Source organism: Sorghum bicolor, chromosome 4 (genome assembly GCF_000003195.3).
Source record: "Sorghum bicolor cultivar BTx623 chromosome 4, Sorghum_bicolor_NCBIv3, whole genome shotgun sequence".
NCBI classification, from domain to species: Eukaryota; Viridiplantae; Streptophyta; class Magnoliopsida; order Poales; family Poaceae; genus Sorghum; species Sorghum bicolor.
Window position 1 is genome coordinate 48,405,222 of NC_012873.2, and position 71,844 is coordinate 48,477,065.

The window sequence follows — 71,844 nt, forward strand, 5'->3', positions numbered from 1 at the left end:
AGATTGATCTCTTAGGGCTCTCAAAATCTCTCTAAGAATTAGCACCAAATCTTGGGAGGGAGGGAGAGAGGAGCTTGTTCTCCTTTTTTTCTTCCAATGATGAGCAGGGAGAAGAAAATGAGTGGACGAGGAAAAGGAAAGGGGGAGGCGTTGGTTAAAACCAGCCAGCCAGCCAGCCAACGCAATGGCCACAAGTTGCCCCCCATGCCACTAACACATGGGCCCTCAGCTTCTCAAACGGTCGGGCGTACGGCGGCCTCCATGCGCCAGGCACCCACGCACATGAGTAACGGCATCCGGTGGAGCAAACAGCAGGAACGTCCTCATAAAAAGGATGACCAAAACGGCCAATAGCAGAGCGACAACAGAGGGCTCCCACTCCTATGCATACATGTAAATCAGTCTCCCAACCTTTGTCCACGCCAGCCTCTTTCACTCACAAACGCTCACATGTGGGCCCACTGACAAAACTGCAGGAGCACCCACCGCACAACTCAAACTTCTCACGGGCAAGATGAGTGTGGCACAAGAGCACATGCAGCAGCAGCCAGCCACTCTCTCTCAAAGTCATATGCATGCATGCACTTGCCCAAAATAGCTGCGCGCACACAGCTGCAGCTCCCCAGGGCTCACACACGACAACAACATGTAAGTGAAATTCCAGTTCGGGCAGCATAAAATTCCAAGGACATGCTCAAGAAGCTGCTCCCAAACAGAGGATGTTCGGCTGGAAATATTTCCGAGTCAACCGGAAATTCAGTCAGCAGCTCGCACTTTTATTTTTCCATCCCTATTTAGGTGCTAACTTCACCCATATATATCAAAAATAAGATGGGCAATTAAGTTAGCTTTTCACAAATATTTTTAGGGTTAATTCTCATGCATCTCACCACGTCACTAAGCGTATTTAGTATATGCAAATGAGACTCACACTTAGTGGCACTAGATAACCATTGCAATTAAAGATTTCCCCTCTTTATAGTACGATTATCTATCCTAAATCCACTCACACCCACTAGGTGTCTTGAGTGGCAAAACAAAATGGCCCTATTAAAAATACCTTTGCCTTGAGCCCATTTTGTTTTTCTCTTTCTTCTTTTCTGAGTTGGAGCACTTGAATATCATCTTTTGGTCACCTCCATCAATATGACCATCATCTAGCTCCATCACATGGTGGGTACCAACCTATCTTTATATTACACTCATGACAAAGGTTAGTACACATAGGTTTCATCAATTATCCAAAACCAAACTAGGGCTTTCAATCTCCCCCTTTTTGGTAACTGATGACAACCTTTTCACAAAGATATTCAATAAAACCTTTTTAGGTTTATGTTGCTTGCCCAAGCGTTTTACCATGTGTAAAGGGTATGGACAAGTTTCATAAACCCGAATTGGTAGCATTGGCTCCCCCTACATATGTGCTAAGAGTTTGGATTTGAAAGCTTGCACATGTGCTTAGATAGGAAACATATGAGACAATGGCTACCAAATGATGCTAAGGTGTAAAGAATGGACCTTTGAAGCGTGATACCAATCGGAGTTGCCATTTGAACACCATCCTTAGCACCATGGTTAGTTAGATAACTCTTGCAAACATAAACACTAGATACCTCGTGAGATCAACATTATAAATAAGGCTCTAGTATCACTTGTAAAAACAAAACATACAAGGAACATCTAACTATCATCCTATGCATGCTAGTAATTTATTTCATCAAACAATTTTACAACTAGCAAGCATCACACAAGCATGTATTAAAAAAAATGTGCTATGCAAGCAAGCATATGTAATGCACATCCAAATGCAACATACAAGTTTATGAGCTTGCTCCCCCTACTTGTGTGCTTAAAAAAAAATTTGATCCCCTTCTTTTAGCAAAACCTATCTTTGTGAATTACTTCTCTCCCTTTGTCATCGATGACCACAAAAGGTGAGCTCAAATTTTAGATAGGTTGTGTGAAACCATGTTATGTAAGGATTATTTTCCCAAATTTGGTTCAATATAGATTACTTGCCTAAGATATTTAACTCGGTTTGATCCAATGACAAGCTTTTTCACACCTCATTTCAAGGGTTATCTTGACAATGTTGAGTTAAACACCTATAGCTCATTTTCTAGATCAAACACTAGGATTGCAAGCCCACAAACATGTCATATGCTACCACTAGAACATTTCAAACATAGAAGCAATAGTGATACCATACAAGCATTAAATTCGATTTTTTTTTTATGAATGAGCCTAGGACATGTGAGGAATGACTAGATGCACTAAACAAATCCTTAGCAAAGGATGGATGACATGTCAATCAATTTTACCTTACTTTGCTCGAAGGAGAGGCATGTCATATAAGTGGGGGTGCATCAACACATATTTGAGAAATCCAATATGTTCAATTCATTCCTTAGCTTGCAAAACCTCTTCTCATCAAGTGGCTTGGTGAATATATCGGCAAGTTGATCTTCAGTGCCCACACTCTCAATACAAATGTCCCCTTTTTGTTGATGATCTCTTATGAAATGATGACAGACATCTATATGCTTTGTTCTTGAATGTTGAATTGGGTTGTTAGTGAGCTTCACTGCACTCTCATTATCACATAGCAATGGCACTTGTTTGAACTTGATTCCAAAATCATTCAAAGTAGCCTTCATCCAAAGTAATTGAGCACAACAACTACCAGCTGAAATATACTCTGCTTCGGCGGTTGAAAGTGCTACACTATTTTGCTTCTTTGATGACCAAGACACAAGTGACCTTCCCAATAATTGACATGTGCCTGATGTGCTCTTTCTCTCAACTTTACATCCCGCATAATCAGAGTCAGAATAACCAATCAACTCAAAATTAGCTCCTTTGGGATACCACAATCCAACATTTTGTGTATGTTTCAAGTACCTCAATATTCTCTTGGTTGCTTTCAAATGACTTTCTCTTGGTGATGCTTGAAATCTAGCACACATGCATACACTAAACATCATATCCGGCCTTGATGCAGTCACATAGAGTAGGCTTCCAATCATAGACCGATACAACTTTTGATCCACCATGTTGCTACTAGCATCACTATCTAAGTTTCCATTAGTTCCCATTGGTGTACTAATAGCTTTAACATCATCCATTCCAAACTTTTTGAGCATATCTTTGATGTACTTTCCTTGACTAAAAAATGTACCATTCTTCATTTGCTTAATTTGAAGACCAAGGAAGTAACTAAGCTCTCCAATCATGGACATCTCAAACTCATTTGCCATCATATTTCCAAATTCTTTACAAAATTCTTGATTGGTTGAGCCAAATATAATGTCATCAACATAGATTTGCAACACAAATAAGTCCTTGCCTATCTTTTTAGTGAAGAGAGTGGTGTCAACCTTACCCATAATAAACCCTTTGGAGAGTAAGAAATCCCTTAACCTCTCATACCATGCTCTAGGTGCTTGTTTCAAACCATACAAAGCTTTCTTTAACTTGTAAACATGGTTGGGCTTCTTGTCATCTTCAAAACCGGGAGGTTGCTCAACATAAACCAACTCATTTATGTACCCATTCAAGAATGCACTCTTCACATCCATTTGATATAACTTGATATTGTGAGCACAAGCATAGGCTAACAAGATCCTAATTGCTTCCAATCTAGCAACCGGGGCATATGTTTCACCAAAGTCAAGACCTTCAATTTGTGTGTATCCTTGTGCTACCAATCTTGCTTTGTTCCTTATTACTATCCCATCTTGATCTTGTTTGTTTCGAAAGACCCATTTAGTTCCAATCACATTATGATCCTTAGGCCTCTCTACTAACTCCCATACTTGATTTCTAGTAAAATTGTTTAGCTCTTCATGCATAGCATTTACCCAATCAACATCTATCAAAGCTTCTTCTATTTTCTTAGGTTCAATGGATGATACAAATGAGAAATGTTCACAAAATGATGCCAATCTTGATCTAGTTTGCACACCTCTTGATATATCACCAATGATATGATCCAATGGATGATCTCTTGCAATATTGGTTGGTTGGAGTATTTGAACTTGATTGCTTGCACTTGGTTGGTCATTTGATTGAGATGATGAACTAGCCACTTGTTGATCTTTCACTTGAGCACCACTTGTACTAGCTTGAGATATATCATGAGAACCACTAGCTTGCACGTTTGAGTTAGAGAGCACTTGATTTTTGTCATCTTCAACATCAATCATCTCTTTAGGCCTTATATCACCAACATCCATATTCTTCATAGCATTGACCAATTGAGTGCCTCTCACATCATCTAGATTCTCATCTTCATCTTGGGAACCATTTGTTTCATCAAATTCAACATCATGAACTTCCTCAAGAGTACCATTAGTCAAATTCCAAACTCTATAAGCTTTGCTAGTAGTGGAGTAACCAAGCAAGAAACCTTCATCACATTTCTTTTCAAACTTGCTCAATCTAGTGCCTTTCTTCAATATGTAGCATTTGCAACCAAAAACTCGAAAGTATGCAATATTGGGCTTTCTACCATTCAAGATCTCATATGGTGTCTTCTCCAACATAGGATGGCAATATAGGCGGTTGCTATAGTAGCAAGCCGTGTTGATAGCTTCGGCCCAAAAAGAATGACTAACATTGTATTCACTAAGCATAGACCTTGCCATATCAATTAAAGTTCTATTCTTCCTCTCAACAAGGCCATTTGATTGTGGAGTATATTTAGCCGAGAATTGATGCTTAATTCCAAACTCATCACATAACTCATCAATTCTTGTATTCTTAAATTCACTACCATTGTCACTTCTCACTCTCTTGATGGTTGTTTCAAACTCATTGTGAACTCTCTTGACAAATGATTTGAAAGTTGCAAAAACATCACTCTTATCAACAAGAAAGAATACCCATGTATATCTTGTAAAATCATCCACTATCACAAAGCCATATTTATTTCCACCAATGCTAGTGTATGTTGTTGGCCCAAATAAATCCATGTGCAATAGCTCAAATGCCTTAGATGTGCTCATGATGCTCTTCTTAGGATGTGTGTTACCAACTTGCTTTCCGGCTTGACATGCACTACATAGCTTATCTTTCTCAAATGTGACATCTTTCAAGCCTCTAACTAGATCATGCTTTATCAACTTGTTCAATTGTTTCATTCCAACATGACCAAGTCTTCTATGCCATAACCAACCCATGCTAGATTTAGTGAGCAAACATGTTGATAATTGAGTTTCACTAGCATTGAAATCAACCAAGTATAGATTCTCATATCTAAATCCTTTAAATATCAAGTTAGAGCCATCTACACTTATGATTTCTACATCATCCACACCAAATATGCACTTGAAACCAAGATCACAAAGTTGAGCTACTGACAATAGATTGAAGTTCAAGCTCTCTACTAGTAGCACATTGGAAATGCTCAAATCATTGGATATTGCAATCTTACCAAGCCCTTTGACCTTACCTTTTCCATTATCACCAAACGTTATACTATGAATTCCATCATTATCATTTGTGTTGATTGAATTGAACATTCTTGAATCACCGGTCATATGTTGAGTGCACCCACTATCAAGAACCCAATGCCTTCCTCCGGCTTTATAATTCACCTACAAAAGAGAATTAATTCCTTTTAGGTACCCAAACTTTCTTGGGTCCTTGAAGGTTAGTGACTAAGCTCTTTGGTACCCAAATAGCTTTCTTCTTTGAGCCCACAATTGGTGCACCAATGAACTTAGCTTGCACCCCATTAACACCTTTGGTAAGCATATAACAAGAATCAAATTTAATTGAGGATACATTATTTGTTTTGTTCTTGTTCTTGCAATATTGCTCTATGTGCCCAACTTGCTTGCATCTAGTGCAAAACCGACCATTTCCCTTCACAAAGCTAGCTTTATGAGTGGCAAAGGCCGCCTTGCCTTTCTTGGGGGTATAGCCTAATCCCTCTTTGTTGAGAGAAAATCTTTGGCTACCCAAGCACTTTAGCAAGCGGGCCTCACCACCATAGGCATTGCCTAAGGCGCGAGTGAGCTCATTGACCTCCTTCTTGAGGGTCTCATTTTCATTAATTAATGTGGCATCACAAGTGAAACCATCACTAGTAGATGAGGTAGAAGTGGAAGTGCTGCAAGAAGAGTTAGTGGAGGCAATAATAATAGGCTCAAAGAAAGATGCATTAATTAAATCACAAGTAGAGCCCTTGTCACAAGTCACAATAACTTCCTCCTTCTTAGCTTGCTCGAGGAGTAAGGAGTGAGCCTTTTCAATCTTATAGTGAGCATTGCCAAGCTCCTCATGGTCTTCCTTTAGACTCTCATGAGACGCTTGGAGCTCATCAAAGGATTGCTTAAGAGCTTTAAGCTCTTTCCGCAACTCTTTGCACTCCTTTCTCTTCATCTCAAGACATGTGTGGGCATTCTCCAACATGTCCATGAGTTCCTCCTTTGACTCATCATCACTATCATCATCACTCCTACAATCATCACTTTCACAATCATCATCACTTTCATCATATTGTACCTTAGTGGGTTTAGCCATGAGGCATGTCGAAGGAGTGTTGAAGAGAGAAGTCTTGTTGTTGATGGCGATGCTTGCAAGTGCCTTCTTCTTGGATTTCTTATCATCATCATCACTAGAATCATCATTATCCGAAGAAGCATCACTATCCCAAGTCACCACATAGCCGCCACCCTTCTTCTTCTTTTGGAATATCATTTTCTTCTCTTTCTTTTCTTTCTTTTCCTTCTTCTCATTCTCATCATTATCACTATTATATGGACAATTTGCTACAATGTGATCCTTGCTCTTGCATTTGTAGCATCTTCTCACATATTCTTTGTTTTTATTTTGATCTCTTCTTTTTCTTGCACCATAGCCCTTTTTCTTCATAAATTTGCCAAACTTGCGCACAAAGAGAGCTAGTGCTTCATCATCAATGTCACTAACTTCCTCATCTTCACTTGATTCTTCTTTCTTTGCTTTGCCCTTGCTCTTGGATGAACTAGCCTTGAATGCCACACTTTTCTTTTTCTTGTCTTCATCCTTCTTCTCATCTTGGTCAACCCCTTCCCTTTCCACACGGTATGTCTCTTGTGTCATGACATCACCTAATACTTGGTTAGGGGTAAGTTCTTTCAATCCTCCTCTTATAATGATTAATCTTAGTGTCTCAAATCTTGGAGGCAAGCACATCAAGAACCGATGGGATACATCATCATCACTTATCTTCTCACCCAAGGCCTTCAAATCATTCACAATTACTTGCAATCTATGGAACATCTCCGGAATGCTCTCATCATCCTTCATCTTGAAGCTTGTCAATTTATCTTTGAGAATATACAATTTTGCACTCTTGACCGCCGGTGTGCCCTCATATGTTTCCTCCAATCTCTTCCACACTTCACTTGCTCTATCACAATCCTTGATTTGCTCAAACACTTTTGAATCAATTGCATTATATATAGTGTTGAGAGCCATAGTGTTGCATTGCTTGTTTGCTTTATCTTGGTTGGTGAGATTGGTGGGATCAAGAATCACAAAATCACTCTCGGTCACATCCCACACTTGATCATTGATTGAACCCAAATACATCTTCATTTTTCTCTTCCAATAATCATAGCATGTACCATCAAAGAATGGTGGTTTGCCCCCCACATGGTTGAACACAATTTGAGCCATCTTTTGACACCGAAGGTTGTTAAGCCTTGATTAAACGGTGAACACGGCTCCGATACCACATGAAAGGTCCTAATATGGCTAGAGGGGGGTGAATAGCCTATTTAAAAAATCTACAAGGCACTAGAGCAAAGGATTAATATAACAAAAGGCGTAAAGCAATTTTGCTCTAGCTCTACAAGGGTTGCAAGCCACCTATCCAACAATTCTAGTTGCTATGATTTCTAGGCACAAGCAATGGCTATGTCACTACTCTCTACAACTAGTTACAACTAGCTAAAACTACTAGTTACAACTAATTTGCAAGAAAGTAAAGAGATGAGAGATAATTATACCGATGTGTAGAGGATGAACCAATCACAATGTATATCAATATATTCACCGAGAGAATACCAATCACAATATTGACACCAATATTTTTCTCCCGAGGTTCACGTGCTTGCCGGCACGCTAGTCCCCGTTGTGTCGACCAACACTTGGTGGTTCGGTGGCTAATAGGTGTTTCACAAACCTAGCCCAACAAATGGGCACCGCAAGAACCTACCCACAAGTGAGGTAGCTCAATGACACGAGCAATCCACTAGAGTGGCTTTTGGCACTCCGCTGGGGAATAAGCCCAAGAACCCCTCACAAATAGCACCTTGATTGGGGGCGGACACAATCACCAAATTCCCTCACCAATCAACAAATCCACAACCGTCTAGGAGACGGCAATCACCAAGAGTAATAAGAAATCCACAATTGCAATCACAACCTAGTGCCACAAGAATGAAATCACAAATGCACAACACTAGGGTTTCCCTCAAATCCTCTCTTGGATGAGCACCAAGCTTGGACACTAGAGGAGAGGGAGGAGATGCTCTTCAAGCTCACAAGATTGATCTCTTAGGGCTCTCAAAATCTCTCTAAGAATTAGCACCAAATCTTGGGAGGGAGGGAGAGAGGAGCTTCTTCTCCTTTTTTTCTTCAAAGGATGAGCAGGGAGAAGAAAATGAGTGGACGAGGAAAAGGAAAGGGGGAGGCGTTGGTTAAAACCAGCCAGCCAGCCAGCCAACGCAATGGCCACAAGTTGCCCCCCATGCCACTAACACATGGGCCCTCAGCTTCTCAAACGGTCGGGCGTACGGCGGCCTCCATGCGCCAGACACCCACGCACATGAGTAACGGCATCCGGTGGAGCAAACAGCAGGAACGTCCTCATAAAAAGGATGACCAAAACGGCCAATAGCAGAGCGACAACAGAGGGCTCCCACTCCTATGCATACATGTAAATCAGTCTCCCAACCTTTGTCCACGCCAGCCTCTTTCACTCACAAACGCTGACATGTGGGCCCACTGACAAAACTGCAGGAGCACCCACCGCACAACTCAAACTTCTCACGGGCAAGATGAGTGTGGCACAAGAGCACATGCAGCAGCAGCTAGCCACTCTCTCTCTCAAAGTCAAATGCATGCATGCACTTGCCCAAAATAGCTGCGCGCACACAGCTGCAGCTCCCCAGGGCTCACACACGACAACAACATGTAAGTGAAATTCCAGTTCGGGCAGCATAAAATTCCAAGGACATGCTCAAGAAGCTGCTCCCAAACAGAGGATGTTCGGCTGGAAATATTTCCGAGTCAACCGGAAATTTAGTCAGCAGCTCGCACTTTTATTTTTCCATCCCTATTTAGGTGCTAACTTCACCCATATATATCAAAAATAAGATGGGTAATTAAGTTAGCTTTTCACAAATATTTTTAGGGTTAATTCTCATGCATCTCACCACGTCACTAAGCGTATTTAGTATATGCAAATGAGACTCACACTTAGTGGCACTAGATAACCATTGCAATTAAAGATTTCCCCTTTTTATAGTACGATTATCTATCCTAAATCCACTCACACCCACTAGGTGTCTTGAGTGGCAAAACAAAATGGCCCTATTAAAAATACCTTTGCCTTGAGCCCATTTTGTTTTTCTCTTTCTTCTTTTCTGAGTTGGAGCACTTGAATATCATCTTTTGGTCACCTCCATCAATATGACCATCATCTAGCTCCATCACATGGTGGGCACCAACCTATCTTTATATTACACTCATGACAAAGGTTAGTACACATAGGTTTCATCAATTATCCAAAACCAAACTAGAGTTTTCATGAAACCAAGTCAAGCAGCCCTGCTTGCTAATTTCAAAGGGTCTAGTGGCGAATACAATAGACAAACCATGTGCTAAGTTGATGGCTATTACTGCAAATCAATGTTGTCCACTTGTCCCTAACCAGGATATGCATTTACAAGAGTCAAGTATGTTTCCTGCATACCATCGGAAGCTCCTCTCGAGTTGAAGCTTTCCACTTCCCAGAACCCAGCCATGGCTGCTGTTGCTGCAGCTTTTGCAGGAAAAGCTGTTGCAACATCAACCATCTCCTACATCATCAACAAGGCCTTCGACCACCTCAAGGATAACAAGAAAGCTGGAGGTTTGAAGAGTACCAAAGCAAGGTTAGAGAAACTGCTCCCTCAGATCCAAGTAGTCTTTGACGCTGTCGACACAGAGCAGATCAGAGATCAAAGTGAGGCGCTGGATGCTTGGTTGTGGCAGCTCCGGGATGCCGTGGAGGAAGCTGAGGACGCCCTTGATGAGCTGGAGTATTACAAGCTTGAGGAAGAGGTGAAATTGCGAGATAGCAAGGTGAGTGGCTCTCTGCATAAGTACAAAGGCAAGCTCGTCCAGAAGTTTAATCACACGTTCAACACTGGATCTCTGAAGAGGCTGACGAGTGCTGTCAAGACTTTAGATGAGGCTGTTGCTGATGTTCAGCGTTTTCTCCCTGTTCTCAATCAGTTTGATAATGATAAGTTGAAGAAGCATAAACAAGATGTGGATTTCAGGAACTGGCGTGAAACAAGCTCACTGCCTCAAAGCCTGGTACTTGGCAGAGATAAGGAGAGGGAGACTATAGTTCACTGGTTGACCAAGGCTGGAAGCAGTGCATCTGAACGGGTCGTCAACAATATCCCTATATTCTCTATAGTTGGGATTGGTGGACTGGGGAAGACAACACTGGCCCAAGTTATATGCAATGATGATAAGGTGAAAGGTTATTTCGATCCGATCATCTGGGTTTGCGTTTCTTACTATTTTGATGTTGAGACATTAACAAGAAAGATTCTTCAAGATGTAACTAGACAACAAATAAACATTGTTGGTCTAAATGCTCTTCACAATGAGCTCAAGGAGAAATTGAGTTCCAAAACCTTTCTCCTTGTACTGGATGATGTGTGGAATGATGACAGAATAGATTATTGGGAAAATTTAGTACGACCATTGAGATATGGGAAGAGAGGGAGTAAGATATTGCTGACAACTCGAATGCAGTCGGTAGCTGATCTTGCTGCAAGAGCAATGCAGGAAGAATGCCATCCTCTGAAATTGAGTGGACTAGGAGAAACTAACCTTCTTGATCTACTGAACATGCATGCATTTTCTGGCGTTAATCCTGATAATTACAGAAATCTGCAGCAGATTAGCAAGAAAATGGTGGGAAAGCTCAGTGGTTCTCCATTGGCAGCAAAAGTTCTTGGTGGATTGTTGAACAGCAAAAGGGACAGTAGCACTTGGAACAGAATGTTGACATCGAGTATTCATAATATTGAACAGGGTAAGGAAGGGATCATGGCAGTATTGAGATTGAGTTATCAGCATCTACCAACTCATTTGCAGGCATGTTTCAGGTACTGCAGCTTATTTGGCAAAGACTATGAGTTTACAAAGGAAGAATTGGTCCACATATGGATGGGTTCGGGATTGATCCAACAGTTAATGGTTAACAAGACACCGGAGGCTGGGATGGAGTTAGTGGGTAACAAGACACCAGAGGTTATCGGGATGGAGTATCTGGATGCATTAACCAGGAAATCTTTTTTTGAAGTTAAATCAAGGCCTCGATCTAGTCGTGCTATAAGATGTAATATATTTGATGAATACTATGAAGAACTATATGTTATTCATGATCTTTTGCATGAGTTGGCTTGTTCTGCTAATGCATTAGAATTGACAGCAAATTTTCTGAAATGGTTCCAAAGACTGCTAGGCACATATGCACTGAAACTATAAATCCTAGTCTGGTTGAGCAAATCTCTCAAGCAAAGAAGTTGCGCACCCTTGTCATGCATTTTCAAGAGCAAGATCAGGCAGCGTAAGAACTAATGCTTCATAAAGTACTGGCCATCACAAAAAGCTTGCGGGTCTTGTCGCTAACCACAAATTCTATGTTGAAGCTGCCTGATGAAATTGGTGGTCTAGTGCACCTTCGCTACTTGTCTCTCATGTGGGGTCGTAATAAAATGACACGTTTCTGCTGGTTCCCCAAATCTGTACAGAGATTATACCACCTACAGATACTGAAGTTTGATGATCCCCAGCTTGCAGTTCCCATAAAAGGAGAAATGGAGGGAATATGCAATCTAGTTAATTTGCGGCATTTGCAGTTATCTTTTGTCATAATGCCTCTGATTCCTTATGTTGGAAAGCTGACTTCTCTCCAGGAGCTATATGGTTTCAGCATCCAACAGCGAAGTGGTTACACAATTGGTGAACTCAAGAATCTGAAGGGCATCTCCCATTTACACGTTTCAGGTCTTGACAAAGTAAAGAGGTGAAGCTGCTGAGGTCTTGCTGGACAAGAAAGACAATCTATCTGCATTAACACTTAGCTGGTCCCCAGGCTGTTCTGATTCTTGTGACCCCAGCAAAGCCGAGCAGCTTCTTGACAAGCTTGAACCACACCCAAACACCTGCAAAATGAAGATTCAAGAATATCCAGGTTCTCGGTCTCCATGTTGGCTGGAAAATCACAAACTCATTAATTTGACATATCTTTATATATGTGATTGTAGTAGGTTGCAGCGTCTTCCACCTATTGGGCAGCTGTCTTCTCTCCAGTATCTCTACATAATTAACATGAAATCCATCGACCGTGTGGATTCTTCATTTTATGGAAGCGAGAAACCTTATGGATTGCAATCCCTTAAGGCATTAGAGATTGGAGACATGCCTATATGCACTGAATGGGTTGGATTGGAGGGTGAGAACTTATTTCCCCAGCTTGACACACTTCTGGTGCGTGACTGTAAGGAGTTAAGACAGCTACCAAATGTACCTATCAGCATTCGACATGTTGAAATCCATAATGCTGGTCTGCAAGCTATACCACTGCCACCATGTTTAGGTGCAAGTTCCTCTTCATCGCCGAGGCCGGGCCTGTCTCTTTCAAAGCTAATAATTTCTAGCTGCCCAGATCTGGCAACTTTGTGGCAGGGCTACTCTCTTCCTGTTCTCGAGGAATTGTCAATCCAACAATGTGCGAGCCTGTCATGTCTACCAGAGGATTCATTTTGTACACCTTCTGTTCTTAAGGCCTTTGATATAGTGAATTGTCCAAATTTGAAGACAGGACACATCAGGTTGCCCCCTACGTTGAGATATTTCACTTTGGGATCGTGTGGTGATGCTGAAATTTCACTCATTTACTCATTGCAAGATCTCAGATCACTGATACGATTGTTTTTAGATGGGTGTGCAATGTCATTACTCCCTTCCGAAGTTTTTGTGTGTTTGACAGGGCTAATTTCTGTGGTGTTTAGCAACTGTGCAATGACATCTCTCCCCTCCGCGCAAGACTTTGCAAGACTGACAAATCTTGAAAATGTAGACATCTGGGATTGCAAGGAGCTACTTTCACTGGATGGAATTCAAGGGCTTGGCTCGCTCACATCCCTGGTAATCATTGGTTGTGACAGCCTTGTTCAAGATTCGCCTGACATATCAGGGGAGGGTGCTGATCTGTCCGGTTGTGCCTTGGAGATCAGCGAGCTTGATATTTACCACCCATCTCTCTTACTCAAAGAGCCATTACGGAGCATGGCCATTGTGAAGAGGCTCCGAATTTCTGGCGGTCCTGAACTAAGACTTTTACCTGGGGAGTGGCTTATGCACAACTGTCAAGCCCTAGAAGATATAATAGTGCGTGATGCTTCCCATTTGCAATGTTTACCACAAGAGATTGCAAGTCTTGCCTCCCTGCAGTCATTGCAGATATCCAATGCAAATCTGATCCAGATGCTTCCAGATATGCCTGCATCTCTGAGTACTCTACGCATCAACAAATGCCACACCGAGCTCAAGGAACGCTACAAAAAGAATGTAGGCCCTGATTGGGGCAAGATTGCACACATTCACGATGTGGATATTTCTTAATATGTGGTACGTGACGTCGAATGGGATCTGATAAAGGAAAGCTTGTCTGAATCTGTTGTTTACTATATATATATATGCACTGTGGCACTCGCGGATGAAATGCATTTGTTGATACGACTTGGAACTATGCAGTTCTCTATCACGCTTTTCCTTTTACGTTCTGAATTGTAATCGATATATTAGCATCACCAGGTGTATTTGCATTTTCATTTATGACAAATGTATGGAGTATGGACCGGGGCATTGTGCTCAGTGATGACAAAGTTAGCTGAAACTTTCAGTAAGTTGTAAGGCATGATCGGATATGCCTTTTAGTTTTGACTGAGTTATTCCTGTTGACATGTCATCATTGATCTCGTTACGATTATTGGCTTTTGGCTAAACGCTGTAATCAACTCCCCCTGCTGTGCCATTGTCATTTCTGTTTTGTTATCAGTGGATACACATCTTTGAGCTTCTTACACTTTCATGTGTTTTTGTCTTGCAGGTGCGCTTGCTTGAATTAGGTTCCTGGTATACTTGGGTCTTGTTTAGTTCCCGAAGGAAAAAATTTCATGACAGTGTAACACTTTTGTTTGTTTGTGGTAATTATTGTCTAACTATAACTAGGCTCAAAAGATTCGTCTCGTCAATTCCGACCAAACTGTGCAATTAGTTTTTATTTTTGTCTATATTTAATACTCCATACATATGTCTAAATATTCGATGTGACGGAGAATCTCGAAAAATTTTGAGTTTTTTTTGTTGGAAGTAAAGGCAGTCAGATGTCTATCGATTTTTAGCATCTATCTTGCACCTCAGTTTGCAATTTTAAGGCCTTGTTTAGTTCGCAATAATTTTAGTTTTTGGCTACTGTCTACGTTACATGAGTACGGGTACGAGTATCCGATACAATACGTATCGGATACGCGGATAGACACTTTCTCAAAAGAAAACCCACTAAAATGATGTATCCGAGTATCCGTATCCGCGTATCCGACGAGTATCGGATACGGATACGTCACCTCCTTTGGAGTATCCGTGTAACATAGGCTACTGTAGCACTTTCGTTTTTATTTGACAAACATTGTCCAATCATAAAGTAAGTAGACTCAAAAGATTCATCTCACGTTGGTTTTTATTTTCATCTATGTTTAATACTCCATGCATGCGACCAAAGATTCGATGTGACGGAGAATCTTAAAAATTTTTAGGAACTAAACGAGGCCTAATTGCAAAATAACGTAACACTCAGTGTCGGATGATACAATAAAAGGACCAAACCGGAGCATGCAACCTAGCTCGAAGTATAAAATGCTGGTGTGGTCAGAATGGTACAGGAACACATTCATGATGTTGGAGTAAGAAAAAAAAAAGTGATATCCAGCGGCTTGCTCGGCTGCGATTTTTAAAACAGCTGTAACGTCTGCGGCGGCTGCGGAATTTATTTCTCCTATATATGAACCCTAACATTATAGGGTGACTCAAATTGAGGCCTTGTTTAGTTCCCAAAAAATTTTACAAAATTTTTCAGATTTCCAATTATATCGAATTTTTAGACGTATGCATGAAGTATTAAATATAGACGAAAATAAAAACTAATTACACAGTTTGGTCGGAATTGACGAGACGAATCTTTTGAGCCTAATTAGTCCATAATTGGATAATATTTGTCAAATACAAACGAAATTGGTATTATTCACATTTTGCAAGTAAACAAGGCGTGACTATAGAGGTGTACTGTTAGGATTTTTACTGGAACTTTGACTATACAATCCTAATATGAATATGACTCCTATTTGCATGAATGAATATATATAAATGACTTCTCTATCTCTCTTGAAATAAAATGAGATAGCATCTAAAAACTGGTACTTTTAACTTTCTTGTTGTTATTGACTTATTGTTACTTGTTAAACTTTTTTTTGGGAGTTTTGACTCCCTTAAAATTGGCCTCAATGGCAATGGTAAGGCCTTGTTTAGATCCAAAAACTTTTTGGATTTTGACACTGTAGCACTTTCATTTTTATTTAACAAACATTGTCCAATCATGGAGTAACTAGGCTTATAACATTCGTCTCGTGATTTACAAGTAAACTGTGCAATTAGTTATCTTTTTTTATCTGTATTTAATGTTTCATGCATGTACCGGGAATTTTGTAAAGTTTTGGGTTTTTGGGTGCATCTAAATAAGGCCTAAATAATAGTGAGGTGATTCTGAACCTGCCAGGAACGTAACGGAATGGAAACCGTAACACGTTTGTTCGGAAACGAATCTGAGCGAACCTCGTCATCGTCTCGACTCCACTCCCGTCTCCCCGTTTTCTCCCCCAACTCGTCATTAACTCCTTAAAAACCTCGCGAGAAGAGTCGAGAGCGCGAGCACCTACCTGTGTCGCCGATTTGGCCCCAAATCCGCTGAGGGGCTCGAGCCGATCAAGGCGTCATCTGCGGCTGCGGCGGCGGCAATGGCGGGGCTGTCGCTGCGGTGCGGCGACTGCGGCGCGCAGCTGCGGAGTGTGGAGGAGGCGCAGGCGCACGCCGAGGCCACCAACCACGCCAACTTCGTCGAGTCCACCGAGGCCGTCCTCAACCTTGTCTGCTCCGACTGCGGCAAGCCGTGCCGCTCCCAGACCGTAAGATCCCACCCACCACCACCCTTCCCCTCTCTTCGTCTCTCCGAATTCCCCGTCGGATTTCGGTGCCTCGTAGTCCCTCGTAGATTCAATCCGGTGCGCGTGGCGTGATTCGTGGTGCGATTCCGATCGCGTATGCGCTCGATGCTTACTGATTCCGCGGCTGTGCGCAGGAGGTGGACCTGCATACCAAGCGCACGGGCCATACGGAGTTCGCGGACAAGACCGCGGAGGCGGCCAAACCCATCGATCTCGAGGCGCCGCTTAAGCCGGCCTCCGAGGATGCCATGGACGTCGACGCCTCGGCCTCGGCGAGCGCGGAGCCACAAGGTTTGGTGGTTGTTTCCATTGTCTCGGCCTAGTGAGCGTTGATGCTGTTACTTGCTGACTAACAATTGTGCTGTATGTATTATGGTTGTGGCAGAGATGGTTGTCCCGGAGGTGAACAAGGAGATGCTCACGGACCTTGAGGGCATGGGTTTCTCAACAGCCCGCGCCACTAGGGCGCTTCACTTCTCTGGTATGTTTATTAGTGATGTTGTCGGCTTCTCTTGCTGTAATGTTTCGAGTGCTTTGACTGAAATCAGGAAGTCTTACACTTGCGATTTTGTGGCCTTGGTCAGAAAATTTTCTTCATTATATATAAGAAGCCTGGATAAATGTACAATTCATGATGCCTTGTTTTTTTTTACTGGATTTTGAATATTGGATATTATCCCTAGTTGATCATTTGCAAAGTTAAAAAAAGTTGTTTTGCCTTCATTAGGAACATATGCTGTCAAGAGAATAAACCTGCATCTAACCAATGGTACTGTCCTTTAGAGAAGATTTAGGATGAAACAGCAGTAGTCTAAGGATCTGCTTAGGCTATTTACCTTGTATGATACTCAGGATTTTTCACTCTTCGAAGAACAAATAATATTTCCGTTATCTAACATATTATTTCTCCAACTTGGATTTATAAGGTTCTGTAGCAAACTGCTATGCTAGACTGCAAGGAGAGTACAATGCATGAATAGTTGATTTTTTATGCCACCAAGATACTTTAGAAATGCTACTTGTAAGTCAAGACTTTCGATGTCTGACTTAAAGTTCTATCATGACTTAAACTTGGATTTATAAGTATTTGCTTCACAATGGAATTATCTGCAAGGATGAATTCCATCCATTTCCACTACTGCTTTTGCAAGCCCGAATTGATCTGTTATGATTGTAATTGGACACATTTTGTATGCATGAATGCTTATGGACTGAATTTGTTATATGACTGAACAAAAGAAATGCATGGATGCTGATATGTCTGCTAGGCTTTTGAGAACTCATGTTAAGGTTGATTCGTATTCTTAACTAGTAACTCTTGTTGATTATAGTGAACAAAGAAATTACTTCAGCGTCTGAATATTCCAATGTGTTGCCGACTATTTGGTGCTTCTATTGATATTACCTCGTCTAATTGTAACGCAAAACTACAATGAAAATTCGTCCTTTGGTGACCCATTTGCTTTTACTATAGGTAATAGCACCATTGAAGGTGCTATTAACTGGCTTTCTGAGCACCAGGAGGACGCAGATATTGATGAGATGCCTCTGGTATGATGATATTCTTCTTTCACATTTTCAGAGTTCAGTGTTTGGTTCCTTTGATTCTCTGGCGGTGCTTGTCTGCTCCCCTATTAAAAAGTCGGGTGTTCTTGAATCTTGATGTAACAATATATGTCTTGCTAGTGAGTGGCTTCATAGAAGAACTTGTTTCAACAACCTTTATAAGTTTTATCATTGTAGTTCCTGTGCCTATCACAATTTTTAATCTTTGTGTTATATTCTTCAAATCTCTGCAAGCAACGATTTTGATCCATATTGAGGATATATCAAATCCGGCATATTTATGTGCTTCACATGTACCAAATGCGTCATTTGTAATGTTCTTCACATGTTCCAAGAAATGACAACAACATATGATCATCACATTTTTTTTTTTAAAAAAATCCAGTTGGAAGCTGACTTGAAGTACATATTGTTGGTTTGAACTAGGCAACTAGTTTATGCCACATTGCATTGCCAAAGTTTGCCCATTTATACTTTGCTTCCACATGCATGATTAGGATGGACATTGACGATGCAAATATTCCACTGCCACTGAACTTCCACACTAGGTTTCATGTGTTCCACAAAGCTTTGGCTAGTTATTCTCAGTGGGGCATAAGTTAGCTATTGTTTATTTCTTTGTTATACCAATACTTCATAAAAAAAAAACTTCTCCAACTCCTACAAGTTAACCATCTTTCATTCTTTAGGTACCGGCTAATTCAAAAACAGAGGCTAACAAACCTAGCCTGACTCCTGAGGAAATGAAGATTAAAGCACAGGAGCTAAGGTGCTTTTATGAACCTGAACCTTTCTTATGTATATCATGGGCTGATGGTTAAATAGTTGCTTTAAAAATGGTTTTTGTTGTTGACGTTGCTAGTTCTGAGTTAGCTCACTAGTATTTGAATATTTTATGTGATTGGTGTGTTCCAGCTATCTGAATATCTGATACACCCTCTTGGTCTTCTATATAGCTGTTGAACAGTAAGAAATCATTCATTTTATTTTCCTTTGAGAACATAACCAATATATTCGATGTTGATGAACAAATCATTTGTTACTTGTGTATACTGTATAATGATGACATGTGATCTGCTCTAAATCAGTGGTGGTTTTGTTGCATTATTATGACCCTGCTGAAGAGTTCTGAAGTGTGCCCTTTTGTGGTGCTTGCCTGCTTGGATCATTGGATGATAAAAGACCCTGATAGAAGTTACACATGGAACCCTTAAAGTTTCAGTCACAGATAATACTGGGAAAATCATATTTTCTTAAAAGCAAACTTACCATTTTTTTAACACTATGTTAAAAGGAACTTCTTTTTTATGTTTGCTCCTAGTTGTAGATTTAGGAAGTCAGAATGGTTTGGGCATACCAAATGATTTGACCATAGTTTTCAGTTTTTCACTTTCTATAACTGTTTATTCTTTGACGAATGTGGGATATTTTCTTTGGAGACATCATATACTGAAACTTTCCCTGTCCATTTGTAGGGAGCGTGCACGTAAGAAGAAAGAGGAAGAAGAAAGAAGAATGGAAAGAGAAAGGGAGAAGGTATTTTCTCAACTCTCCTTTTACCTTACTGCTACTTGTGCTCGTCTGTTCCACTGGTTCTCTAATAAACAAATATTAAAGTTTGAGACTGTTTACATTGATTGTGGTTCATGAATATTATATTTTTTAGATGTCAAATAAATCAGTAAGTAAACCATAACAATCTCCCTGTACATATTTGTATACACAAACCAGTGCACTGAATCTAAAGTGTAGAACTGATCAGATATCAGAGGGATTATTGTTTATAGACTAACCTTGTAGACCATTAGGCGCTACAGATCATTTATTTATTGAGTTATTGAAATATGCTATAACCTGAACAGTACAGATTGAACAATTGGACATTTTAACATTTTCCAGGAAAGAATACGAATCGGAAAAGAACTTCTTGAAGCCAAAAGAATTGAGGAACAAAATGAAAGGAAACGGTTGGTTTTCTTTCCTTCTCTTTGATTTGTTTATTTCCCTTTCTTTTGCTTCTGTTTGATTTACTGTGCTCATTCCCTGTTGATTAACTTCTTTTCCACCATTTGAAGCATGATAGAACTGCGAAGACTTGAGAAAGAGGAGGAGAAAAGAGCTAGAGAAAAAATCCGCCAGAAATTAGAAGAAGATAAGGTTTCCAGTTTTTCTCCACTTCATCATCAAGAATCTTTCTTGCTTTGTCATCCAATTTTTGACCGATGTAGAAAATGCTATTTAATTGGGCCTTAAAATGTTTTCTTGGGTTCTCAGGCTGAAAGGAGAAGGAAACTAGGATTGCCACCAGAAGACCCAGCAGCTGCCAAACCAAGTGCACCACCTCCTGTTGAAGAGAAGAAGGTATTTTCTTTTAAATCTGGAATTTCCCATTACTAAGATGGCTATAGTTTAAGCATCATTTTGTTACATTTTTAAGCTCACGGTTTGCCTGACCTATTGGACTGTGAGATGAAAATTGTTAAGAGTATTATACTTCGTAGGCGAAAATATTTCTTCTATTAGTCTGCTAAGTTAATCTTAATTCATTCTTGTTTTTTTATTTAACTCACTGCGGTATATGAATCTGCAGAGTGCATTACCTGTCAGGCCAGCCACAAAGGCAGAGAGGATGAGGGATTGCCTAAGAAATCTTAAGCAACAGAACAAGGTATAGTGTGTAGTTTGTACATTGAGATCTGCTTATTTCTTTTTCTTAACACATTTGCTTTGGAAATCCATCCATTTGCTGTCTTCTTTCATTCTTTTGATTACTTGATAGAGTAGCTGCTAGCTGGGTACATATACTTTTAAATTAAGGTTTATGTATAAATATTACTGTAGATGTAAAACTAGTCATTCTATTTTTAAAAAGGCTGAAGTAATAAATTGCACTAACAAGATGCAAGCTTTGTAGATACATCGCCTTTAACTGTAAGTAGGCAATCAGGTCGAAAAGCTGTGCTAGGTGAACAAATTAGTCTTCCAGACATGGTGGTTATATATAAGAAAAATATAACAAAACTATAGGTGTCATGCTGCACATAACCTAGTATTGGTAGTTTAGACAGTAGGGATGGACTGCACAGTTTCTCAAATACAAAGAGGATTTTTTTTTTTGACAAGTACAAAGAGGACTTCATCAGCTCTAAAATGCGAAGAGAATCAGGCTTCACAGACTTGTTTAATTTGTTTAATTTTATGATGTTCAACCATTGACGTTGAAATTTATGTACCCACATGTCCTTTTTTTTTTTGACAGGATGATGATGCTAAAGTGAAGAGGGCGTTTCAAACACTCCTTACTTACATTGGAAACGTTGCTAAAAATCCTGATGAGGAGAAATTTAGAAAGATCAGGTTGACGAATGCAACATTTCAGGTAAAAATAATTCTTGAAATTTGGGGGAGTGCTTGCTTTGCTGTTGACCTTGTTAAAGAATAATGAGATCGATAACGTGCTGTTTATTCACCCCACCTTGCAGGAGAGGGTTGGAAATCTGCATGGGGGCATAGAGTTCCTGGAGCTCTGCGGATTTGAGAAACTCGAAGGCAACGAGTTTTTGTTTTTGGCAAGGGAAAAAGTCGACAAGGCGATCCTGAACACAGCTGGAGCCGAGCTGAATTCTGCCATCACCAATCCTTTCTTCGGAGTCCTTTGAGGAGTCGTAAAAAAAAACTAGTACAATGTATACTCAAACCGCTTGGTTTCTCCTTTGCTTGACGTCAATTGTGTCTACTTGGCGCCAACTGTAGATTTCAAGTCTGTGGTCAGTCAGATTTTACGAATTATCAGATCGAGTTCACATACTACTTCCGTACATTACTGAGGCAACTTGCTCTGCATATGTTTTCATATCCCGGCGACTGGGATTTTTCAGATATATCATCGCTTCGCTGACCTAATCTGACGCGTTTTACAACGAATTCACTTATTAAGTGTTAATAACGATCACCGGATCATCTTTAATTATAGACTATATAGTAATCATCTCATGAAGAAGTGGAAGTCGGCAAATCCGTCCCAGCCATTCACCATCATCATCATCTTTAACCGATCAGAGCTGGACCTGTCGGCCGTGAATCCAGCTGAATGGCGCGAACTCCGTGTCCTTGTCCTTGGCCTTGTCGTGCGCCCTCTCCTCCAGCCTCCTGAACCGTGGCCCCAGCTCGCACACGAACTCCTGCGCGCGGCGGCCCTCCCCGGACAGCCCCGTGAGGTCCTGGACGCCCCAGCGGCGGACCAGGAACTCGAGGATGTCGGCGTAGTCCCTGGCCGTGTACACCCCGAGGCGCTGCGCGACGGCGCTGAACCGCGCGAAGAGCGCGTCGTCGTGGCCGTCGTACATGAGGTGCGCGGGCATGGCCACCTTCTTCCTCATGGTGTCGGCGAAGGCGCGCACCGTGTAGTCCGGGTCCACCTCGAACAGCTTGGCGACGATCCGCTCGTACGCCGACTCGTGCCGCTTCTCGTCGGCGGCGATGGTGCCGCAGATCTGCGCCAGCTTGGCGTCGCCGTACCGCCTGGCGTGGCGCGCCGTGTTGCCGTGGGAGATGAAGGTGGCGCGCTCCTGGAACGAGGTGTAGACGAAGCCCATGTACGGGTTGGTCTCCGTCTTGGGGTCCATCCCGGAGGCGATGAGGTACTGGATCGTCTTCTCGATCTGCCTCATGTCCACCCTCCCCGTCAGGAAGAGGTACTTGTTCATGAGGTCGCCGTGCCGGTTCTCCTCGGCGGCCCACGCCCTGGTCCACACCGCCCAGCTGGTGGCGCTGGCGCCGGTCTCGTCGCGGACGCCGCCATCAAGGGTGTTGAGCATGGTCTGGTACGTCGGCAGCGCCTCCTCGGTCACCATGTCGCCCACGAAGCAGACCAAGTAGTCGTCGGGGATCTCCTGGGCGCGCTCCCGAAGCTCGCGGACGTCGTCGGCGAAGGACTCGGAGGCGGCGTCGGGGAGGTAGTCCTGCGGCTGCCACGACCGCTCCACGGGCTTGAGGAGCACCAGGATGTTGTCCGCCGCCCACGAGTCCAGCGACTCGAAGATCTCCCGCTTCTGCGGCGGCAGCGAGTGCGCCACCGGCCGGTGCACCTCGCGAGGAGGCGCGAACGGCTTCCTGCTCGGAGCTCTCACCCTTCATTGTATTCGTTCATCGCAAGATTAGTCACAAGACACGCGCGCGGGAGAAGGAAGCAATAGAGTGGAGAAGGCAGAGCTCACTGGGCTGCGGAAGCCATGGCCACCACCGAGGAGAAGGATCTCCTCCTGCTCACCGAGCAATGAGGACGCGTCGCCGCTGCCGGGCAACGGAAGGGGCCGCAGGAAGGGAACGATGATGCCGCCACCGCCGCCGCCATTGGAGACATGCCGACCGCCGCCGCTGCCATGGGAGACATGACCGCCGCCACTTTGAATCTCCGGGATGCTCTAGCTAAGCTACAGTACACGTGAGGGTGAGGCTAGGATCGTGGCGAACAATGGGCGATCGGCAATTCGATTCCAATGCGGTACTAGCTAGCTAGCTAACTAGGCGGGTAGTATAAGCGTGGCGCGTGTCTACAGGTGCTTGCGAAGCTCAAACTGGTCACCATCGCATGAAGAATGCATGATGCATGCTGTCGTGTCCGGTATCCTTCTGTCCGGCTCCAGAGGGGAAAGAGAACGAACAAGAGGATTTCTGAATTTTGCTTCTGTTTATTTAATTTACAGTCCACACCCATATGTAATCGTTCCTATAGTGGACACCGAAACCGTCTAAAAATCTTGCACGAACACATCAGCGAGCTAGGTAGAGGAAACATCATTCAGATAGGTTCCTGGAGAAGGTTCAGGGTGAAACAGCAACTGACTTAGGCCTTGTTTAGTTCCGAAAAGATTTCGGATTTGGGTACTGTAATATTTTTGTTTGTTTATGGTAAATATTGTTCAATCATAAACTAACTAGGCTTAAAAGATTCGTCTCGTAAATTACAGACAAACTGTGCAATTAGTTTTTGTTTTCTTTTATATTTAATGCTTCATACATCACTAGTACAGACACATACTGTACAGGCGGCTGGAAACCCATTTTTACTGGCGTTTTTCAGCACCGCCTGCGCTGGAGGCAAGTAGAAATGGGACATTTGTACATACGATAACTAAGAACCGCCTGTAAAAATAAATTTCTACAGGCGGTTTAGTTATGTGAACCGCCTGTAGAAATGTTTTTACAGAAAATACAAAATCGACTTTTAAAAATAGAAAAAAAATATTTTAATTATAGGGGAAGGTCGCAAGTCGCGCTTTTTTTTCGCGTAAAATCGCGTGTTTCGCGGCTGGTGGAATTCGAACCTGAGACTTTATATTTTAATTATAGGGGAAGGTCGCAAGTCGCGCTTTTTTTTCGCGTAAAATCGCGTGTTTCGCGGCTGGTGGAATTCGAACCTGAGACTTTGCCCTTGCGCGTAACCTCCTCTACCACTCCACCTATCACTCACTTTGTCTATATTAGAGTTTAGTTCCCCACATATTATCACAAACCGAGCATATATTGATTATTTGAGGCCCTAAACGGATTCCAATAGAAAAGTTGTCAACTACAAAGTTTCATAACTTTTTAAGATCTACAACTTTTATATTGGAAGTTTTTCCATCCGTGGTCATTTACAAAATTTGAATTTCAAATTTAAGAAATTCAAACGTAGTTTTCGACGACAAGATGATGTCAAATGAAAAAATTATCAACTACAAAGTTTCATAACTTTTCGAGATCTACAACTTTCATTTTGACAGTTTTTTCAAACAAGATCATTTGAAAAACTCAAAAAAATAAATTTCAAATTATTTCTACAGGCGGCTTTCCTAACAAAGTAGAAATATGATTTTTACAGGCGGTTTCTTAGGAGAACCGTCTGTAGAAATACATGATTTCTACAGGCGATTTTGTTAGGAAAACCGCCTGTAGAAATATGATTTTTTAGTGGCGGTTCCTTAGGACAACCGCCTGTAGAAATGCAATGCATCTTTCGTAGTTCTGACACCGCCCTTTTTACACCACAGGCGCGTGATAACTACAACCGTCTGTAGTATAAAAAAGAGGCGTCGGCGTTGTACTCTTTTCTACTAGTGCATGTGACACAAGATTTGATGTGACAGAAAATCTTGAAAAGTTTTTGAATTTCGAGGTGAACTAAAAAGGCATTACATTCCATGTATCCGCTATTATGTTGTACTGTAAATGCAAATTCGAAATACATAAATACACAGTACAATAACGTCTGACGGCTTGGCTATGCTGAGACGACACGACGTACAGTACAATCCTGCTGTACAAAACGACCTGATTTGATTCAGTCTGCACTGCAAAAGGCTGGGATATATGGCAATGGATCTGCTACAAACTCATCTCCTATGCAAACTGTGAATATATATATATATATATATATATATATATATATATATATATATATATATATATATATATATATATATATATATACACACACACACACACGGCATTACTACATCTACTGTTATTCCCGGCCCAGATATAGGGCATCATTTACAAGCCTGATACAAGTAAAACGTATTCTCTGCATCATGAAACAATCAATCAAGACTTGCAAGATTAAATCCAACGGGGTCGTCACAGGTAGGAATGTACTTGAGCAGCTCATCTATTCTCAAATGAAGGCTCTACACGTAGGCGCTGGCACGGTTTTCTTGTAAACTGTCTGCTCCAGAATCTTAATCCTGCATCTCATTAATGAAATTTGAGCGCGGGCTATACTTTCAGCTGCAAATAAGAAAAGGCAACTACTTAATCATGTCCAACAACATAAACCTTTCTACTGAGCATCAGTTGACAACACCACGCTGTCGTTATCATGTGAGTGCCAGCAAAAAAGATCAAATCAACCCAAGACCCAAACGGCCAGAGTTCAATACAGGTGAAATGAGAATACATCATGACGCTTCAGCAACTCAATGAACTGAAACATAAATGTCCTATTCATTATTTGTCGATGCGACACACAAACTAAAATTTGAAGAAACAAGATTGCACTTGAGACCAAACAAAGCCAGCCTCATCTGAACTCTAAAATATGAAGGCAAGCGGGATTCCATCCTATATGAAGAACTCTAAAACTGCCGCATCCCACGCATTCAAGGGCATCATCAGGCTTTGATGGTCACGCTGCACAGGCAAGAACCTGATGGCTTCAGCTTCGATGTGCACCACTCAGACCCCATCGGAGCTGCAGGATCATACATCAGCGTCTGATACCCAGGCTCTTCCTCCAGAGGGAAGAGCAGCAGCTTGTCCTCATGTACCCCAAAGGAAAAACGAGTGCTTGAGCTACCAGTAAGCGGCACGGGGACCTTCTGCCAGGAGTTGTCAGCCGGGTTGAAGATTGCTAGAGACCTCTGGTTCTTCCACTCGATGCAGAAGAGCTTCTCGCCGAGGACTGCATGAGCCGTGACCATCACACAGCCGTTCTTGACCTGGTCCCAGGCATGGTTATTAGGATTGTACACGTCAACAAAACGGGAGTTGCCAATTGTGAAGCTTGAACGGCCACCCATGACATAGAGCTTCCCTTCAAAGCTGCACCCGAAGCAGCCCCACCGTGGTCTCCGTAGGCCCTCAATCAGTGTCCATTTATTCTGTTCTAGATCATAAACTTCGACGCTAGATAAACTCTCGCCATTTGGACCAAATCCGCCAGCAACATATATCACCCCATTGACCTCTGCACAGGCAAAGTCACACCGAGCTACATTCATCTTAGCAAGAACAGTCCACCTGGGCAACAAGAGCATAAATGAATCAGCCAAATAAGTCAAAATATTCAGTCCTTAATATGCATCTGAATAATACATTAGTATCAGAGTTGATGAGTTTTTCTTGAATGCATTTAGATTCTTTCAGTATGCTGGTCATCTGAATTCTGTGACATTAGCAAGATCACTTAGAAATGAACAGAATCTTCCATAGTATAATTATGAGAACCCAAGCATACCTGTTAAGGCAAGAATCATATTGATAAACCTCATCTGAAACACAATCTTTCCCATGGTCAGCGGAATAGCCAGCAATAATAAAGAGCTTCCCACCAATAACAACCACACCGAACCCAGCTTTGGTTAGTCCAGGCATACGCGGAAGAGGGCTCTGCTTTTGCCCTGAACACTCTAGGATCTCCCAGTGCGACCCCTTTGCGCCAGCATCTGGAGTCAAGACATACACCCACTCCTCAAGTTTCCCAACCTCCTTCCTCACAGCTATGAGTTCCTTGCTCTCAAGAAATGACATCCACCTCTTGGAAACTGCACCCATGACAGGAAAATGAGTACGAGGAACAAGGGCAAGACATATCTTTGCCAAGTCTTCAGGCAAGCCTGGTATTAGATCACAGTATGAATCGAATTCCTCCTGGGGCATGAGCCCTGAATAGAGTTTGGGTCTTGTAGGAGGCTTGAGTTGCATCCTTGCTCGGAAGCACGTCTGTGAATGAGCAAGATGTTCTTGTGACACAGCAAGCATTATGAGATGCAGCAGAAAGCACCTCAACCTTGGCCTCCTCTCGCAAGCCAACAAGAACAAAAAACCTTGGCTTACTTATAGACCCTTCTCTACTATAAATGACAATGGCTGAAAGGGAAGGATTCGTGGAACCCGTCGCCGATGGGAATGGTCAGAGACAAGGGTTTGAATGATGCCGAGATTAGGTTCTTCAACTTTGATGCCTCTGTTTTCGTTGCCCTTGCTGTATCAAATGCCATCCGATCGTGAGAGACTGCGGAATGGATCTTCCTTGTAGAATCAGCAGAGCTCTCCTTATTGACGCGGTAGAAACAGTTTCCGCCCTTACACATGGCCCCAATATCTACAGACACAAATGAAACGTGCGGCTATATGTTAGCTGAAAAGAAAACTGTACCATTTCTTTCCAGAGAGAAAAAGGAGGAGATGAATACCTATGTCCATATAAATCCGTATCACAATTAACCAGCAGTAGCATCCATTTCTCACGCAAGTCTAATTGCCTGCAATCATCAAAAGAAACTTGACCGAGTTAACAACAGATTGACTTCAGCTTCTGAACAATATTTCACCATGAAGTAGGTGGCGCAAGCAAAAGGATATGGGTGTACACATGTACGCCTGATGATTTTTGCAAAACAATCGAAGGTAGTAGGCATAATACAGGCATCTACACTTGTAACTAGATCAGATCCGACCACAGATACCAAAAAGCTAAGAATTGGAAGCTCGGTTCCGCACAGCAGGAAGGGAAGCCAAAGGGGCGGGCGTACCTGGTGGTGCTCGTCGCCGGCGAAGGGCCCGAAGAAGACCTTGGTGGCACCTGGCGTAGGGCAGCGACGGTTGGTCGGTCGCCCAGTCGCCGCCGAGATTGAGGGAGAGAGAGAGAGAGAGAATGCGCACGCTGGGCTGGGGGTGGGAGAAGAAGGAGAGGGAGGCAGGCCGCGGGGTCCGTGCTGGATGGAGGCTGTAGAGACTTGTCTGATATAATAACAGCTAGCTGTCGTATCTATATATATAATATAATAAAAGATAAATTTATATAGGAGCGGTGGTTTTATGCAGGGCAGTTTGGGCATGTCATTATAAAGGAAATCATGTGTTCTTCCAAATTGGCGTGTGTGTGCAAGGAAAAAAAAAAGGCTTGTTTGCCTATTATTATTATTATTGCTTATTATTATTATTATTATTGGAGGAAAAGTTATTTGATGTGAACATAAACTTATATTTTGTGAAGTGACGCATCTCTAAATTTGTCATTTATGTGTGCTCGGCCAATTTAGACCGCGCTTGGTTTTCTGCCTGGGGCCTTCATACATTCTTTCTAATTTAAGTAGGTGCTTTAGGTGATTCTCCAAACTCATTGTTTAGAGCGTCTCGAGGAATACTACTCCTAACAAATCTCTATTGCTTGTCTGAGTAGACATTCGTTTTGATATTATCTTTTTTTTCTTCTAACTCCCGCAAGCAATGTTATCTAAATCATAGCTCACAAAATCATTCTAGCCATTAATGACATATGGGACTTACATTTCATCCTCCTCTCCTTGTTGCCATTGATGAGCTCGACAGGCGAAGAACGTCGTCGTCAGGGTTGCATCAGGAAGAGTGCCATTATTAGGACGAAGAGGTGTCATCGGACACCGCCGCAGGAAAAGAAGCAGCTGCCTGAGGAGAAGGAGCAGTTAGCCAGGGATGGTCAGATCCGACGACATCTCCCTTGCGACGGAAGACGGCAGATCAAGCACCATGCGAACAAGAAAGAGATGGAAGGGAAAAAAATAGGTAGACACCTATTGGCCCCATAGAAGTGGATAGTTGGAGAGGAATAATATGGGACAAAAAGAATCAAGACCCAAGAGCATCTCTAACAGTTTGTCAAATGACTTTTCCATCTATAATTTTTTAGTAAAATAAAGAAAAACTTTCTCCAACATTTTGACATCTTAATTTCTCATCTTTTCTAACTTGACATATCTCTCTGTCTAGCACGCAAATATATGTGCGGGCGATCTGTGCTTGCCATCGGTCTTTCTCCTCATGCTTAGCGGGGCTCTTCGTTCGTAGCGGAGCTCTCGTTCCGTTAGCGGGTTTTTGGAAACAAATTTGTCAAATTGTTGAAGATGATATCTATTTTTTTCTCCCCATATTATTTTGGGAGTTAGAAAACAACAAGATTTGATAAACGAATTTTGTTAAATGGTTGGAGATGCTCTAAGTAGTCTGCTGGAGATATTTTTTACCATCCAAAATGATGAAAGTCATTGATCTAGCTTGGCATTTAATGTTAGAATTAGTATAAGTATGTTTGCGTTTGCACTATGTGATTCGTAAAAAAAATAAACAAGCACTTTATTGGGATGTCCTTATTTGCGTGGACCCAAGGTGCGATAATACGTTTCACTATATATAATTTTTGGGTTTTTTTCTCTAAATGAAAATGACTGCAAATCTACAATACAGATACGACTAGTTGTGGGGATTTGAACACCGATGTTGAAAGCCATATTCGATCTACAAGTCCACTATATGTGAATATGTGATCGCCACATTGTCTTGTCTCTCCATACGTGATGGCTGAAAAGGCCTGAAAATGAGATGGATAGGACAATTGCCGGTAAATTTGCATAGTATAGTGCAGCACCTCTCTTTTGACATGGAAATGTATATGCATCGCCTCGTGGTCGTGGCCGTTCGTTGGAAGAAAAATAGTACCCATCTCTCATTGCCAGCATTATTGCATATAGAACAATATAGTAAACTTTTTCATCATATCATATTATAAATAAATGTTGTAAACACGATATTCTTGAGGCCAGTTTTGATACTTCCAAGAACCACAAATGTCATATATCTAACTTTCTTTTGACCCTTGTGTGCGTACGTGGAGGGATAACTGGATAAGTGCTTGCTACTATCTGAGTCACCAGCTTCATCTCGCTCTTGGCACAAGTGGTGATCTCTCTCTCTCTCTCTCTCTCTCTCTCTCTCTCTCACAGTACTGGATGGAGCTATCTCTATGTCTCTGTGTGTATCAATTTTTTTTTGTTGCGAAGATATGTGTGTGTGTATGTCATCTTGACGCGTGATATGCATATGAAATGGAATCCATTCACGGATAAGATAGAAATGTTCATTTTAGTACTTATTATTCTCTTGGCTACAGACGCCTCTGGTGTTCCTTTTGTCAACTTGGTTCATGGGAATGTTGTACACGGTTCCAGCACCGCCACTTGAACTAGAGTAATCTAGTCTAGTTATAAAAAATATTAAAATAGATATACGGTGCAATTTACTTGAATTTAACTTTTCGTCCTCATATTAATAACGTAACAAGGCCTTGTATAATTTAATTTACATGTCTATGCAAAACTACTTGATCAGTTGATCCAATTGAATATATTTCAGTTATACATACTTTGGTATTCTAAACACTACTATTTACTCGACTTTCTCAAACTTTGTTTATGTTTCTCTTCCTGACTATGGCCTTGTTTAGTTCCCAAAATTTTTTGAGATTTCTCGTCACATCAAATCTTTGGACACGTGCATGGAGCACTAAATATAGATAAAAAATAAAAACTAATTGCACAGTTTATCTTTAATTTGCGAGACGAATCTTTTGAGCCTAGTTAATCCATGATTGAATAATATTTGTCAAATACAAACGAAAGTGCTACAGTAGCCAAAACCAAAAATTTTCACCAACTAAACAAGACCTATGTAGAATGGACATTACACTAGTTTGTGTCTTAAAAACCAAATTAAAAAAAACTCAGGCTGCGGGGGATAGACACCTCAAGTCAATTTAGTTTAAGATAGAGGACTTCTCACTCAGCCCGAAAAAAACTCTCAAACCTCATGCCCCGCACATACCTGGGCAACGGGCCGGCCCGGCACGTTGCCTAACGGGCCGAGGGGGCCCGTCGTGCCCTGCGGGCCGTGCCTTACCGGCCTGCGGGCCTGACCTCCGGCCCAGGCACGGGCCCGTGGGCCTTTTTGCGTACCGGGCGGGCCCGTCAGGCCGGGCCGGCCCATAGCCCGTTGAACAATAACATATCAATAAACACAGATTTAAAAGCATATTTCAAACACATTCATCAATTCATCACTTCATCAGTATAAAGAACACATTCAAATACATATGACATATGTAGAGAATAGATTTAGATATCAAAATGAGTTATTTTATACAATGTTGTTATTTGGCGGGCCGGGCCGGACCGGCCCGCGGGCCTGAAGTGCAGCCCAAGCACGGCCTGCAGCACCGTGTCGTGCCAGCCCGAGCCCAATGACCTTCGGGCCGGGCCGGGCTAGGGCCGGGCCAAAATGACGGGCTTCGGGCCGTGCTCACGGGCTCGGGCTGCATGCCCAGGTATAGCCCCGCCGGCACACAGGAACCCATTACCTCCGTTGAGAGAGCTGGTCCATTTTATCAATGCTTTAGGAACACGGGACATGAGAGGGGGCTTATTTCCCACACCGCAGACCAGATCAAATTCGCCTGACCAAGGATTCGAACTCTAATCACGGGGACGCTACTCGGAGACTTGATCAACTGGACTATAGTAACTATAGGATAAAATTCATAATGTTGCACACTTTAGTTATCTTTATGTAATATATATATAATAACAAAAAGTTTATTAACTATAAAAGCTAATAAAATAGTACTAGTATACTATGTTTAAAATGAATCATGCGTAGCACAGAAGGTGGACCACATGCAATTGTTTGTAAGGACGAGCTAATCACCCTCAACTTCAACCACCACCTAATCAAGTTTAAAATTAATGCTATGCTTGTCATAAGATGGGTAGAAAAAGGGCATGGCTTGGGTCAACCTGCCTTTGAGATAATATAATACATGGACCACATATGGTTGTTTGTCCTTCTAATGTATTTGAGAAACCACCCTGCAGTTTCATCAAAACAGAATTTAAATCCCAGCCAGAGCATCTCCAATAATTTGGTAAAACTCACTTGTCAAATCTTGTGATTTGGCAAGTTGCTAAAGCATATGGCAAGTGACATTTTCTTCTGTCCCCAACAGTTTGCCAATTGGGTTTGATAAATTTAAAAAGAAGACCCACAACCAACAACCAAATCTGCTGGATAGCAAGTTAACAAATATAGGCGCGCGGTGCTGCTGGATAGCAAGTTGCCAAAAGATGGCAACCCATTTACCAAACTGTTGGAGTGACTATTTTCTAGTTTTGCCAAATAAACAAGAAATAGCAAGTTCATTTAGAAATCTGTTGGAGATGCTCTTATACAGGTTGTATAAGCACGCGCAATAGTCATAGTCCTTGCTACGCTAATAAGGCTATGTTTGGTTTCATGTGGTAAAATTTAACTTATGTTACACCGAATGTTTGAACATATACATAAAGTATTAAATAAATATTTAAATTATTTACGTAACTAAAACACAGGTATAGAGTATTTAAACCTAGTTAGTATATAATTTGATATTAATTGTCAAATAAAACGAAAATATTATAGTGTCGGTTAAACTTTACACCTCCGATCAAACATCCCGAAGGAGTGATGAGCTGATGGATCTCGATTCTCGAAAGATTTTGTTATATGTGCAAGTGCAACAGTGCAAGTAGCAACAAATGAAAAAAGCTGGTTGCGTGTGAGCTCCAACATCTATGGTGGAGATAAGATATAAGGTACTGTATACTACATCCGCGAGCTTCCTTAGTTGCAGCGTCTAGTTATCATGAAAGAAAAGAAAAAAAGTTGCAGCGTCTGACTCTGCTGGTTGGGTTGTTGCGATTGCGAGGGCATGGAGCAGCATCTTGATTTCGGTTCATCTGAGGGAGGCCACAACCGGGGAGTTGGTCGGCTGGCTGGCTGCAGAGTGGAGAGTGGAGACTCGTATCGTATGCCGTTGCAATCGGTTTCTACAAATTTTTACAAAAAATTTCAGATTATAGGTCATATTAAATCTTATGGTGTATGTATAAAGTATTATTAAATATAGATAAAAATAATAACCAATTGTATAGTTTGCTTATAATGTAATTTGCGAGACAAATCTTTTGAAGCCTTGTTTAGTTTCAATTTTTTTTTCAAAATGGACACTATAGTATTTTCGTTTGTATTTGACAAATATTGTCCAATCATGAACTAACTAGACTCAAAATATTTGTCTCGCAAATTACAAATAAACTATGCAATTAGTTATTTTTTTATTTATATTTAATGTTACATGCATGTGCCGCAAGATTTGATGTGAATGAGTAATTAAAAAATTTTACATTTTTTTTTGAAAACTAAGGCCTTGTTTAGATCCAAAAAGTTTTTTGATTTTGACACTGTAGCACTTTCGTTTTTATTTGACAAATATTGTCAAATCATAGAGTAAGTAGACTTAAAAGATTCGTCTTGTGATTTAGGCCATCCTCAATGGGAGTTTCATGACACACTTTCCAACACATCAATATTTTGGAAACAGTGCATATGAGTTTCATGGGGATGAAACTCTCTCTACTCCCATGAAACTCTTATCATCTCTCTCTTCATTAATATAGCGCCACATCAGCATATTTAATGTGCATGAAACTCTAATGAAACCCCATTGAGACTGGCCTTACAGCCAAACTGTATAATTAGTTTTTGTTTTTATTTATACTTAATGCTCCATGTATTTGCTACAAGATTCGATGTGACGAGAATCTTAAAATTTCTTTAGTTTTTAGGGTGAACTAAACAAGACCTAAACAAGATCTGAATTTAGTTAATTTATAATTAGATAATATTTATTAAATATAAAAAAAATGATAATATTACGGACGGGGTCTGTGACTGGCAGCCACTGGTCAAACATCTTGTCAGATTCACTTTGTTATCTCGTCCGCCGTTGAAGATGAGTCGTGGGCAAGGCGGTACATGTCGATATAGTTTTAAAAAGTTTTATAAAATTTTTCGGATTTTCAGATTTTCTGTGCTTATCGTACTCCCTTCATCTAAAAAAATTAATGTTTTTAAATCTGAGATATCATATTTAACCGCTCGTCTTATTTAAAGTTTTTGTACAAATTATAAAATAAATAAATAATTATTAAAGTATCTCTAATAATCAAATATGTCATATCAAAATGGATGATATTTATACGAAAAATCTAAATAAGATAGATGGTCAAATAAGATGTCCAAAAATCAATAAGACAATAACAACAGTCTTTTTGAGACAAAGGGAGTATAGACAATAAGTACTTCGTACATCCTAAATTATTTTTTTCTAATTTTCTTATAAAATAAAGCACCTCGAATCTGACTAAGTTTTAAAAAAGCAATATTTATATACCAAATAAGTACATTATTAGAGTCGTCATTAATTATATTTTAATAGTATACATATTTAATGTCATAAATCTTTATAATCTCTCTAGGCTAAGCTTAAGATGATTTAACTCTCCAACAAAATTAGAATGATTTATAATTTGAAATGGAGAGAGTCGATAAAATAAATACGAGGACACATGCCTTTGAAAGTAAATTTTCTATGTTTGCCTTTGGGGAACCATGAAATAAAAGAAAGCAGCAGTACTTCCTCCGTCACGAAAAGAATATAATTTAAACACTTTTTGAGGAGTCAAACAATATTTTAATTTTTGATTTAATTTATATAAAAATCTACTGTCACTCATGATATAAAATAAGTATCATTGGAATAGTAATAGAATATATTTTTATAATAAAGTTTATTTAGAGATATAAATACTAATATTATTTATTATAAATTTAGTAAAACTTAAGTTACTTTAAGCATTACGGATCCTATAATTATTTTTTTTCTAGACACAAGGAGTACTACTTAGGCCTTGTTTAGTTTTAAAAATTTTCTAGTCACATCGAATCTTATGACACATGCATGGAGCACTAAATATAGATTAAATTTATAACTAATTGTATAATTTGTCTGTAATTTGTAAGATGAATCTTTTGAGTCTATTTAGTCTATAATTAGATAATAATTACTAACTACAAATGAAAGTGCTACAATACTAAAACCAAAAATTTTAACAAGATTTTACTCATCCCGTCCCATTAGAGTTACGGAGTACTACTTGTACTAGACTAGAAAGGCGCACGTTTCAACAAATTTCATTATCAATCATCATTTGGGGGACGGTTGGGGAAAGTGAGAACCCAAGCCTGGACTTGTTGAGGGAGGAAGGACTAGGGAAGGCTTTTTGTGTGTGTGGTGTAGTACTAGTGTAGCCATCTGTTGGGCGTTGGAGACACGTGGAGCACGGCACAAACGGACATCTCTACATATCGTATCAGCATGTTTTTCATTTCTACGCTAATATAGGACGCTACATCACTATCAAAACAAGACACTACAAGCTATATTTACTCATGTACGTGGGCAATCAGAGTCTATTTGGTAGAGCTCTTCATCCAATATTTTTCTCTCATAATAAGTTAACGAATATTACTTTCAGTTATGACTTTTCAACTCAACGAACAGACCCTCATTCTTACCCCACCTTGACTATCATCACTGATCTAGCCTTGACCTCCCGGTGTCAATGTCCCTATCCGAACATTGATCTACACTGCATGCACCTATCCAAACTTTGACACCTTACCAAGATGGAGGCGAAGTTGCAGCAGCAGGAGGGCGGCTCTACATGGCAGCAGGTGTGCTAGGAGTCTCCAAGCACGAGGCAGTCCGGCGGTGGTGCCCGGTAGAATTTAGGCCCTTGTTTAGTTCACGAAAATATTTAGATTTAGCTACTATAATATTTTTATTTATATTTGATAATTATTACCTAGTTATAGACTTATTAGGCTTAAAAAATCTGTCTTGTAAATTATAGATAAACTATATAATTAATTTTTTAACTATATTTAATATTATATATATATGTTTTAAAGATTTAATGTGACAGAAAATTTTAAAATTTTTTAAAACTAAACAAGGCCTAAGTAATTAGTTATTTTTTATTTATATTTAATATTATAGATATAGATTTTTAGATTTGAGGACGAAAAATCTTAAAAATTTTTGGCCTTGTTTAGTTCACCCCGAAATCTAAAAAAGTTTTCAAGATTCCTGTCACATCGAATCTTACGGCACACGCATGAAGCATTAAATATAGACAAAAACAAAAACTAATCACACAGTAAATCGCGAGATAAATCTTTTGACTCTAGTTAGTTTATAATTAAACAATATTTATTACAAACAAACGAAAATACTACTGTAGCAAAACCAAATTTTTTTCACATCTAACCAAGGCCAAGCCTACGGGAGTGGAGCGGGGACCGGGGAGCACGAGCCGACGAGGGTCGTGTCGCGTCGTGCTTGGCCGCGGCTGCGTGGGACGGACGCGGAAACCCGTCGGCATCCAGCCCACCCAGCAATAATTGTTCGGCTTTGTTTAGTTCCACCTAAAAACTCAAAAATTTTTAAGATTCCTTATCACATCGAATCTTTAGACGTATGTATGGAGTATTAAATATAGATGAAAATAAAAACTAATTGTACAGTTTGGTCGAAATTGACGAGACGAATCTTTTGAACCTAGTTAGTCCATAGTTGAATAATGATTATCACAAACAAACGAAAGTAAAACAAACGAAAGTATTACAAGGTCGTGAAATTTTTCGCTCCCCGAACTAAACACGGCCTTCGTGGTTGGCCAGCCACTGCCACGCCGTCACATCCCTCCGCTCCGTCCTCGCACTTTCCTTGGCAATGGGAATGGGAATGGGATCAGGATCCACGCCCCAGCCCCACCACGAAGCGATTTCCTTTATTTTTTTATCGCAAAAACGAAGCCAACATCCGGCCGGCCGACGGCGACCGTTTGCCGACCTGCATTGGAAACGGATTCCTTTTCGTGGGCTGGGCTAAATCTTTCGGCCCATTGCTCGCTTAGGTTCCTTCCGGGCCTGTGCTGCCGATCATGCGCCGTTAGCCCATTACCAAACGTCCAAGGAATTACGGCCTACTTTGCTTGAGCTTTTTGAACGTATAACAAACAAACGACAGATTTTTTTTTACAAGCAATTATTAACAATCTAGCTCTTTTTTTAAAAGAAAATCAACAATCTAGCCTTACTGTCTATCTCCGTATATCTGAGCATGCTTGGTTGCCTTCCAAAATATACTAAGCCAAAGATTTAACAAGCCTTGATTTTAGCTAGTATTTAGTTTGCTACTAGAACTTGTTAACAACTCACATTTAACTTGTCAAATCTATGACAATTTTTTTGCTTAACTTTTGGTTGCGAAAACTTCGGCATGGAAAATTTTGCTGCAAACCAAGTAGGCCTTTATCTCTTATAATCCTATAAACCCCACTAAAAGTCTATCTCGATAGATAATCCATCCACATCAGTAGTCCACTTATAACACATATAATTATGACATATATCTTTTCATGCAAGCTATTCAAGTTATCAATACACCTCATCCACTAACATACATTTATTTATCCACATCAACATAAATATATTGTGAATCGTTAAATGAACAAAATGTATCCATATAAAGTTTTGGAAAAAGTATCCAACTCCGAAATCAAATGCCCGATGCCTTGGCTGAGTCAATGTGCCTTTTAGTAGTCAATATCACTACTACCAAGTTGTTAGCAGTGCCTCTATTTTTGGTTAAGACTACTCTACAAAATCAGCCTCTAAAACTAGTATCGAGTGGCGCCGCCTCTAGAAATTGATAGTAAAGACGTTTGAGTTTTGCATGTCTCTAGAAATGCCTTAACTGTCTCTCAAAATATTGTTTTTATAGGCGGCTAGGCTTTTCAACTACCTTTAGAAATGAGGCATTTTTTAGAAGCAACGAAGAATTCCAATAGCCTCGACAAATAGACTTTTGGAGGCGGTTGGCAATTTGGTCCACCTTTTAAAATTGGTGTAGTATTTTCATACCTTTTTTAATTAAGTCGGATCAAAAGAAACTTTATATCAAAGTCGTAGTATTTGGAGGGATCTATAACTTTGCAGTCGATGGCTTTTACATTTGAAATCGTCTAAGTTTTGAAATTTTTATTTTAAGTTTTATATTTTATTTTTTTTCAAAATAGTCTTGAATGAAGAATCACCCTAAACTAAAGTTATAGTACTTGAAGAGATCTGTAACTTTATACTATTTATTCTAAATTTTAGATTTTGAAATTATTTAAATATCTCGGATAGATAATCGACCTAAACAAAATTTGTAGTAGGCAGGGATATCAAACTTTGTGAACGAAGAGACGACACGACGGACGTTGTAAAGCAACATAGACACAGACGAGAGACGTTGTAAAGCAACAACACAGACAAGGTATTTAGTTTGACCACACCCGATGATGCAGGGACAGTTCTGAAACCTTGAAATGACAAATGCAAATGAAGCAAACAAACTTTCTTTCGATTGATCGTTCCAGGGCTGCAATCTTAGCAGATTACTGGCTGTGGCGCAGCTAGGTCCTTATTATGCCCTGACGCCGGCTCAGGTCTAGTTGGTGTTATTCAGCCCGGCCATGATCTCGGACACAGCCAGCTGGCATCGTACCAGGAAAAAATTTGAAAAATGTTATTTTCTTGAATATACTTTTGCAAGGCCCTTGCTATATACAGTAGGGTTGTACATGTTAGATATTGGTGCAATGTATTCTAATATCACAATAAATGTACCAATGCATACATCGTATTATGATTCGCGTAAATAAAATAGATCCAACAATTATAAAGGAGAACGAGAGGTTGGAGGAGACTCGTGCTTGGTGGAGGAAGAGAGAGATTTGGATGCTAATGGGCCCACGAGTCACCTGGGCAACACCCACGAGCTGAGGCCTGAGGGGGAGCGTGCGGCCGGCTAGGCGATCACACGCGACCTGTTGTGTGGCTCGGACTACCCACGAACAGTGGCAGAGCGTGAACTAGAATTTGGAGAGTGAATCGTGGAAGTTAGAGCTCAGAAATATGATAAGCAACTCCTCAGCGAGCTCAGTAATGCCAGCTAATATCGTAAACTAGTGGAAGGCGCGCGCCATCGCGCGCGTCCCAGATTTGCTAATTAGCTCGAAATGTTTGTGTAAAAAATATTTTCAGTTTTCACAGGAAAACAGGATTAAGTTTAATGAACTAAATATCAATATATGTCATTACTACGTACATGGGTATATATATTCCACAAAGTGATTAAATAATCTTAGTAATATTTATGATGAACACAGAGTGGCGGAGAGTAACTCGAAGGTTTGCAGAGTATGCAAGATGTTTAGTTAGCCATATATATGTAGATACATATACACTGCATATATTGTTTACATTGGAAAAGGCACACGTAACAAATTTACACGAACTGCAGTTGACTCAAGTAATCCAAGTTGTGGTTTTTCTCCTATGACTGATTAAGCGATGGATAATTTGCAGTAGCAAATGTGGTTGTATACGCCCTTGCTTCTTTTCCTGGTTTTAAAGCAAAGAAATAAGAAAAGTAAATATTTTGAAGACAGATTGCAAATCTGATTACAAGGCTGTTAGAGAAGGAGAAGGAATGCAAGCAAGGAACTGATTCAGCACTCCTCAAACAATACAACAAAAATATTGTAATGACTAACCAAGAGACTCTGCTTAGAAATAGAAAGGAAGACTTTCTATTTAATATTGTAATGACTACCTTTGCCATTCTATACCTATAAATTGCTTCTAAAATTAGCTACTTTACCCCGGCCTAGAAAATCTAGCAGACTTATTAGGGAACTGTTACGCAACTATAATCATCCAATTGCAGAACTGAAAATGTTCAGGTTATTACCTCACTCAAGCCAGCCTTGAAATTGAAATGGGAGTGTTCTGGGTTTTTTTTTTGGCATGCATGCTATGATCATGCACCTGATAAATGATGTGTTTCGAATTTCGATGGACCCAAATAAATTCGGAGAGCTGCTTCCATTGGTCTGACACAGTAACGCTTTTAAATCTAACCGGCAGATTATAGTCACCAATCCACTCTGCATCCACTCTGCAAGTTAGGTTTCAGTAACCAGGAACTACACTTAAACTGGTACTCATCTGCTAAATATCATCAGACTGTCATTTGGAACATAGTAAATTGCCTTTTTGACGCGCTGAAATTTGAATCCTAGTATTGTATCCTGCATTTAGCAAACATAAACAACATAAAATGGATCGAACAAATTTTTGAAAAAAGGAAAATATAATAGAAATATGCACATTTGTGTAACCCTCACCATAGTTTTCTATGGATTAAAACTCAGCAAGGGTGAAGTGCAGTTCGCAGCAGCAGGTAAGTGGGCTGCTAACAGGCTGCAGACAACAAGCATAAAGCACAAGCTGAGTTTTTGCGAGTAGCATCTCCCCTTGCATCGTGTTTCATTGTCCCATATCCCTAGATGTTTTATCTGCACAAGCCATAGAACACAATTCAGCTGCAGAAATAAATCATGAGATGCTCTGCAATAACAGTGTTGATGCAAAACTGATCTGCAAACACAAAGGGCTAATACCCGATTCAAACGTTAAGGCGTGCCAGCCGATTTGACCTTGCTATCGGCAAAGGTGATAACTCGAATACTTTAGTCCTGACAACAGCGATGCGCCCGGATGTCACGGCTAAGAGGTACTCACGCGGAACTTGAGAACACGTCGAGCTTAAGTCGACGAATTCCTAAGAACTCGTAACAAAAGGAAAAAGTATGACGAAGTCGTCGAAAAGTAAATGCTGGAATATGAGTAAAAACGTGTGTTTGATTGATTGATTGATTGATTCATTATTACAAGGCCCTAGGGTCTATATTTATACCCTGCTCAAAGAGCTACAACCAGACACGATTAGAATTCGAATTCCAAATTACACGGAATCCGTATACAAAACGATGCAAATAATTAAGGAAATAACAAAACTATCCCTCGTGACAAACCGAAACTCCTCCACATAACGACCGGCAGCTTCCAGACTCCTCCTTCGCATCATCGGCAGATCCTTTGCCATAGTCATCGGCAGACTTTCTTATCTAGCCATCGGCACCATATTACTGCCTGTGGACTTAGTCACATTCAACTTCTCCCTCATCGGCAACCATCCTCATCGGCAACCCGCTTTGTAAACATCGTACTGCCACCTTATCCTGCCATCCTAGACACGCGCCCAAAAACGGTGTCAACACATGCCCCCCAGTTTCGGAGTATAAAACTATTAATGCTCCGAAATTCTCTGCAGTAATGATGCTTCCTCCCGCAATTAATGCTCCTAATCTGGTAACCGACAACCTCAATCTGGACAACTCTGATCCTAATCCTCCGCAGATTCCTCGAAATCCCCAACTTCCTAAACGGGCATTTTTCTCAGTCGTACATCGGCAACAATACCGTTACAAAGATCTGCCGATGTTCTGACCAGGATATTCGCAAAAACGGTTACTTCCCCTCTATCCGCCCATCGGCAATATGACCGTTATAGAATATCGCCGATGGACTGACCAGGAGATCTCGCACAGTAAAATATCTTCAGATAATGACCGCTTCCCGTCAAATCACCTGCACAATCCCTGGATTACCGTGCGAACAGTTACCATATCCACCTGAGTACCCTCGGATTTCTCGGATGCGGCAAAGAGATAAGTCGGATTTGCCCTTGCCCATCTTGTCCTATAAATAGTTCCTTCTTGGGTACTCCTTCCCCATCACACCATTCTACTATCCAACTTTACTTTTCCAGCGGCGGCGCCACCAAAAACTCCTAAGGTCTCCGACAAGTACCCCTCTTCATCAACTCCGGCGCCTTCACACGCTTCCTTCGCAGCAAGATGGCCGTCGGGTTCGTCGTCCGTGAGGTCAAATCTCCACCCCGTCTTCTGTATTTTTCTTCATATCCTGTTCACTCGCAATTCATTTTACTGAACATCTTCCTTTTCTTTCCTTTTTGTATTTCTTTTTACGCCCAAAATCACTAGGAATTGTCCAACAAAATTGTCATCCCCACCGATCAATCACACCTTCAATGCCTCGGCCCTCTAGGGGACCCAGATCCAACTGACCTTATCAACGCAGAAACCAACAGGATCCCCTTCAGAGCCGAAAATTTTTCCTTAGATCTGTGGAAGGACACCTTCCGCTCTTGGCCCAGCCCAACTGTAGGGTGGAAAGACTGGTTCTTGAGGGTCAGCAACTCTAATGAAGTTCAGTGGGGTGAAAGGAATCTAGCCCAATGCATTAGATTGTCCATTACCGATATGCATAGGAACAAGTCACTGCTGATAGCTGCATCCTACTTTTGGTCAGACACCCTCAATGCTTTTGCCTTTGGCCACGGCCCTGCTTCTCCTACTCTTGCCGATGTAGCCATGCTTACTGGTCTAGATATATCTTCTGCCGATAGCACCCACTTTTTTGATACTGCCCCTAGTGCCAAAGTGGAGACTCGCGCTATCGGCGGTTGGTCGGGGTACATTCAGAAGTACCGTGGGAAAGGATCTGTCACCATAAAGGAACAAACCACCTTTCTGAATATGTGGCTGGACAAGTTTGTATTCTGTGGTCGATCGGCAGGACCGACTTCTGTCTACCTATCGGCAGCAGAAAGACTGGCTAACGGTGGCCGATTCCCTCTCGGCCGATACTTGCTTGGTGCTGCTTACCACCTTCTCCATCAAGTAGCCTAGAAACTTCTGCTCGGCCAATCCATTGGCAACTTGGGAGGCCCCTGGTGGTTTGTCAACATGTGGCTCAATCTGCATCTGCACAAGCGTCTCAACTTCAACCTGTTCACACAGCGTTTCCCAAGAGATATAGCTGAAAACCATGTATTGGGTGAAGAGGAATCGGCAACACGCGCCCCCTTGAACTTTGGCGAAGCTGTCATAGTTCTGCCTGGTTCAGGGGGTAATCCAGATCAGATCGGCCGATTCTTCCAGACTGTGTATGAGGGTTTGACCAGAGACGAACGACCATGGTTGGCTTATGATGACCCAGATAGCATGCTCCCTCTGACCTTCAATCCATTTGATGAAGCTCTCGACAGGGACAATGAGGTGATGATGGCAATTGTGACTCCCAGAATCATTCCAGTGAATTTCTTTGGTAGCACAAAAACCTCCCCTCAAACTTATGAATTTTACAATCCATCGGCATTAGCTCGCCAGTTAGCTTTCGGCCAGTTGCCAATTGCACTTCCTTATGCCGATGTGATAAAACCCAGAGAAACTACCAACAACCTTCTTGAGTGGACTCGAGCAGCCCAACTACCACCAAACGCCGATATAGATGTAAATCTGTCAGAATGGGTTCCGGCTGCTTTTATCACTCAGGCATATAAGTTATGGTGGGCAGAATGGAAAGAGCATCTATTCTGCAGATCGACACTTTCATACCGCGGCATGATTGACTCCGAATACGAAGTTCCCGATGACACTGTAAGTAACTCAAACCAACGTTTCATTTTCTCAATATTACCCCCATCGGCAGCTTACCCTTGTATTCCTTTTGCAGGTTGACAATATTCCTCCATTGGTTAGCAGGAGTGGCAGGCCGATCGACTTGTTTCCATCAGACCCGATTTCCTCAATCGGCCACAATGCTCCCACTCTAGCTTCCATCGTGCATCGGGGTGTACGCCTCAGGAAAGTCACCACCAGAAGAACTCAGACATCACCAACGGTTGCTGCTCCCACTCTTGCGCGGGCTTTCAAGGCAATCTGTCAAATCTTTTCCTTTATGCTGACTATCTTTATATTGGCTATATTTATGCTTATAAACTCTTGTTCATTATTGCAGCAAACCGGCGCATCGGCGAAAGCCATGTGTGAGAGTACCGATGCCCCCCAGTCTAGCCAATCCAAGAGAAAGGGCACCATGGGTGCTAAGACTGGAACAAAGCGCCAGAAGGTAGCAACTCCCCCTCCTCCTCCGGTATCTCCAATTCCGGTGGAGTCTTCTCCTTCTTCTCCAGAAGCCCAGCCACAGCAAGCACCATCTCCCCCACCTATGCAGGAAGCACCACAGATAGAAGAACCCCAACAGGAAGGATCTCAAACAGAAGATACATCAGCTGACACGGGCGAACAAACAACTGGCCCGGTGGGTCCAGTTATACCATCGGCAGTTCTCCCGATTCAGACAACCGTTGTCCCTCCTCCAGGTAACATACTTTAACAATATCGCTACCGATGAACTTATTCTTATCTAGCCTCATAACTCCTTTTGTCTTCTTTCAGTTGATATCGTTTCATCGGCAATCTCAGCCGATCAACCTGTAGCTCCATCGGCATCTTTGGCCGATCAGCCTGCAGCTCCGTCAGCACTTCTCAGTCAAGGGCAAGAGATCGCCTTGAAGCAAGTAAGTCGCCGTTTACCGTTAGCACTATTTGCCGATTCTCTAAGTATGAGCTAATTTTGCTTTCCCTCCCAGGAACAAGATTCTCCTGATAGCCTGTTCTCCTTCGCCATTGATCTCTCTGAAGAAGAAGGCGAAGAAGCAAGCACTTCTCAGACGATCGGCATCACATCGGCAGAGGTCAGGGTCAGGCTGGAAGAATTGTCAGCTCTTCTTCACCAGGACACAGCGCAATTGGTTGATGATTCCGACCCTACCAAGACCCTGTTCAGAACTCTCAGAGGCCAAATCCCAGCCGATGTTGAAGAAATCCTGTTCCAAGCCGCTCATCTGGAGAGTCGCCAGCTACAGTACCAAAGAGCTTCTTGGCGGCTCGCCGATAGAGCCGCTCAGACTCAACTCTCCGATGAAATGAGGAAAGAGAAGCTTTTGACCGATGAGGAGCACAAGAACATCGGTATCCTGAGATCTTCTGGAGACGCGCTGAAGCAGAAGATATCCGATCTATCGGCAAGAAAAGAGTCCCTGTTGGCGGAGCTCAAGGAAGTAGAGAACGCTCTGTCCCAAGCCCAACAGGAGGAGAGCCAATTGCCAGAGACCATCAGGCTTCTTGAGCGCGAGCGAAATGCTCATGGTCGCAAAGCACTCCAACTGAAGAAGAAGCTGAAGCTGATAGAAGGTTCTGCCGATGATGACATCAAAGAGATAGAAGCAGCCAACCAAATTCGGCTACACGCTATATCGGCAATCCAGACGCTGCTTAACACATAGAGTTTCCATCGGCATTGTATCTGCGCTTTCCTGCTTCCTCAGCTTTTAGTCTAGCCGATAGGACTGTTATCGGCGCCTAAACTTTTGAAACACCAAGTCTTGTCCCCAGGCATTTGGATCCAGCCGATAGGAGTGTTATCGGCACCTAAACCTCTATGCATCGACCCATATACTGGGGTAGTACTTCTTTAAATATTTGCCGTTTAATGCTCTGGGAAATTCAATTCCTTCGAGGGTTTCTAGAATGTAGGCATTACCAGGAGCCGATCGACTTATCCGATAAGGACCCTCCCAATTAGGAGACCACTTTCCAAACTTCGAACTTTTGGTCCCAATTGGTAAAATTAATTTCCATACCAAATCCCCATCGGCAAACTCTTTAGCCTTCACTTTCTTATCATACCATCTAGCAACTCTCTTCTTATTTTCTTCTATACTCATTAAAGCTTTTAACCGATGCCCTGCTAGATCGTCCAATTCATCGGTCATCAAAGTGGCATAACCATCAGAAGTTAATTGATCTTGAAAAGATAATCGCCTAGATCCAGCCTTAATTTCCCAAGGCAACACTGCATCATGTCCATACACCAATTGATAGGGTGATACCTTGGTCGATCCATGACAAGCCATCCGATAAGACCACAATGCTTCATTTAATAATGTATGCCACCGCTTAGGATTTTCTTCAATCTTTCGTTTAATAAGCTTGATAATTCCTTTGTTAGACGCTTCGGCCTGCCCATTGGCTTGAGCATAATAAGGAGAAGAATTCAACACTTTAATTCCCATACCGATTGCGAATTCATCGAACTCCCCCGATGTGAACATGGTGCCCTGATCGGTAGTAATCGTTTGGGGAATCCCAAATCGGTAAATAATATGCTCCTTCACAAAATCAATCATATTGGCCGATGTGACTTTCTTCAAAGGAATAGCTTCAACCCACTTAGTGAAATAGTCAGTGGCAACTAGAATGAACTTATGCCCTTTGCTAGATGGTGGATAAATCTGGCCGATCAGATCGATGACCCATCCCCGGAACGGCCAAGGCTTTATTATAGGATTCATAGCCGATGCGGGTGCTCTCTGGATATTACCAAACTTTTGACAACCTTGACATCCCTTGAAATATTTAAAACAATCTTCAAGTATGGTTGGCCAAAAATATCCATTCCTTCGAATCATCCACTTCATCTTAAAAGCTGACTGATGCGCTCCACACACTCCTTCATGGATTTCCCCCATCAAACTTCTAGCTTCATCATCACCCAAGCATCGGAGAAGAATTCCGTCGATAGTTCAATAATACAATTCATTTTCAAGGAGCACATACTTGGTTGCTTGAAATCGAACCCGTCTTTCAACTTTTTTGGATGGATCTTTTAGATAATCAATAATTTCTTTCCTCCAATCACCGGCACCGACTGCCGATGTCGCATTAATCATTGGCTGATATCCCGAGGCATGCTGAGCTAACCGATTAGCGTCTTCATTATGCAATCGGGGAACATGCTCCAATCGGAAATCCTTGAATTCCTTTAACAGTTGCATACCTCTCTCGAAATAAGTTATGAGAACTTCACTTCGGCATTCATAGCTTCCGGCCAATTGATTTATAACCAACATAGAATCCCCGAATATTTCAACAGCATCAGCACGAACTTCTCTTAACAACTCCAATCCCTTGATCAGAGCTTGATACTCAGCCTGATTATTTGTTGATGTGGCAACAATCGGCAAGGAAAACTCATACTTCCTCCCCTTAGGGGAAACTAATACAATGCCGATTCCTGCCCCCCGGTCACAGGTAGATCCATCAAAGAAGAGCGTCGAGGGTACAATTTCCAAGGTTTCCACTAGACCGCAATGCTGAGTCACAAAATCGGCCATAATCTGCCCTTTGACTGCCTTAGCCGATTCGTAACGCAAATCGAACTCCGACAGCGCTAAAATCCATTTACCGATTCTACCACTCATAATCGGCATAGATAGCATGTATCGGACCACGTCATCTTTGCAAACAACAGTGCATTCGGCCGATAACAGGTAATGTCTCAGCTTGATACATGAAAAATATAAGCATAAGCATAGTTTCTCAATGGCCGAATACCTGGTTTCAGCATCAATCAACCTCCTACTCAAATAATAAATTACCCTTTCTTTCCCTTCAAATTCTTGAACTAAAGCTGAACCGATAACCGATCCATCGGTAGATAAATACAATCTGAAGGGCTTCCCTTGTTGAGGTGGAACTAGAACTGGAGGATTTACTAGATACTTCTTGATTTCATCCAGAGCCAATTGCTGTTCTTCTCCCCAAATAAACTCTTGATCGGCTTTCAATTTAAGAAGAGGACTGAAAGCACGAATCCTACCAGACAAATTCGATATAAATCTCCTGATAAAATTTACCTTGCCGATCAAGGATTGGAGCTCGGTTTTGTTGGTAGGGGCCACCATTTTATTGATGGCATCAATAGATCTTCGACTAATTTCAATACCCCTCTGATGTACCATGAAACCAAGAAACTGCCCTGCCGATACACCAAATGCACACTTGTTGGGATTCATCTTCAATCCATGCTTCCTTGTGCACTCTAACACTTTTTGTAAATCGGCAAGATGCTTTGAGAAATCTCCAGACTTAACCACCACATCATCAATATAAATCTCTACGAGCTTGCCGATGAACTCATGAAATATAAAATTCATAGCCCTTTGATAAGTAGCACCAGCATTCTTCAACCCAAAAGTCATGACTATCCATTCAAATAGCCCAACATGACCGGGACACCTGAATGCGGTTTTTGGAATATCTTCCTCCGCCATGAATATTTGATTGTAACCTGCATTACCATCCATGAAGCTGATGACCTGATGACCAGCCGCAGCATCAACCAGTAGATCGGCGACAGGCATTGGGTATTGTTGACACTTCTTAACGCAACCACCGGATATCGGCGACGGCGCCAGAAGTGCCCTGGTAGGGTAACTCTATTTACTATTGGATAATTCCGCAAGCGCACAGAATGTACCGCTGTAGCACTTCACCAAGGAGTATTCCAAGGTATCGTAATTTATATTTTCCCAAGGGAAAGCGGCTAAGTGTGTTTAACAAAAAGGGGAATGAGATTCCTTGAGTTATCTAGTATCAACTAGTGAATAAGGGTGGTAAATAACGAATAGGAAGGGTAGTGGTGAATCCAAGGTCCTATGCTAAAGGTAAATGGTAGAGTTAGCTAGGTGGGAGGACAACGAGTGAGTAAAGGACTCCTATGTATCTAACTTGACTTCTGTGACTTACTTTAATAGATAATTGCCTTAACTACGCTAGAGCCTTACTAACTGTGTGCGAGGGATAGCCGAGCTGGTAAGACGCTTAGAAGGTTTTTCACCTAACCCCTTACCGAAAGCGACTATTGGGCTTATGGACGCCTTACCTTTTAAGAACTAGCCTGTACGTGAGGAGAACCTAATGCCGCCCACGATCTGTCACCTACTAGGGAGTGCGCTCCTACTTTCCGTTCAAGCCAGCGGTAATCAAAGGTAATCTTAAGTATGAGCACCACGCTCACACTTAATCCTACAACGCTAACTAGTTGCAGCTAGCTAGAGCTCCTATACAAGATAGGACGATGATGCACACACAGGAGTGGTTACAGGTCACTAACTTCACTAAGACAACTATATTACTAAAGTAAATGCACAACAAGACTAAAAGACTTGCACTAAGTAAGAACTCAGTAAAGTAAAGTAAGAATAATATATTAATAAAAGGAAAGTCTTACAAAAGTAGAAAGGTACAAGAGCTATACCAGACTCTCCAGAAGACGACTCCGGAGACCCCGAGCTTCGCTCGACTCGACTCTAACTCCCACTCTAGACTAACTACTACTCTACTTGTATGCTTGGAACTTGTAATGCACTTGGCCTTGGAATTGCACACTTGAAATGAAGGATGGAGGCTGCCTTTTATAGAGGGAGATGGAGTAGGGGTTACTCCATCGCCACGTCATCGATCCACGTGACATCTTCTCTCCACCCTTGGATCAAACCGACCTCACAACCGCCATTTGATCAACGGCAGGGGCAAATCAACATGTGGGACATGTGGGGAAGGTCGGTGGGAGGCCACCGACCCTGGAACCGCCTTTGATGTGGGGTCGGGCGACCCCACTTCTGGGCCTCTGGGCCCACCAGCAGTGTCCACAGGGGTCCCTTATGTCGGTGGACTAGGTGGCACACCTGGGTCCCACTAAAGAGGGGTCGGGCGACCCCCTCCCTCTGGGCCCAGGGTGTCACCTGTTGTCCCCTCGATCTCCTCTTGATGATTCTGATGTTGGCTTTGTCAAATAATGTCTTGAATTTGTTGTTCCTGCATAAACAAGCTAAGAGTACAAGTGGAACTAGTTATGGATAAAATATGTTCATGCCATGTCGTTTCCTCTTGCAACCGAGGCATGTTGACGGTGTTTTGTATGTGGATTTCTATGGTATATCCACCGTCAACAGGTATCCATCCATCAGCGTAGCTTTATTGAGATTCCTGAAATCAATGCACACCCGAAGCTTCCCGTTCTTCTTGTAAACCGGAACAACATTGGAAATCCACTCGGCATACCGACACTGCCGAATAAACTTGGCTTCAATAAGTTTGGTGATTTCGGCCTTAATATCAGGTAGAATGTTAGGATTGCATCGGTGGGCTGGTTGCTGATGTGGCCGAAATCCAGACTTGATGGGTAATCGATGTTCAACAATTGACCGGTCTAAACCAGGCATCTCGGTATAATCCCAAGCAAAGCAATCTTTATATTCCTTTAACAAACTAGTCAATTGTTGCTTACTCTCAGGATCTAATTTAGCACTAATAAAAGTAGGCCTAGGCTTATCACCACTACCTATATCTATTTCTACCAAATCATCGGCCGATGTGAATCCCTGGCCTAATTTTCCATCATCGGCGAATCTATCCATTAAAAACCGTCGTCAGAACCGACTGCTTGGATCGGTGGAATCTCATAATCGGCAACTTTGAGAAAATCTTTCTCCCAAACTTCTCCTGAAATGCACCTGGTCCTTTCGTAAGTATCCGCTTCTGCCGATGCGATAACATAAGAAGAATCTCCTGGGACAATCTCAATCTTGTCACCTACCCACTGAACCAAGCATTGATGCATTGTAGATGGGATACAACAATTGGCATGAATCCAATCTCTTCCCAACAATAAGTTGTAAGCACCTTTTCCGCTGATCACGAAAAAAGTTGTCGGCAAGGTTTTGCTGCCGATGGTCAACTCTGCACATATCGCCCCCTTGACTGGAGACACGTTTCCTTCAAAGTCTTTGAGCATCATATCGGTCTTGGTCAAATCTTGATCCCCTTTCCCAAGCTTCCGATATACTGCATACGGCATAATATTAATAGCAGCTCCACCATCAACTAGGATCTTGGTCATTGGCTGCCCATCAACCCTTCCTTTGAGGAACAGAGCTTTAAGATGCTGCCTCTCGTCATCGGCAGGTTTCTCAAAGATAGCCGTCATCGGATCCAGAGCCAACTGAGCTATCTGATCAGAAAATTCCAATCATCACTGGCTGGTGCAAGAAACTCCATCGGCAACATGAAGACCATGTTGACGCCTGCCGATGGACCTTCCCTCTTAGTGTCTGACGGCTGCCGACTTCCAGAGTTCTCTCCCTTGTTTAGCTCTTCTTGCCTTTCACGTTGCAATCTCCTTTTCTGTGTCTTGGTTAATCCTCCAGGGCACCATGGAGGAAGTGGCCTTTGCCTTGCCGTCGGGCGTCGGTTCTCCCTTGACTCCATACGATGCGTGTTAGCATCCCTGCAAAATATGAATTCATCGGGAACCTGCGCATCAGCCATTCCCTCGAGCTCTTCTTGGTTCCTGGGAAAATACTGGACACGGTCACTAAGTCTGTCGTGCCCGCTATATCTGCCCCCCAGCCGGTCATGAACTGACACCCTTCCTCTGATCGGCCCATTAAATCGCCGTTCATCATTATGATAATGCCGATCGATCCTATCGTACCTATCATAACCGTTGCACTCAGGGCAGTCTCTGACAGTAGGAAGCTTGATATTTTCCTCCCAACAATGGATGAAGAATGGACAATTCCAATGATCCCTGTGCCGATTCCACTCCTGTCGGCGTATTTCTTCTTCCCGTCGATAATCTTCCTGCTGGCGCCGATACCGATCTTCCCGTTGTTGCCATTTTTCTCGAGGCCTTCTATGAGTTATGACGATACCAGATCGAGGAAGCCTTCCTGAGCTAGTTCCTTCCTGGACCAAGCCCTTACTTCTTGCATCGGCAGTAGTAACTTGATGCTGAGGATCTACCGATGCACTCTTCTCAGCTGTCTCCGATGTTAAGACCTTAGCCTTCCCCTTAGCATCCAACATGTTTGTCGGGAAAGGATGTTGGTCTATCTTCATCGGCTTCTGGGCTTTGGAACTGTCAAACTTGATTCTCCCTGACTCTATAGCCGATTGCAGCTGCTGTCTGAATACTTTGCACTCGTTGGTGTCATGGGAAGTTGCATTATGCCACTTGCAATATCTCATCCTCTTCAACTCTTCTGCCGATGGGATCACATGGTTAGGTGACAGTTTGATCTGACCTTCCTGAAGTAGAAAGTCAAATATCCTATCAGCCTTAGCGGTGTCAAAAGCAAACTTCTCTGGTTCCTTCTGCCCAAAAGGACAAGACATCGGCTTCTTGTTTTTTACCCACTCTGCCCAAAAGGACAAGACATCGGCTTCTATCGAAATAGACGAACCCTCAATTGGTCCCTGTTACCAGCCTCTCCACATTGAATAATGAACCTGTTGACATGCTCCATGGTTGACGTGTCGTCCTGTCCGGAAAACTTTGTAAAATCCGGTACCTTGTACCGATGTGGAAGCGGGATCAAATCATACGCGGGAGGATACGGTGTCCGATAAGAATAAGTGTTGACTTTGAGTTTTATCCCAAATTGTTCCCTCATTACTTCAGCAATCTTATCGGCCCAATATGCATCGGCATCTTGCCGATGAGGCGGCTGCGGATCTGGCACTTGGTGGCGAACCTCCACGTGTCCGTTCGGGACGTGATCTGCACGGAACATTGTATTGATCACCTGTCCTCCAATCTGCGGACCACCAAACTGCTGTCCACCGATTGGCTGTCCTCCGAGTTGCTGTCCAAAATTCATTGGCTGGTTGGGAATCCCCTGACCTTGGAACCCGGGATAGACCTGCCCTTGCTGGAACCCTGTAGTCTGGTAACTCTGCTGGGGCGATTGTGGAAAGGCTTGCTGTCCAAGCCATCCATTATTAGCGTTCATCGGCATAGGTGCTGCCGATGATTGGTAATTGGGTACCGTCGTTGAATTGACATACCCCGACTGGGCCATAGGCCTCTGTTGCATCAGCATTGACTCTGCCGATGCGTTGGGCATCTGGAACATTGAATCTTGAGGATTTCCAGTGTGAGGCCTTGCAGTAGTAGTTGTGGTATACCGAGGACTCTGGTTCACCGGCGCATTGGGAGGTGCCGATGTCATAGGAGTTTTGCCCCTCATGTCAGTTATTTGTGATGTTCCCGGCGTCAACTCTAGAGGCATACCGTAACCCCACCAGTTGGGAGGAAGAGTCAACCCTGACATTGCCGATGCCAACATATCTGTTGTCAGTTTATGCTGCCCAACTAAAATTTGTGGGTTGGTTGCCATCGGCATAGATAGTGCACCAGTAGTCCCCGATGTAGTTGAAGGGACTGCAGATTGTGCACTTGCATTCGTCAAGGCAGCCGATGGAGCCGTGACCTCTGGTGCCGTTGGCTGATGATGGGAGGGGCCCACATAATCTGGTGGGATTTGTCCTTCCTTGAAAGTTCTTGCCACGGCATTGAAAACCGTATTAGACAGTACACCAGCTTGGTTAATCAACGCTCGATTGATGGCATTGTCAACCATATCTTGAAGCTTGCCAGGATTGGCGTCAAAGGTAACCTGCCGTGGTGCCGGCAGTGCATCTTTCTGGACCACTTCGCCGCTCCTGTTTATGCTGAAAGACCTCAGGCATTGCTGCTTGAACTCTTCCATGGCTTGGGCAATAGCTTGCTTCTGCTCATCCTTGAGGTTGGCCTCCGTCACGGGGATGACGTTCTCTTGATCGAGGTCAGAGATCGACATGTTGATCTTGATCTTGAATCTGGTCCCACCAGGCGTGCCAAAAGATGTGTTGATGCAAAACTGATCTGCAAACACAAAGGGCTAATACCCGATTCAAACGTTAAGGCGTGCCAGCCGATTTGACCTTGCTATCGGCAAATGTGATAACTCGAATACTTTAGTCCTGACAACAGCGATGCGCCCGGATGTCACGGCTAAGAGGTACTCACGCGGAACTTGAGAACACGTCGAGCTTAAGTCGACGAATTCCTAAGAACTCGTAACAAAAGGAAAAAGTATGACGAAGTCGTCGAAAAGTAAATGCTGGAATATGAGTAAAAACGTGTGTTTGATTGATTGATTGATTGATTCATTATTACAAGGACCTAGGGTCTATATTTATACCCTGCTCAAAGAGCTACAATCAGACACGATTAGAATTCGAATTCCAAATTACACGGAATCCGTATACAAAACGATGCAAATAATTAAGGAAATAACAAAACTATCCCTCGTGACAAACCGAAACTCCTCCACATAACGACCGGCAGCTTCCAGACTCCTCCTTCGCATCATCGGCAGATCCTTTGCCATAGTCATCGGCAGACTTTCTTATCTAGCCATCGGCACCATATTACTGCCTGTGGACTTAGTCACATTCAACTTCTCCCTCATCGGCAACCATCCTCATCGGCAACCCGCTTTGTAAACATCGTACTGCCACCTTATCCTGCCATCCTAGACACGCGCCCAAAAACGGTGTCAACAAACAGAAAACAACATTCTTATTTCTATACATGCATAAGAATTAGGTAAGTGTCTCCATGAGGTACTATCTCATTACTATAAGCAAATGTCATTACATCTAGTGTTGGTAGAGCAGTTAATCCACTGTACTCCCTCAAGAAATGTCATACGGACAAAACTATATTTAGTTGACAAACTATCAATGTGTTTTACATATAGTGTTGGAAACTGTCGGTGTTTTTCCCCCGGGGGGTCACACCAACGAGTAAATTTGCATGCGTGCTCCCTTTTCCGGATGGTGATGCAAGAAGACGCAGAGATTTATCCTGGTTCGGGCAAGAGAAGGCCCTACGTCCAGCGGGGGGAGAGAGTTTGTATTATCTTGCAACTAAGTGCTTGTACAGGGGCGAATACAAGCGTGGTATGAAGTGTGGAGCTTTACTACGTATGAGCGTGGTCTTGCGTTGTGATGTCCCCTTCTTCTATTCCTGAGTCTCTCCTTTTATAGCTCCAAGGAGAGACACAGGGTACATGTGTAGATGTTAGAGTAGGGATCGATAGCCGCATGGAGCGCTGACCTACTCGAGGCTTCCGTACGGCATGGCCTCGAGCCGTCCCATCTTGATAGCCCGGTGATGATTACGCGTGCTCCTGCGTTCTGCCCTGCCAGCCGCCTTGTGCTGGTTCTGAGGTCGCATGCTTGTACGGTATGGTGGCGGATCCGGCGGGGTAGCTGTGGTGTTGTCAGTCGACGCCCAACTTGTCCCTGGGAAGGGACCCTGTTCGGTCGAGGGTCGGACGCCGCGTAATATGCTGATATCTGGAGCGCTGACCTTGGGTGTCTCGAGGGGGTCCCGATTAGACGTTCCATCCTTGTTTCCTGCGTCCTGACACGCCCTGGGTCGTTCGGTGGGAAGGCTGCAAAAAGAACGATGGGACAGAAGCTTGTTCCCTATTACGCCTTCCGTGGCCCGTGTGTTAGGTGGGGAAGCGTCAGGTGCATTTAATGCTCCGGCCCGCGTGCGCGCGTCAGGCGGCGGACAGTGTCCTTGCGCCCGACGCCTCTCGGTTCGCTCGAGCCCGCTTCCGTTTTCGACGGCAGTCGTCGCTCGAGCCCTGACCGATTCGCTCGACGCTATTTCCGTCTTCGAGGCTGCGACCGTCGATGGCGGCGCATACGTAAGATTAGAGCGTCGAATTGAGGGTCTCGACCTTCGTACGGGCAATCTCATAATGCGCATCGCTGAGGGTACCCCTTACCGATACCCTCGACAGTAGCCCCCGAGCCCTCGGAGGAGTTTTTGACTCCTTCGAGGGTTATGTTGTCTAATTCGCAGAAACGCTTTCGACACCAGTGGTGGAAGATTCTGACTGGCTCGTTTTTGCCCGGGGGTTTTGACGTACTCTCGATAGAGCGAGCGTCTTCCATCCCAAATTGAGTTCCTAGCGGGTAGTCCAAGTGAGAACCTGTGCCCCTTTCGAGGGGGTCAGCTGTAGCCCTGAGGCGTCCTCATAAAGCAGGGTCGACATGGTCGGGGATACTAGTCTCATTCGATAGAGACCTGCGACTCGATGCCTCCCGTCGGGGGGATTCCTCTCGACTGTCTCGACCCTACCTTGAACATCACCAGCGAGTCCTCGAGGCGGGCCTCGATCTTCGACCGCTCGCTGGGGATCCCTGACTCTGGCGCTCGAGATCGGCTGTCGAACCCTTTTGGCGGGCCAGCCATCGACCTCTCGAGACTTTTGTGGTTACGTCCCTTGGCTTACGAGGGAAGGAAACGGCCGTGGCGGTTCGCCTTTCTGCCCGTTGGGCGCGCCTTTTTAGGCGGATGACGTTACGACACCGTATCGGTGAGGAATTCGGAGAGTCCGGCCTGTGAGGAGAGAGAGAGGACTGTCAGGCGACGCATTTATGGGGAGAGTTACCTTGCTTCTCGGATCTGTCTGTTGGCGGACAGCTGCCTATAAATATGTCATTGCGTCACCGCCGTTCCTCTCCCTTCCGTCTTCTCGCTCTTATTCCTTCGCTGCCTTTGCTTTCTCGCCATCTCACGCGCACACGCCCCCTCGAGCTGTAGCGAACCCACCGTCCCTTTAGCCGAGATGCCTGTAAGACTCGTTGCCGCCGACGACTGGCGCCCGTCGTCGATGACGGAGCGCCGGCTGTTAGAGCTTGAGAAGGAGGGACTGCTGCGCCGCCGCACCTCGCTGTCGTCGCCAGAGTGGATCGCGCCGCTGGCGAGTCACAGGGCGCCTCAGCCGCCCGAGGGCTACGTTGTGTCGTTCGCCAAGTTTCACCGCCACGGTCTGGGCGCGCCCCCAAGCCGCTTCATGCGGGCCCTCTGTTTCCATTATGGGGTGGAGCTCCAGCACTTCTCTCCGAACGCCATCACCGTAGCGGCGGTCTTCGCCGCCGTGTGTGAGGGCTTCCTGGGGATGATGCCGCACTGGGAGCTGTGGCTCCACCTCTACAGGGGCGAGCTGTTTAACGCTTCCACCGGAACCACGGGCGTAAGGAAGCCCGTGCGGGCGGGTTGCCTCAATCTGGTGCAGAAGACGGGGAAGACGGACCGGCCGCGGGAGTACTTCCCGGTAGGGTTGTCGACCAACCACGCCGGCTGGGACTCCCAATGGTTCTACCTGCGGAACGACGACAACCTCCTGCCTTCCTACTCGGGCCGTCTGATCTTGGAACGTCCAGCGGACTGGACGTACGGCGTCGTCCAAGCTCATCAGTCTCGGCTCGACCCTCTCCTCGACGCCCTGAAGAAGCTTCGCCAGGAAGGTTTGACCGCCGCCCTCGTCCTCTCGGCCGTCCATCGTCGGAGAGTTCTCCCTCTGATGTCACGACCGTTGAGGATGGACGAGATGGGCCCTGGCGTCTCATCTCGGGACCTCGAGGCATGTCGGATGTCCAGCGAGCCTCCGGCGGACGACGAAGTCGCGGCCCGAGTCAGGGCCGCAATTGCCGATGATTTTCAGCCGGAGCATGTCAACGGCTTCCCCATGAGACCTGACGCAGGCTCGATCGATCTGGTACGCTTTCTTCTTACGCGCATCCCCGATTCTGGGTTTCCTTTCTCCCCTCTCTTTTTTCTAAGTCTACCTTAGTTTTGGCAGGGTCGGATTGATGTCCGGTCCTCGAGGCCTCCGGTAAAGGAGGACGAGGTCGATCGCGACAAACGGCGCCAATCCGCCGAAAAGCTGAAGTCTGCCAAGGACTCCGCAAAGAAGGGGGAGAAGAAGAAGAACCTCGACCACCAAGCATTAGAGGCGCGTCGAGCCAAATCCAGGCAGAGGGGGGAGCCTGAGGAAGAATCCCCCAATGATGACGACGATGACGACGAGGACAGCGACGACTCTGAGGGGATGGCGTCGCGCCTCGATCGGATTCTCGAGGGCCCGCTTCGAGGCGACGCCGACGCCCCCCGGACAGAGGCGCCAGAGGAGGGTCCGAGCGGATCTCGTCGTCCCCGGGCCGACACCCCTCCCGCGCCCAAGGCGGGACAAGACGCACCGCGCCCTCCCCCGGTGCCCAGGGAGAGCGATCCGGCTAGGTCCCAGGCGTCGGGGCCGCTAACCCGTGGTCGCGCCGCGGCCTCTGAGAGAGGAGACGCCGGCCGTAAGAGCGCGGGTCCCGGCGTCCGCCAGGCGGGGACCGACGTACCTAAGCCGGTTCGTGCCCTCGAGGGGCCCGGAGCCCCGACGAGGGGTGGCTCGAGGCCCGCTGGTCGGGGTGGTGGAAGGCGAGCCGTTCTCCCCGTGGGGTAAGCCTTTTTTGATGTTGCGGTTTTTGTCTTCCCATTCTTCCACCTTTCCTCATATGCCGACCTTTTCTCAGGCTGAAGCGGACCCTTGAGCAGGCCCAACCGTCTATGGCCAAGAGGCTCAGAACGGGTGCCGCTTCCACGGAACCAGGTTCGTAGTTAATTCCCGGGCGTCGCGATATTCTTGCGTTGGTTATCATAACGTCTGACCCTTACCCTTTGTTTTGTAGGCTCATCCAGCACCCAACCTCCAGCCAGCGTCGAGAGGGCTTCATCTCGTCCCGCGCCTACTCCGCCGCCGCCGACTCATGATGCGGCCCCCCAGACGCGAGCGTCAGAGGGAGCCCCCGAGCCCTCTCGATTGGGGGTCGAGGGGGAACCCATCACCATCAGCGATACGTCTGATGGCAACGAAGCGTCTGGGGGCGCTCGACCTATGGAGGAAGAAGCATCGACCCCCAACGTCGCGGGACGGACTCCCTGGCCTGCAGGCCTTCGAGCTCTCGAGGCGCAAAGGAAGATGGTGGAGGAGGAGGAGCGGGAGCGCGAGGCGACGCAGCCGTCACTGGAGCAGCAGCAGCAGCGACCCCAGCCGGAGGAGCAGCTGCAGCATCAGCAGGAGGAGCGGCAGCAGCAGCTGGGGCAGCAACAGCAGCTGGGGGGCCAAGAGGACGAGCCACTCGAGCCCCCGCCTCAAGGTTTGGCCGAACCGGCGCCACTGGCGTCGCAAGAGCCCGGCGATCAAGAGGGAAATTTGCCGGTGTACGGACCTCCCATCCCAGCGTGGCTCCTCCCGGGGGCGCCCGCCGCGATCCGGGCAGAGTCGGGGCGAGCGGACGGAGTGGTGGCGCTCGCCTGCATGATGCGTACCCCCACCGACCCCGAGTCCGAGATCAAGAGGACGATCTACGGCATGGACGGGATCGCCCCAGGGTTCCTCCGGGAGCGTCGAGCATGGGAGGACCGCTTTCCCTCTGAGGAGGATGAGATCGGGTCGTCTGGGAGCAAGGACGGTACGTGGAAGACGGTGGACGACGACGGGCGGTTCCCTTGCCTCGCCGATCTGTTCTTGCGCCACGGGGGTTCCCTCGAGACCGTCGAGAACTTTCTCCACGGCGTCAAGGTGCGGGCTGATCGGGAGATGGAGAACTGGTGTCCCGATCGGATTCGTATCCGAGCTTCCACCGACCCGTCCGAGCCCAATATCTTCCTCGACGACAAGAAGGAGGTCGAGAAGTGGGAGCATGTCGAGGAGCTCCGCCTTTGGATGAAACACGTGGTGGGGCTCCTATCGGACGTCATCAACAACGGGCTCGGGCCAGCTTATTTTGTAAGTGTCTCTCGAACTCCAATCTTTATGGTGCTTTCTGGTTTCTGTATTCTAATCCATCCGACCCCTGATTCGCAGGATATGAAAGAGACCTCTCGCATCAAGTCCAGCTTCATACATGCCACGAGGGGCGGATGGGAGCAGCTTCCCCTCCTCAAGGATCAACTCCTCGAGTCGCAGGAAAAGCTGCTTAAAGCTTACAAAGATCTCATAGCACTCGAGGAGGAGAAGAAGGCGAGGTTGGCTGCTTTGGCCGAGGCCCGGGAGGTCTCGAAGAAGGCGGAGGAGGAGGCGATGCAGCTACGGGAGCGAGCTCTTACGGTCGAGGAGGCCGCGTCCAGAGCCCGGGAGGAGGCCCTGTCCTACAAGAGCGTCATTGCGGACCTGGACAAGGAGAAGGGCCTTCTCCAAACCGACCTGGACTCCCTCCGCGATACCTTCCAAAAGATGAAAGTGGCATTCATGGACAATGAGGTCGCCAGGGGTGCCGCCGAGGACACAAAGAAGAAGGCCCTCGAAGACCTCGAGATGGAGCGAGCTCGATCCCGCAGTCTCTCTGACGACGTCGAGCGTCTGAAGGGAGAATTGCTGGAGAAGAGTGGAGCCGTCGCTCAGGCTGGCAGGGTGATCGAAGATCTCCGCGTCGCCAATACTGAGCTGGCGCGCTCCAACAGAGAGATCGAGCGTGCCAACACCAGATTGGTCGGCGAGAACACGGCCCTAGAGGAGAGCATCAAAGGTATGTTTCCTTTGTCGAATTTCCTTTTCGAGGTGTGCTTGAGTTTTTCCTAAAGCTTCTTTGTATTGGCATTTATAGGGCTCAAGGACGAACTCCTGGCCGCCCAAGTCGAGGCTCGCAACGCCAAGGCTCAGCTCGAGGCTGAGGTTGCTTTGAACCGTCGAGTGCGGACGGCGATAAGCGATCTCTCGACCTCTTGGGAGGTCGAGCCTATGGATGAGTCGAGGGAGGACGCTCGAGGCGACGCCCTGATCGACCAGTTGTGCTACATAGGCGCAACGCTGCGAGATCGGGTGCGGGACGCCCTCCACATCGGGGTGAAGCGGGCGATGGCGGTTGTCTGCTCGGGCTTCTCCTACGACATGGAGGTGGTGTCCCATGGCTTCGTCACCGACATTTCCAAGACCGACGCGGAGAACGAGGAGAGGCTCCATGCCTTGATCGACGACGCGGAGGCTCCTGGGGAAAGGTTGGCCAAGCTCTTCGAGCCTGAGGTGCTCCCTCCTGAGGCTAGCTCGGGCGGAGGCGAGGGCGGTGAGGATCGTGCCGCTGACTGAGGCCTGCGAGCCTGCTCAGGGCGCCTGAGGCCCCTTGTACAATACTTTATTAATTTTGCTGTTACGTGATATAGTATCTTTTCGTAATTGTTAACCGCTTATTTGTCTTTCCGCTCGAGGTTCCTTTGTTTCTCTTTGTTCCTACGTTTGTATCCCTTGCTCGACCTTTCGTCAGAAACAACCTCGATTTCCTCAAGGGTGAGGAAGTGAGTAGAGTTTCCGTAGCCCAGGGGCGTGGGAGTTTTCCGGCTCATTATCCCTCGGCCTTTGAGGGGCTCGAGGTGCCTTAGCTACTCGAACCGTGCAAGGTTTACCAAGCAAGAAAAGAAAATTTCTTGGCTTTTTCGACGCTTGGGGAGGGGTCGTCCCTCTGGTAGCCCCCGAGGGGGTGCGGACTATGATGGGTCATGGTCGGCATCCCCTTTTGACGTCGAGACTATAACTCGTAACTATTTTTGGTACAGAAAGAAGCCGCTCGAGGGAAAGACTTTATTTATTCATGCGTTCATTTACAAAGTCTTCGTTCAAAAAGTAGGATCGTAAGTCTAGGACTTCTAGGGGTAGAATCGACGTAGCTGTTCGATGTTCCATGCGTTGGTGAAGACTGCCCCCTTTTCGTCCGCCAATTTGTACGTTCCTGGCTTAAGGACCTCGGCCACCACATACGGGCCTTCCCAAGGTGGGGTCAGCTTGTGGCGTCCTTGGTTGCTTTGCCGGCGTCGTAGGACAAGGTCGCCTACGTTGAGGTCCCTCTTGCGCACGTGCTTGTCGTGGTAGCGTCGGAGTCTCTGCTGATATCTAGCAGAGTTGAGGAGGGCCATGTCTCGAGCCTCCTCGAGTTGGTCGACCGCATTTTCCTGAGTCTCTTTGTTTGATTGCTTGTTGTAAGCCTTGAGTCGTGGTGACCCATACTCGAGGTCTGTGGGGAGGATAGCTTCAGAGCCGTAGACCATGAAGAACGGGGTGTATTTTGTGGCCCTGCTTGGCGTTGTCCTAAGGCTCCATAGGACTGAGGAAAGCTCCTCGACCCATTTCTTGCCGAATTTCTTCAATCGATTGTAGATCCTTGGCTTGAGTCCTTGCAAAATCATGCCGTTGGCACGCTCGACCTGGCCGTTAGTTCGAGGGTGGGCTACTGCGGACCAGTTCACACGGATGTGATGCTGATCGCAGAAATCCAAGAACTTTCTGCCAGTGAACTGGGTGCCGTTGTCGGTGATGATGACATTGGGGATCCCAAACCGATGGATGATGTCGGAGAAGAAAAGGACGGCCTGCTCGGAGCGGATGTTGGTGATGGGTCGAGCCTCGATCCATTTGGAGAACTTGTCGATGGCCACCAGCAAATGGGTATACCCTCCTTTCGCCTTTTGTAGAGGTCCTACTAAATCGAGCCCCCATACCGCAAACGGCCAGGTGATGGGGATCATCTGAAGAGCGTGGGCGGGCAGATGCGTCTGTTTGGCGTAGAATTGGCACCCATGACACGAGCGTACGAGCTCGATGGCATCCGCCACGGCCATTGGCCAGTAAAAGCCTTGCCGAAAAGCGTTTCCTACAAGGGTCCGTGGGGCGGCGTGGTGGCCACAAGCCCCCGAGTGCAGGTCATCGAGGAGTTTTCGGCCTTCCTCTACGGTGATGCAACGTTGTAAGACCCCCGTAGGGCTCCGTCGATATAGCTCGTTGTCTTCGCCATAGATCACATATGATTTGGCCCGTCGAGCGATACGACGAGCTTCTGTCTTGTCTTCTGGCAACTCACCGCGGATAAGGCAGTCGAGGAACGGAGTGCGCCAATCGAATGGTCGACCCGGTCGTCGTTCTATCTCCATTACCTCTTCCTCCATCAAGAGCGCATCGACAGCATTGGTTGGTTGGGCGATGGTGGTGTCGACGCCAGCCCCCGTGCCTAGGTCGACGGATGGCTCGTGAAGATCCTTTGAGAATGCGTCAGGCGGCACTGTGCCTCTGGTAGATGCGATCTTGGCGAGTTCGTCGGCTGCCTCGTTGTAGCGTCGAGCGACATGGACAAGCTCGAGGCCGTGGAACCTGTCTTCGAGTCGACGGACCTCCTTGCAGTACGCTTCCATTTTTGGGTCGTGGCAACTCGAGGTTTTCATTACCTGGTCGATGACGAGTTGGGAGTCGCCTCGGACGTCGAGGCGTCGGACTCCTAACTCGATAGCGATCTTGAGACCGTTGACGAGGGCCTCATATTCTGCGACATTGTTAGATGCGGCAAAATGAATCCTGATTATGTACCTCATGTGGACGCCCAAGGGTGAGATGAACAGTAGGCCGGCCCCGGCCCCAGTTTTCATGAGTGACCCGTCGAAATACATTGTCCACAGCTCCGCCTGGACCTGAGTCGGGGGAAGCTGGGAGTCTGTCCATTCCGCGACGAAGTCTACCAGGGCTTGCGATTTGATGGCCTTTCGAGGCGCGTAAGTGAGAGTCTCGCTCATGAGCTCGACCGACCACTTAGCTATTCTTCCCGTGGCCTCCTTGCTCTGGATTATCTCGCCCAAGGGGAAAGAAGAGACCACCGTGATAGGATGACCAAGGAAGTAATGTTGCAGTTTGCGGCGGGCAAGGATTACGGCGTAGATCAGCTTCTGGATTTGGGGGTAACGCGCCTTGGTCTCCGAAAGCACCTCGCTGACGAAATAAACTGGCCTTTGGACCGGCAGCGCGTGACCCTCCTCTTGTCTTTCGACCACCACCGTTGCGCTGACGACCTGGGTCGTCGACGCGACGTAGAGGAGCAGCGGCTCCGCAGGTTGAGGTGGAACCAGGACTGGTGCCGAGGTCAGCGTCTTTTTTAGCTTTTCGAGTGCTTCCTCGGCCTCGGGGGTCCAAGAAAAGCGCTCGACCTTCTTTAGGAGTCGATATAACGGTAATGCCTTTTCTCCTAGTCTCGAGATGAAACGGCTCAGAGCCGCCAGGCACCCCGTGACTCTCTGCACACCCTTGATGTCTCGGATTGGCCCCATTTTCGTGATGGCCGAGACTTTCTCGGGGTTGGCCTCGATACCGCGCTGCGAAACGATATATCCTAGGAGCATGCCTCGAGGCACGCCGAAAACGCACTTCTCGGGATTGAGCTTGATCCGGCTGGTGCGTAGGCAACTGAAGGCAACCTCGAGGTCCCGGATCAGGTCTCCTCGTCGTTTTGACTTGACGACGATGTCGTCGACGTAGGCCTCGACCGTTGATCCTACATGTTCGCCAAATACGTGGAGCATGCAACGTTGATACGTGGCTCCGGCGTTTCGAAGCCCGAATGGCATGGTCACGTAGCAATACATCCCAAAAGGCATGATGAAAGAGGTCGCGAGCTGGTCGGACTCCTTCATTTTTATTTGATGGTAACCGGAATATGCATCAAGGAAAGAAAGGGTTTCACATCCCGCGGTAGAATCGACAATCTGATCAATGCGTGGCAATGGAAAGGGAACTTTTGGACATGCTTTATTCAAACTAGTATAATCGACACACATCCTCATTTTCCCATTCTTTTTCTTAACTAATACAGGGTTCGCTAACCAGTCAGGATGATGAACCTCCTTGATGAATCCGGTCGCCAAAAGCTTGTGGACTTCCTCGCCAATGATCTTGCGCTTTTCCTCGTCGAATCGGCGCAACCGCTGCTTCACTGGCTTGGAACCGGCTCGAATCTCCAAGGAGTGCTCGGCGACTTCCCTCGGTATGCCTGACTTGTCCGAGGGACTCCATGCGAACATATCAGCATTTGCACGGAGAAAGTCGACGAGCACGGCTTCCTATTTGGGGTCGAGGTCGGTGCTGATCGTCAGCACCTTGCCGTCGGAGTTGTTGGGGTCGAGCGGGATCTTCTTGGTTCCTTCCGCCGCCTCGAAGCTGCCCGCATGACGCTTAGGCTCTGGAGCCTCAGCGGCCATGGCCTCGAGCTTTGCAACGAGCTCGGTGGAGCTCTCGACTGCCTCCCCGTACTCGACGCATTCGACGTCGCACTCGTACGCGTGCTCGAAGGAGGAACTGACAGTGATGACGCCTTTGGGACCAGGCATCTTCAGCTTCAAGTATGTGTAGTTAGGTATGGCCATGAACCTGGCGTAGCCCGGGCGCCCGATGATGGCGTGGTACGTGCCTCGGAACCCAACCACCTCAAAGGTGAGGGTCTCCTTCCTGAAGTTGGCCGCCGTGCCGAAGCAGACCGGTAGGTCGATTCGACCTACTGGCAGTGCCTTTTTCCCTGGCACGACACCATGGAAACCGCCGGCGCTTGGCTGGAGGCGTCCTCTATCGATGCCGAGGAGATCGAGGGTCTCGAGGTAGATGATGTTGAGGCTGCTGCCACCATCCATCAGCACTTTCGAGAGTCGGGTGTTGACGATGATGGGGTCGACGACGAGCGGGTAGACGCCTGGGGCGACTACCTTGTCAGGGTGGTCTTCTCGGTCGAAAGTGATGGGAGTGCTCGACCAGCTAAGGTATTGGGGCACCGCCATTCTTGCTGCAAAGACTTCGCGACGCTCCCTTTTGCGCTGCCTCGTGGTCAACTGAGTCGAAGGCCCGCCATAGATCATGTAGCAGTCGTGGACGGCGGGGAAGCCGTCGTCATCTTTGTTGTCCTCCTTGCCGCCAGCCTTCTCCTTCTTGGAGTCATCACGCGTATCTTTTTTGAACCCCTGACTGTCGAAATGCTTTCTCAGCATACGACAGTCCTTGAGTTTGTGGTTGGCGCCCCCCTTATGGTAAGGGCACGGCTCCTCCAACATCTTGTCGAAAATGCCTCCCTCCGGAGGGCCTCGCGGCTTCTTTCGATCCATGGCGGCGACGAGGTTGTCACCTGAATCTTCCCGATGGAACTGCCGCACTTTCTGCTTCTTTTTATTTTTCTTGAGGCCTCGACTGGAAGTCCCATCTTCATCGATGGGCTGCTTGCCTTTTCTTCCTTCTGAGCTGAAGAAGGCGCCGACTGCCTCCTCCCCTGCCGCGTAGTTAGCTACTACGTCCATCAGCTCGTCGACGGTCTGAGGTCGATTGCGACCTAATTCCCGCACCAAGTCTCGACTGGTGGTGCCCGAGACAAACGCCAAGATGACGTCGTGGTCAGGGATGTGCGGCAACTCAGTGCGCTGCTTCGAGAAGCGTCGAGCGTACTCCCGAAGAGTCTCTCCTGACTTCTGCTTGCATTTGCTGAGGTCCCACGAGTTCCCTGGCCGTATGTAGGTCCCTTTGAAGTTACCCTCGAAGACTCTGACCAGATCAACCCAGTTGTGGATCTGATTGGCAGGGAGTTCCTCGAGCCATCGACGGGCGGTGTCGGAGAGGAAAAGGGGTAGCTGTCTGATGATGGCTCGATCATCACCTCGAGCGCCACCTAGCTGACAGGCCAGCCTGAAATCGGCCAGCCATAGCTCTGGCTTGGTCTCTCCATTGTACTTCGTGATGCTGGTTGGGGGTCGAAATGGATTAGGCAGGGGCGTGCTGCGAATCGCCCTGCTGAACACCCGCGGGCCCGGTGGTTCGGGGGCCACCCGGTCCTTGTCGCTGTCGTATCTCCCACCGCGATGCGCGCTATAACCACGTTCTTCCGCGTCTCCGTGCCAGCGGCGTCTATTTTCTTTGATGTCGTGCCGCGCGTCGTGTCGACGTTGATTGTCGGCAGGGAGGATGAGAGCGGTCTTTCTACCTCGAGGGGGAGGTTGTTGATGGACTGACACCTCCTCTTCGTTTAGAGGCTGTTCGTCGCGCTTCTCTGTGGCAGCTCCTCGTCGTCGAGACGCCGAACTTTCGGCTTGTTGAACTGCTGCCACCTGGAGCAATGTCTGAACTTCATCTCGAATGCGTCGGGCCTGGGAATTCGACGGCTCTGGCATGTTACGTAGCAGCATCGTCGCTGCCACTACATTCTGGCCTGCTCGAGGGAAACGGCTGACAGGTTGCTCCGCCTCTGCGTCACCGACGATCTGTCGATGTACCTCTCGAGCGCGTCTGCGGACACTTCCGCCCGGCGGGTAGGGCAGGTCTTGTTCGAGGATTTGCTCGAGCAGGACGAGGCGCTCGCGATCTTCGTCGAGCTTCATCTTGAGCTCCCGCAGCTGCGCGAGCTGCGCAGTTCTATCTTCCTGAGGAAGAGGGTCGAGCCGTCCGTCGTTCCCAGGCGTCCTGGGGTCTTCTTGCGCCGCGGGGGCTCGACCACCCGCAGCAGCATCCCGTGTCTCGTCGGTGGTTTCTGCCGCCCCGTCGATGTGATAGCATTCCCTCGTAGGGTCATAGCTGTCTGTCTCGGAGTCGGAGTCCGGTTCGGCGGCGTGGAAACACCCACGTCCTTCCTCTAGCAATCGTTGCCTGAGGGAGGTGATCGAGTATCGTCCGGGGCCTAGACGACGGAGGCCTCGTACTCGGGAAAGGTCCGGCAGCTCGGACGCCGGCCGCCGCGCTTCAGAGCTACGTGGGAGGACCATTGGTCTTTCTACGTACGTCTGGGCGTTTGGGCATATCGCCTTGGCGAGCGACGCCGCAGCGTTGTCCAACCCGAACGGCAGTGCCGCCCTTGGAGAGAGCAACCCGTGTGGAAGTAGCCTAGCTGCGGTTGGGGAGGGCGCGCGAGACGCGTCCCCCCCGTCGTCGCGCGGTGCTGAGTCGTCGTGCTTGTTGCTCCGTCACACGGTGTTGCCGACTTGTGGCCCACATCCTGCCTTGCACGAGTTGTTGGTCGTGCTGAAGCAGAGGGGCCGCGGTGGTGCTGCCCGCGCCTCTTCTTAGGCGGGGAGGCGTGGTGGCGAGGGCGTCTCGGGGCCTTCAACCGTGCTGGCGTAACGCGGACTCCTCCTGGTCCTTTGACTGAGAGCAAGATCATGTCGTAGCCGGAGCCCGTAGACATGAACTCGAGACTCCCAAACCAAATCACCGTGGAGCGCGGAAGCGGCGAGGCAAGAGTAGCCATCCGGAAAGTAGTGGGAAATCGGTGAAAAACACGCAGGACCCCTACCTGGCGCGCCAACTGTCGGTGTTTTTCAACCGGGGGGTCACACCAACGAGTAAATTTGCATGCGTGCTCCCTTTTCCGGATGGTGATGCAAGAAGACGCAGAGATTTATCCTGGTTCGGGCAAGAGAAGGCCCTACGTCCAGCGGGGGGAGTGTAACATCCCTGATGTTACGGTTACTAAAAATGGATCATGTCATCATGAGCATTGCAAATCATATTTGTTAAAGCACATTAGCATGCATCAACTTAAAATAAGTTTACTTTGATTGCTTGAGCTTAGGGAAGTAGAGTGTGTTTCTGTGATGTGTTGTTGCTTGTGTGGTTGCTAAAACCCTAGGGTGGAAGTTTTCCGAAAAGATAAAAGGGGGGAAAACCCTGATTTCTGGATCCTAGAATTGCCCCCTTTTGCATAAGTCAAAAACTAAGCAAAATTTGAGGTTGAGTTCAAAAGCAAAGTTGTAGATCTTGGCAAGATGTACAACTTCGGTGTTTTGAGTTTTTGAAGTTTCAATACAAAATTCAAAGTAATTTTGAAAATACAGATTTCCAGAAAGTGTCCCCTTTTCCAACTTAAATTCCCAATTCAAAATCCATTTGGAATTTTGAAAAGTGGTCAACATGAAAGTTGTAGAACACAAAAAGTTGAGCAACTTTCATGTTGGGAGTTTTTCAAGTTGTTATACAAAATCAAAAGTAATTTTGGAAATTCTGTTTTGCTCCAATTCAAAAATTTGGAATTTCTTTGATTTGAGTTTGATTTTCAAACTGTTTGGCCAAATTCACCCTGTTACACTCAAAATTAGCTCTGGTCACCAAAACATGTTTTGTAGCTTATAAAATTTGGAACAACTTTTGTTTTCACCCAAATTTGACTTCAGTTCAAATTTCGTTTGAATTTCACAAAATCCAGAAAAGAGGGGATAAGGGTTGCTACAGTGATCCGATAGGGATCACTGGCTCCCTGTCCAGCGCGGCCGCCGTGCGCGCAGCACCGCGAGCGCCCGTGCGGGCACGCAGCTGCCTGCTTGCCTGCGTCGCCAGGCAACGTGGACGCCCTGGGCTCATCTCCTTCTCCCCTTTGAGCACCAGCGTGGGCGCCGCCGCGCGTTTCCTCCGTCCTGAGCCAGAGAACCCCGACGAGCTCCCTTCTTCAATTCACCATAACCACTCCTTCCCGAGCCAAATTGAGCAACCCAGCGTCTTCGTCACCTTCGTGCGGACCCAGTGCGCCCCCAAGCTCCCTCTCTAACCCCCTCAAGCGCCCGAGCTCCTCCCTCTTCTCCAACTCCGGCCGAGACCGCCGCCGCGGAGCTCTTCCCGTGGCCACGGTGTTCCAGTGAGTATCACACCCCGCTGGCGACTGTTTCAAGTTCCTTCCGTGCCCCGGTTGCTCATGCTCTCGCTCCTTCTCCTTGAATGTGAGCAGGATCGCCGGAACAAGTTTGCCGGAGCCAGAGCTCCCGCCCGACGACACTGCTTCCGTCGCCAGCGGCTTCAGCTGCTTCTCCGAGCCTTGCAGCGTGAGCACCACCCTCCCCAACCCCTATGGAAGCTCGCTCGGCCGTCAGCTTGCACTCTATCGGGCCCTAGCGGCCGGCCGAGGGTCGGCCATGGCGGCTGCCCGCCCTTCTCGTGACCGAGGTGGAAGAAGTAGGGTAGAGCGTGGGTAAGGGGTGTCCACAGTGTCGCGGAGTTGAAGTGAAGCCGATGCGCACGCGCACTCCGGCCGAGACCCTCGCCAACGGCGGCCGGAGCCGTGGCCGAACCGCCGTGCGCGGTGAGGACGCAGCTGACGGGTGGGGTCGCCCCGTCAGCGTCCCGCAGAGAGAGGGCCTGACGAGCGGGACCCGCTCGTCAGTGACCGCTGAGAGAGAGAGGGGCAACGCGCGCAGCGCGGGTGTGGGCCGAGCCAGTGGGCCGCCTGCGCAGCACGGTTGTGGGCCGCAGCGCGCGCAGTCCGCGCGGGAGATCGCTCCCAGGCCGACTTGGGCCGTGCCCCAGTGGGCCGCCTGCGCAGCAGTGTTGCTTTTCTTTTTCCTTTTTGATTAAAATTGATTGATGTTTGAAATTATGTGATTAATTGTGTGCTAATCCAAAAATGATGAAAGTTTTTGTATAGGTTCCATAAGGTGGGTAGAACACAAGAAAAATAGTGGATTCTGTTTTCTGGTAGTTTGCATGTCTGAAAAAAAATTGGCTTTTTAATTAATAAATAAAACTTCTAGGAATTTTAATAATTTATTTATATGTGTAAAAATCACCAAAATTGGTGGAGAGCCTCTGAATATTATTCCTTGGCTCCACACAAAATTTGGTGACATTTGGATAATGTTTGATTAAAATATTAATAAATCCTTATTTAGTACTTGAATAAAAATTCCAAAATAATTAAACAATAATTAATCAAATCCTCATGATTAGGGTTGAGTGATTTTGGGATTGTGTGATGACCTGAGGTCATTGACCCTAATGACCTTTGGCATTTAATTATTGTTTAGCCTTAATGCTTAATTACTGTCACTAATAATTAATTAAGAATTAATTAAGGTAAATAGGTTTAATCATTACTTAATTTAAGGTAATTATGAATTAAATAAAGTCTTAATTTACTAATGCAACCTCTTGGGTAAAGACACTAAGTTGTTAAACAACTTTATTTATTATTTATTCTATATTGCATTGGGAAGACAAATTGTACTTGATTTAGCCCTTCTTGCATAATTGTCATACGCATATCATGAGCATTCATCATTTTGCGTATAGTGCACGTGACCGAAGGAGCGCCCGTTGAGCCGAACCCCGAGGTCGGTGCTCCGTTCGAGGAAGTCGGATCCGAGACTTGGGAAGTCTCCGAGGGTCCCTCTCTGCCCTGCAACCAAGGCAAGCCCCGGATGCATTAACCCCTCCTTGGATGTTTTAAATCTTTTATCACTTATGAATTGAAAATGCTGCATTAGGTAGTTGAGAATTGGGTTAACCTACTTGCTGCATTTACTACCTTGATATCTGTATCCTGTCCTTGACACCTGTTTTATTTTAAAACTGCGTAGCGATGCTTAGCCCTGCTACTAGATAGGTTTTAAAACAAGAAAGTTTGAAGGGTTGTTGTGGGATACACTTACGATCAATGATGTTTCAATTTGAGACCGGTCGGTGGACTTGCTTTAAGAATGGAGTCTTAAAGTAGTGTCTCCAACTGTGTCGGTTAAGGACCGGTCCGTTGTTGGCCTGCTGGGTTGAGAATTTATAGTACTAGCCACTTGCCTCCGGTAAGCCCGGTCTTGTGATCCCTCGACGCGAACAGCTACTCGCGCACTGGGAGTGGAAAGATGGCGAGAGTAGTGTGTACCCACCTTACGGATCTGAGATGACCGGAAAACATCTAGATCGGCTGTAGGATGGTGGAGTACTGTGCTCTCGGGTGCCGCGAACCTGGTCAAATTTGGGGAGAGCTTGATTTGGGTTGATATATGCAAGATTTGATTCTACATATGTCGGGTGGTTAGGAACTCCAGCTGGATTGCTAAGCGATTCGAATCGTCGTTGCTCCCCGATTGGGAGACTCAATTCCTTCGACCCTCATCGTAGTTAAATATGCAACTAAGTGATAAAATGAGAAATGGGAAAATGTCTCATGAGGTTCGGATCCCAATTCCCGGACTCATAGCGACATGAAGCTATGGCCATCAATAAACAATACTTTATGGTAGGACTAGGATCTCACGGATTCATCTGTGAGGAACAACCAGTTAGACTATCCTCGAATTCCTCTGCCTCTGCAAGGGAGGAATTCGG

At 45.4% G+C, this 71,844-nt stretch overlaps 3 protein-coding genes and 1 pseudogene across 3 annotated transcripts; 2 read left to right on the forward strand and 2 right to left on the reverse strand.

Moving 5' to 3' along the window:
- Window positions 9,896–14,270, forward strand: LOC8059572 (annotated as a pseudogene).
- Window positions 16,200–22,009, forward strand: LOC8056074 (chromatin assembly factor 1 subunit A). The gene is made up of 12 exons (XM_002452093.2): window positions 16,200–16,523; window positions 16,697–16,853; window positions 16,948–17,043; window positions 18,037–18,113; window positions 18,818–18,897; window positions 19,604–19,664; window positions 20,028–20,095; window positions 20,204–20,285; window positions 20,403–20,489; window positions 20,719–20,796; window positions 21,388–21,507; window positions 21,611–22,009. Exons 1-12 carry the CDS (start codon window positions 16,356–16,358, stop codon window positions 21,785–21,787), a joined length of 1,251 nt encoding a protein of 416 aa, XP_002452138.1. The 5' UTR covers window positions 16,200–16,355; the 3' UTR covers window positions 21,788–22,009.
- LOC8056075 (stearoyl-[acyl-carrier-protein] 9-desaturase 5, chloroplastic) lies at window positions 22,020–23,997 on the reverse strand. Its single transcript, XM_021459788.1, has 2 exons — window positions 23,345–23,997; window positions 22,020–23,258 (listed from the first exon to the last, which is right to left on the reverse strand). Exons 1-2 carry the CDS (start codon window positions 23,518–23,520, stop codon window positions 22,184–22,186), a joined length of 1,251 nt encoding a protein of 416 aa, XP_021315463.1. The 5' UTR covers window positions 23,521–23,997; the 3' UTR covers window positions 22,020–22,183.
- LOC8059573 (F-box/kelch-repeat protein At1g67480) lies at window positions 25,930–28,639 on the reverse strand. Its single transcript, XM_002453833.2, has 4 exons — window positions 28,424–28,639; window positions 28,085–28,153; window positions 27,127–27,993; window positions 25,930–26,909 (listed from the first exon to the last, which is right to left on the reverse strand). Exons 3-4 carry the CDS (start codon window positions 27,648–27,650, stop codon window positions 26,282–26,284), a joined length of 1,152 nt encoding a protein of 383 aa, XP_002453878.1. The 5' UTR covers window positions 27,651–27,993; window positions 28,085–28,153; window positions 28,424–28,639; the 3' UTR covers window positions 25,930–26,281.

What these genes read in the sequence shown, in the direction of transcription:
- LOC8056074 (XM_002452093.2), top strand. Translation starts at nt 16,356, where the DNA reads ATGGCGGGGCTGTCGCTGCGGTGCGGCGACTGCGGCGCGCAGCTGCGG. An exon ending in TAGGGCGCTTCACTTCTCTG is followed by an intron (nt 17,044 to 18,036) that starts GTATGTTTATTA and finishes CTTTTACTATAG; the next exon opens with GTAATAGCACCATTGAAGGT. An exon ending in ATTAAAGCACAGGAGCTAAG is followed by an intron (nt 18,898 to 19,603) that starts GTGCTTTTATGA and finishes GTCCATTTGTAG; the next exon opens with GGAGCGTGCACGTAAGAAGA.
- LOC8056075 (XM_021459788.1), bottom strand. Translation starts at nt 23,520, where the DNA reads ATGTCTCCCATGGCAGCGGCGGCGGTCGGCATGTCTCCAATGGCGGCG. An exon ending in GCCATGGCTTCCGCAGCCCA is followed by an intron (nt 23,259 to 23,344) that starts GTGAGCTCTGCC and finishes AATACAATGAAG; the next exon opens with GGTGAGAGCTCCGAGCAGGA.
- LOC8059573 (XM_002453833.2), bottom strand. Translation starts at nt 27,650, where the DNA reads ATGCTTGCTGTGTCACAAGAACATCTTGCTCATTCACAGACGTGCTTC. An exon ending in TATGATTCTTGCCTTAACAG is followed by an intron (nt 26,910 to 27,126) that starts GTATGCTTGGGT and finishes CTTGTTGCCCAG; the next exon opens with GTGGACTGTTCTTGCTAAGA.